This window comes from Mustela erminea, chromosome 19, assembly GCF_009829155.1.
Source record: "Mustela erminea isolate mMusErm1 chromosome 19, mMusErm1.Pri, whole genome shotgun sequence".
Lineage (NCBI taxonomy): Eukaryota > Metazoa > Chordata > Mammalia > Carnivora > Mustelidae > Mustela > Mustela erminea.
In genome coordinates, this window is record NC_045632.1 from 1,679,909 (window position 1) to 1,730,796 (window position 50,888).

At 48.3% G+C, this 50,888-nt stretch overlaps 1 protein-coding gene across 1 annotated transcript; it reads right to left on the reverse strand.

Moving 5' to 3' along the window:
* Positions 1-8,478: 8,478 nt before the first annotated feature.
* Positions 8,479-32,674, reverse strand: CEACAM20 (CEA cell adhesion molecule 20). The gene is given in 11 exon segments (XM_032326061.1): positions 8,479-8,587; positions 9,093-9,128; positions 10,513-10,627; positions 13,032-13,310; positions 15,916-16,088; positions 16,090-16,243; positions 18,173-18,395; positions 18,398-18,447; positions 18,905-19,183; positions 19,713-19,862; positions 32,643-32,674. Coding segments are annotated over 11 exon segments (1,584 nt in total). The 5' UTR covers positions 32,659-32,674.
* Between the last annotated feature and the right edge of the window lie 18,214 nt (positions 32,675-50,888).

Here is a 50,888-nt window from a genome sequence, read left to right on the forward strand (position 1 = left end):
GTCCCCTCCCGGGCTCCCGCTGCTTTGTCAGACGCTTGCGCGCAGTCTCCTTTTTGGTCCTCAAGTCCAAAAACAGTGGCCCATTACACAGTCCAGAGAGCTCCTGCCAAGTCCTTCAAGAATCTGACATGCTGGTATGTTTTTGTAGTTCATAACGGTGAAATAGCAAGAATCCTTTTGTTTTTTAAACTGAGTTCTTTCTCTACCTCTAAGACTTTAGGGATATATTCACCATCCCTCTCCTTCGCTTTTTGCCTTATCTCCTGACCATTTTTTCCTCTCTCGGTTCCAGCCACGTTGGCCTTTCCATCTTCCCCAGGAGCTCCATGAAGCTCCCACTTCAGGACCTTTGCATGTGCTACTCATGCTGGCTGGCAGGCTCTTTCTTCTAGGATTCGCCTGGATTCTGCCATCTGGTCTTTAGACAGATGTCACTTTCTCATGAGGCATTCCCCCATCAAACTGCTGTAAACTCACTAACAAACCTTTCACTCCCCACTACTCCCTGCCTTCCTCTTCATCTTTATTGTCTAGAGAACTTTTCACTAACATATGTTGTAGGTATTTATTTGGTTTGTTGTTTATCTGCTTTCACCCCCAGACACCACCATAAGGGAAAGGATTTGTATCTACTTTGATCAGTGCTGTATCCTCAGCATCCCAAGGTAGGGGGCACATAATAGATGCTCAATAAATGTTTGTTTTGTTTTAAATAAATAAAGGTCCCTAGCCCTTTGTTAAACATCTCATTAACATCTCATTAACTGGCACAATCACCCTATGAGAAAACAGTGGTGTTTATTTCCAACCCACCAGGGAGGAGCTAGCCATTGGTGCCACTGTATGAAAATACGGCATTTAAATTTTTTTTATTGCTATCAAAGTACTCCTGTAGTTTTCTTCACATAACTTATAACTTTTAACAAATTATTGCTATTTGAAATGTAATCTCCACCCCCCCAAAATTCCTTATGACTGGTTATTGTGGAATTTTTTTTTAAGATTTCATTTATTTGAGAGACAGGGAGACAGAGAGGGAGCACATGAGCAGGGTTGAGGGGCAGAGGGAGAAACAGACTGCTCAGCAGGGAGCCTGCTCAGCAGGGAGCCTGATGCAGGGCTCCATCCTGGGACTCAAGGATTATGACCTGAACCAAAGGCAGAAGCTTAACCGACTGAGCCACCCAGGCCCCCCTGTGGTTGATTTAAAAAAAAAAAAATTATTTGGGGGGTGCTCGCTGGCTCAGTTGGTACAGCATGCGACTCTTGATCTCGGGTTTGTGGGCTCGACCTCAAGATCATGACCTGAGCTGAAGGCAGATGCTTAACTGACTGAGCCACCCAGGCGTCCCTGAAATGTTAGGAATTCTTATAGTATTTCCTTTGATACTCTTGACTTTTCTAGTGAGATGTCATCTACAGATAATTATTTGATCTCTTCCTTGCCAGTATTTTTAACCAGATATTTCTTTGCATTTGGGTTATGTTGGCTATCGTTTTCACAACAATATCAATACAAGTAACATTCTTGATTGTGTTCTTCTTAATGGGCATGCCTCTAACGTTTCAGGGTTAAATAGGTTGTTTTTTAAATGGAAGTAGGTAACTTATTGTTTTTTCTTTTTTTTTAACTTTTTGTTACATAAATTTCCAGCACAAAAGTAGGGAGACTAGTTAAAGGCCACCCCCTTTGGCCTGTCATGCAAATTAATTTTCCACTGGATCTTTTCTCATCTCTAGTCCCACCTGTGCTTTCCACTGTCCTCCTCCCCCAGTGATTTTGAAGCAAATACTACACATTGTTTCATTTCATCTGTAAGTGTTTCAGTAAATGTTTGAAAGACAGGGACTGGTTTTGAAAACAAAACTTCAGTACAAAATAGATACCCATCATGGGGCACCTGGGTGGCTCATTCGGTTGAGCATATGACTCTTGATTTTGGCTCAGGTCTTGATCTCAGGGTCATGGGATCCAGCTTCGCGTCAGGCTCCACGCCCAATGGAGATTCTCTCTCTCCCTTTGCCCCTCCCCACCCACTAGCACGCTCTCTCTCTCTCAAAAACAAAACCAAAAAAACAAGTATCATAACCAGTGGGCACAGAGAATGCAAAATTAATGTGATTGGCAGATATGATTACAAACCTCAAGACCCAAGAGAATGAACTAAAAGAAATGAACATCAAGGAGAGGCTAGAAAGGCATCGAATATGAAACAGATAATGGTAAACATTTATGTACCACTCTGGGCCAGGCACCGCTATAAGGTCCTTATAAATATTTCTCACTTAGTCCTCCCAGCAATTCATACAAGGTTGGACTGTTACTTCCATTTTATGAGAGATGACACTGAGGCCCAGAAGTGTTAAGTAACTTAGCCGGGATTGTATTGTGAGGGCAGAGCAGGGACCGAGAAATCTGACGCTAGAGTTCATGCTCTCAGTTCCTACATTATATTGCCCCTTGCCCACCTATCAATATCCTTCTTCTACATAAGTAATACTAAGTTTGCAAACAAGACAGGAAAGTTTGTATTTATTCATAATAGAAGCAAAAAAAAAAAGGGAAACATAAGAAACCTTCAAAACTCCAATGACAGCTGTAAAAGACAATCACCATATTACAAGCTGTGTTGTAAAGTTGTCAAATCTTGCAGAATGATCTACAGATTCAGTATGTAAATACGACAAAATCATGATGGGATGCTTTGACCATGAACTCATCTTCTTTTTTCTCTATATTTTTTCCCACTTTTAAAAATTTAAGATCTTCAGACATTAAGGCATTAGTAATATATAATTTAAAACTAACTTTGTCTTTTGTTTCCTCTTTTTTCCTTCTTGTTTCAAAATGAACAAGATGGTTTAAGTTTTCCTTCCAGGAGCACTCAAATCCTGACCTAACCTGAATGTTATGGGGACTTCAGAACTGCTACTACTGAGGAACAGGAACTCATGCTAGGGACATGCCCATGGAACCCAGAGGTCTCTGTATCAGCTGTTTGGGGATTGGGTAAGACCCGAGTTTCATATTGCGGTTCTGTTGGCCAGGATTTGGGTGAGGGCTCAGTACCTCTTGAGAAACAGGGAGATCATGAATCCATTTGCTCTAAATGCTGGAAGATAAGAGCAAGAGTCACTAGAAGGAGAGTATAACCTGTACCTGGAAGACAGGGGTGGCAGGTTCTTGGCAGTAGGAGGGGAAAAAAACCAGTCCTTTTCCTTTGCTTAATCCTCTTCTCAAGCTATAAACATTGGAGGTACCCAGGCTTAGTTATCTGCCCCTACTGTTCTCTGTCTTTATCCACTTTTTTGCAATCTGTAGGGAAAAGGGTTAACTCAACAGGCCTGGGGTATCAAACCCAAGAAGGGCCTATTTCCATGACTAGCTCTTGGTCGGCTTCTAGGAACTGAACCCTTACAATGTTCTGTTTTTGCAGGCCTGAGGCCTTGAGCCACACTGTACCAGCTTGTCCATAGTTTATACAAACAACGTTATCTATGGTGAACACCAACGTTCCTTCTGTAGGGCCTGGAGTTTCAGTGACAGGTCAGTCCTATGGTACATGCCCATGTGACTGACCTCCTATAAAAACGCCGGACACCCAGGTTCAGCGTGAGCTGCCCGGGGTTGGCAACCCATCACAAATGTTGTCACACATCATTGCTGGGGGACTTCCCTGGGGACTCCACTGAGAAAGGAAGTTTTGGGTGTGGTGTCCTCCAGACTCCACCCCATGGACCTTTCCCTTTGCTGATTCTACTCTCTCTCTCTCTTTTTGCTGTAATAAACCGTAACCATGAGTATAACAACTTCTGGGTACTGTGAATCCGTCTAGCAAATCCTCGAGCCTGAGGTTGGCCTTGGAGAGCCCTGACACAAGATCTCCTACAGCCCCATCACTTTAAACCCCACTGTCAAGTCCCAGATGTGTATCTCTCCTACCGCGCTCTCTCTAAACTTCTTAGGAACAACTGCCTGTTTTATTCTCCAGCTAATCTATTTTTGATATGCCTAAAGCAAATTCTTGACTTTCCGTGTCTATCCCACATGTGCCCCTCCCTCAGTGGTGCCTCAGAAAGTGGCCTGCCAGTCTTCAGCTGCTCCTGGGGAGTCGTCCTTGACTCCTCACTCTGTTTTCACCAAATTGGACTCTCACCACCTCTGGCCCCAGATCCCTTGGGATTCTAAGGTTCTCGCATCTGCTCCTCCCTTGGGTGCGTCAGTCTTTCGTGTCATTCTGGTTTTTTCTTGTCATCATCTCTTAGTCTCTCCTTGTTTCTCATCTGCCGCCATGATTTGAAAAGGCTGCTCCCTGTGTACATCCCTGCTCTCCTCTGGCCGGCTCACACCCCCCGCACCTGGCTGCTGCGTCCACCACCAGTGTTTGCCCGTCCTCGCAGCTTCCCCAGCTGCTGGGTCTCGAACCTTAGCCCGCTAGTTCTGGATCACTTTCTTCCCCCTGTTTTTATTGCTTTTAAAGAAACACGAACCAAAAGCTGGGTCCAGAGCTTGAAAAAAACATTAAAACAGAACGTCACGAGGTCTTCAAAGAGAATGGCTGGGATAGAAGAGACACCTGGTAAATTTCATCGAACACGTGATTGAGCGTGATTCCTCAAGGATTTCTGGAGAAAGGATATCTGCTTCCGTGAGACTCGGGATGATCTGGCAGTAAATGCTGTGTTCTGGACTCACAAGCACCTGTTACACACAAAGAGAAAAGGTGAGTTCCATTTTCTGGGTAGGCCTTCCTGGTCTCCTTGCTCTATTTAGTCCAAGGCCCAGGTGCTCTGGCACCGTCCTCCATCCTTGGACACTCCGAAGATCGTCCCCGTCTTACTGCATTTCAGTCATGTGTGCACCTCTCTTGCTACAGCGGCCCTCATGTGTCCTTACCACTGAGGACACACACGCTGAGGTGTCCCCCATAATCCTTACCTCCTGGTATTCATGCCCTAAGGTCATCGCCTTCCCTTGAGGGCAAGACCCATGACTCGCAACTAACCGTAGAATAGGGCAAGATGGTAGGTCGTGCCTGATGGCGGTACTGAGTCTGTTATGTAAGATTGCAGCTTCTGTCTTGGCTTTGAAAAAGCAAGATGTGATGGTGTGAGCTGCCTATGGAGAGGGCCACACGGCAAAGGACTAAGGGCAGCCTCCAGCTGACAGTCGGTAAGAAACTGAGGCCCTTGTTACGGAGCCTGCAAGGCACCGAAGACTGCCGAGAACCACGTGAACTTGGAAGTGGGTGCTTCCCCAGTCAAGCCTCAGATGAGACTGGAGCCTGGGCCAGCATCTTGATTACAGCCTTGCAGAAGGCCCATCTAAGCAGTGCTTGGACTCTGGATGGAAACTCTTGAGACAATAACATGCGGCGTTAGCTGCTCCATTTGTGATCATTTGTTTTGCAGCCACGAACTGTAATAGACCCACTCAGAGCCTTTTCGCTTAATGCCCCTCAACTTGGAATACTCCACTCCAGACCCTTTGTGTGGTTTGCTCCCTCTCGTCCCTGCAGAATGTTGCGGACATCGAATTTGCTGACCCTGCACTCCTCCCTGTATCTCATTCCTTGTCTACTCCTGTTGACAAGACTAGGAAGCCTAACACCTCACCCTCTCAGCCTTCTTGGCCACAAGGAATACCGCGTGACAGAATTCTAGCCAAGGAGACAGAAGAGGAATTTCCCCGAGTGAGACTTCTAGGAAGAGCTTTGGCTTCACTGAGGGAAGGGAACAAATGTAGCTCTCCTCCCCAGACCCCGATGAAGAGAGGGACCTAAAAGGTTAATGATACCAGTTCCTAGCGGGCCGAGGAGCTGACAAGCGTAAACACAATCCCGACAGTGGTCTGAGCCCGTCTGAGTCTCCTCTGGAGAACCTGGGAGTTTTAAATAGTAGAAGAGCATGTTCTTATATGAAATCCAAAGTCATAGAGGAAGAGTGACCAGGAAGCGTGCATAGGAACTCACTCTGGACTGAGAACAACCGAGCAAATTCATCGCTCAGCAAATAGCAACCACATATGAAAGCAAAGCTTCCTGGTAACATTCCCGTCCTTGGATGCCACACATAACTTCTGATACTGAGTTATCTGAGATTCCCCAGTGTTCTCTCAATTATTTTCAGAGGGTTTGTTTTTTACTAAAGTCCCTAACTATGGGAATGCCTCGTGGTCTTAGCTGGTAGAACATGCAACTCTTGATCTTGGGGTCAGGAGTTCAAGCCTCACACTGGGTGTGGAGCCTACTTAAAATAATAATAATAATAATAATAATAATAATAATAATAATATTTAAATCTCCTGACTATAAGACATTCACATCTTTTGAGGATGGTTCATCTGTCAGTTAGACTAAAGCCAGGCCTTCTCCAATATAGCCTCCACAGTAATGGGTCTACCCTCTGGACAGAGAAGTTAACACATTGGTCACTCTACTGCAAGGCAAGACTTCAGACACTAAATTATTGGAGTTCTGTGTCCCTAAAGTTTCCCTTTTCCCAATCTGTCCTCGCCTCCCTCTTTTGCCTCCTAAAAGTATGATTGGTCATTGACTCCTTCAGAGGATACTGCCTAAAGCCCATCCCTGGACGTGGAGTAATCTGGCTAGTCCAGCACATGGATGTTTCACTTGAGTCCCTCTGAAATAACCATTAATCCTGAGAGCCAGGAAGCCATCTCCTGAGTTATGGCCACCTCCAGGGGGAAGCTCTTCTTCCCATTTGCCTGAATGAGCAAATAGCTTTCTTCCTTTGGGGTGATTAAGCTGATAATGTGTTTTTTTTTTTAAATTTGGCTACCAAGAAAGTCAAAGACAAATGAGAAATATAGGGACGGATCCTATGTAGGTCCAGCATATTTATTTTCTTATGCATGCCTTGACATCCTGTTATTATTAAAAATATTTTCCTAATTGTGGTTCCTATTTGTAATTTAGCACCATTATATAGTGTGATGTAGAAGCTTGCTGTGAATTGCCTCAAATCCCCCATGAGAGAAATGTAAGGACATAAATATTAAAAAAAAAACAGTATAAAAGGAAATAAATCAAAAGGGATAGATGGTTGTCAAGGCACTGAAAGGGATGGGAATGGAGAGAAATGAAATGGATGGAAACTTAAAAGTCAGGGAGTGGAATGGAATTAATAGCGTGGGGTCCAAAAATGTAAATGAAGGAAATGGAATAAATGGAAAAATCGTGGGCTCCTGGGTGGCTCAGTCAGTGAAGTGTCTGCCTTTGGCTCAGGTCATGATCCCAGGGTCCTGGGATCAAGCCCCATGTCAGGCTCCCTGCTCAGTGGGGAGTCTGCTTCTCCCTCTCCCTCTGCCTGATGCTCCCCCTCTTCCTCTCATGCTCTCGCTCTCTTTTTTCTCTCTCGCTCAAATAAAAATTTTAAAAAATAATACATGGAAAAATCATAGTGGAAAGGAATGAAAAAGAAAAGAATGGAGTGAAATAAGCGGGCGTGGAAAGGAGAGGAATGACACGGAACATAGGATTAGAACCAAATGGGAAAGAGGAGCAAGAGAAGGCGTCTAAGGAGAGGGAAAGAGCGGAAAGGCAAGTGACAAAAAATTAACACGACAAAGGGCAACTGGGAATTCAGAATGGCCGTCCGGGAACGAAGCTGGAGTGCTGCGGGATCAGGCATGAGGAGACGGAGTCGAGTGCAGCTCCTGCAAGGAGGTGGAAGGGAAGGAGACGGCCTGAAAATGGGAAGCTAAAGGGGCAGAAAGTAGCCTGGGCTGCTGGAAGGGAGCAGGACAGGACAGAAGGACCGGCGCATGGACTGACGGTCCCTGGAGGGGAGCGGAGAAGGGACGGAAGAGGAAAGAGTGGATGGGAACAGGAAACGGCAGGTAGGACGAGCAGAAGACGGAGACCGAATAGGAAGGGTGTGTTCTGGTCTTCCCCAAAGCTGTTTGGATAGCTGGTAGAAATGACCTAGTTTCTTCCCCACCTGCACCCCTTCTGGCGCACAGGTGGCGGCAGGAGGTCTATTAGGCATTAAACCCTGTGACTTCACTCTATGAAATCTGCGGACTGAGATCCGGACTCCGTGGAGAATTACTGCTCTGCTGCCTGCCCATCCCTCTGATCCCGTCGGGAAGTTACTCTGAAGGAAACTCTACGTAAACAGTACTGAGGCAGCTGCTGTGTCTTCCGGTCTGAGTGCCTTCTCAATTTGGGGGACACACTCCTGCCCCTCCTCCACCTTCTAATAGGTGGGGTGGAAATAAATGTGATAGAAACACGGAACGGAGTAAAATCAAGTGGACTGGAAAGAAACAGAATGAAACGAAGCAGAACGTGGTAGGATAGAATGAATGGGATGGAACCAAAAAATAACGAAGGGAAAACTCTCTTGAGAGTTTATCCTACAGACTTTTCAGCAGGGAGGAAGAGGCAGGATGGTGACTGCTGTCCCATCTGTCTGAAGATTCAGGGTGGCAGAAAATCACCTCATACTTTGACTCTATATTTCCTTTTGGGAGAGTGGGGACTGATGGATCCACAGCAACTTTGGGCAGGGGTTTTCTGGGGCTGTGGGAATAGTTCCTGGGGGGTGCTGATGGTAGATCTTTCTGCAGGGGAATGGAGAGGTCAGTTAGGAACCACAAGCACAGACTGCCTTAAAATCACAGTGGCTAGAAAGTGCCAGCCTGCATTCTTCAGCGACCCCAGAGAGGAATAGTTTTCACCAAGTCCTTACAAAGAATCAGAAGTGGATGTAAGTTTAGGACCCAGGGCCCTGCCCCTGATCTAGATCTAGAACTCTGTCTTTTCACCTGGCTCCCTTTGCAACCTCTACTCCCAAACTGCTTCGCACCCCAGTGCCTGCTAGCTAGTGCCACCTTGTCTGCAATCCAATTCAGAGCCCTGGAGGGAAAAGGAACCCAGTAGGAGCCAGAGACCTAGAATCTGGCCCAGCTGCGTCCGAGGCCTCGGGCCACTTTCTCTCCATCTCTGGCCTTGCAATGCACAATGAAGAGTCTACAGGGTGGTTTCTCAGACTTGTCAAACACAACATTCTCAGATCGTATTTCCGCAGCAGCTTTTTAAAATCACACTCAGCAGATCCCACATTACCTCATAAAACTGCTCTGGGGGTTCTGGGGGTAGTACCTGGGGGAAAAGAAAGTAGTGAAGAGGTCAAGGGTTTGGGATGGGGACCAGTCCCAGAAATTCTCAGGAACAGCTTTGGCCTCAGAGGCAGGTACATCCCTCCTGATTCTCAGAGGAGTTCAGGCTAGGCATTGTCATAGTGAAGGGCAAGAAGACAAGAAGAGATGGGAAGCCAGGGAAGACCTTGGGATCCCCAGAGAAGGCAGGGGAGGAGATTCATAAAGACTCAAGCCAGTCCTAGGTATCAGGAGAACACACCTCACTCCCCAACCCAAGAGGTGGGACTGGAACAGCCCTCCTGGCCTGGGGAAGGACCAGATGGTCAGGGAAGCAGGGAGGGTCCCTCTGGAGCACTGCTTACCTTTTTGACTCCAACCTGTCCTTCAGGTTCAGGTAAGTTGGCATACATGGGTCTCGGCCAGTCTAGAGAAAGGGAATGCCAGCCTGGGTCTGGAGATGGGAAGAGATGTGAAGGAAGGGGTTGTTTCTCCACGTCACTCCTATCCTCAGAAAGGTAGTGGCAGAAACCTTCCTTCCATCCTCCCCAGGGCTCCCCAGCACAGCTCCAGTGAACTTGACCAGGAAATCTAATTCTGGGTTAGATAAGGCTCTTTGATGAGGTGGCCGAGGATAGAAATCTAAGACCTAGCCCTAGTGGGCCTCTGGAGCATGGGTTTATCCTTTCTTCTTCCCGGGCGTGGATCTCCTTTCTGTGAAACTGAGCTGGATTGGACAGTCTCTTCCATTTCAGGGGGGAGGGCTTCCTTCCGGAATCCCAGCCCAGAGATGTCAAAGATGTTTCATTTTGCTTTTAGTCAGCTCCCATGCATCAGTAGAGGGTGCGTGAAGCACCGTGCTGATGTGGGTTATAAGGCTGACTCTAGGTTCAGCAGGGATGAATGTTGTGACTGATTCTCTCTGCCTACAGCAATCAACTGGGAAAGTTTTCTGAAAGTGAAAAGGAGAGAATATCCTATTTTTTTGCTGTGGCTGTTGGAACAGGGGAGACCTCCTCAGGGTTCTTGGCTCCAATCTTATCCATGATCACTAGTGGCAAAGCTGGGAGCAGAGGCCCAGACTCCTGGTACCAGCCCCTTCCCCAGACCCCGCTGCTGCCCTGAACATCAATGATGAAGTCACTTACTAGAACAGTACTCTGCAGAGGTGGGTGTTGTTCCCTCCTCGATGGGGTCCTCCACTTTTTTGCTTGAGAACCTGAAACCCCAAATCCCCCATTCTTTTGCCTCCAGTCCTTGCCATCTTCACAGGCCCTACCCGTATCCCACATCCATCCTTGGGCAATGTCCCAACCCCCCTGAGTTCCCCAGTTGCTACAGACACAGCTCAGCACCATGGTCAGCAACACTTTGGCCCGCAGCATTACCATCTGGCGTTTCCGTTGCAGAGGAAATAGTCCAGCCCTGTGGATAGGGAAATGAGAGTCAGGATCCCAAGGGCAATGCCAGCAATGACTCTTGCAGACAGGGAAGACCTGGGACCTGGGCAAGGAGAAAGAATCAGGACCCTGGTCTGACACACCCTCTTGCCTGCCCTTGTCCTCATTCCCAAGCTGTGGCTTTGTCTCCACTGTCACTTGATAAACAGGTGTTTATCAGTCACTGGGAGGCAGCATTTTGTGGTATTAATAGCATCATTTCTGGAGTCAAATGGCCTATTCACATCTCCGCTGTGTGACCTTGACCAAGCTGCTTAACCTCTCTGTGCCTCAGCTGTCTCCTCTGCAAAACAGGGATAACAGTGTCAGTGTTTGGTAAAAAGACTCAACAGAAGAGTATTCATGTTCAAAATATGGAATGTTCAACGTGCCCCAGATAGGACAATATTTAGACCCATGAAAAGTGATCAGTAAATGTTGGTGGGATGACAATACTGCTTGGGATAATGGGTCAAATACAGCTTTCAGAGGAAAGGGTTTTGAAAATCAGAAAGCTGGCTACCCCCCCTTTCCCCCCTCCTTTTTCTTTTTTCTTTTAAAGATTTTATTTATTTATTTGACAGACAGAGATCACAAGTAGACAGAGAGGCAGGCAGAGAGAGAGAGAGAGAGGGAAGCAGGCTCCCTGCTGAGCAAAGAGCCTGATGCGGGACCTGATCCCAGGACCCTGGGATCATGACCCAAGCCAAAGGCAGTGGCTTAACCCACTGAGCCACCTAGGCACCCTCCCCCTCCTTTTTCATACCTGAGTCACCTTTGACTCTCTGGGGCCCTGGGACCACGGGCAAGTGACATCCCCTTCTGAGTCCCATTTCCTCATCTGCAAAGTGATGAGGCCCAGTAATGATGCGAAGAGGAAATGAGGTGGTGACTGTGGATGCCGGCCACACCACGGGTGATTGATTAATAAATGGCAGCTGTAATCATTAACGTGGGCCTGTGTTTGCCCTTCCAGCTTCTGCCCAAAAGCCTTCCCCAAGGGGTGAAGTCCAGCCACAGGGATTAGGAAGGCAGCCGTGAGGATGGGGGGTGGGGGAGAGGAAGGGGCTCTCTGCTTTGGTGGGGCAGGAGGGGGCCTCCAGGGGGCCTCGGGGGTTCTTAGTTTCACTCTCTGAGCCTTTCTTTCTGTGTCAAACAAGCATAGCCATTCATAACCCTCTAGGCTTCGAGGGGATTAAGAGCTCCGCGCCGGACACAGTCAGTACTCGGTAAGAGGCTGCGACATGATCTGACGATGGTGAGAGATGCTGTCCTCCACCAGGCTCTAGGCTCCAAGAGCCCTTCCTATGTGACCTTGTTCAAATCCTGCAACAGTCCCGTGACCATCAACCATACTCACTGCTTCCTCCTCTGAGCCTCAGTTTCTCCATTCATCAAAGGGTCTTCACAAGACCAGAGGGTTGTTTTGAAGATTCAGTAAGGTAGTTTGGGGATGGTGCATAGGTCCTCCTCTCGGTGACAACTGAGAACCTGACTCCTGAGGTGGCCAGCCTGGTTTCAAACCCTAGGATGGGTCTCAGGCTCTCCTACACAATGGAGGTGCCCACAGGCCTACCTCAGAACTGGCTGGCAGGGGGCACCCACGAAGGGCTTGCTGATACTGTGTATGGAAAGGCTTGTTTCAGGCATGTGGTTTAGGCTCAATAAAGAATAATTTTATTTGTTTAACAAACGCAATATGCCAGGCACTGCCATAAAAACCTTACCAATGTTGGTTAATATTGAATGACCCTCTGATATAAGCACAGTTGTTATGTTTATTTTACGCACAAGGAATCAGAGGTTCAGAGAGGTTAAGCAGCATGCCCAAGGTCACACAGCCAATAAGCATTAGAGCTGGGATACAAAACTCTGACACTGTGTTGCCCTCTCAAGAACTCAAGATAAAAATACAGGTACTTGCTGCTAGTCACACCCAGCTGTTATTAATACAATTCCTATAATTAGGGGCATGGGGGTGGTGCTCAGTGAGTTGAGCCTCTGCCTTCGGCTCAGGTCATGATCTCAGGGTCCTGGGATCGAGCACTGGGCTCTGTGCTCAGTGGGGAGCCTGCTTCTCCCTCTCTCTCTGCCTGCCTTTCTGCCTACTTGTGATCTCTCTCTCTGTCAAATAAATAAAATCTTTTTTTAAAAAAATCTATATAATTCCTATAATTAATATAATTCCTACCAGTTCACTCCTTCACTCATTGGCTATCTCCCTGACTCATTGTCCTTCTAAACAACTCTGGAAGATAACGCATCACAACCCCCATTTCCAGGTAGGAAAACCGAGACTCGGAGCAGCCTGGAGGGTTTTCCAGGGCCCACAGCCGGGACGGAGAGGTTCTGGGTCCCGAGCATTAGAGGCTGGGCTTTGGCAGCTCCAGACTGGGAACCTGGCCCATGTTACACTGTTGTTACACTAGAAGATGGCATGGGGGGGAGGGGGGCATGGACGCACTCACCTGCCACTCTGACCAGGACGGAGGCAGAGCGGGCCAGGTGCGTCACTGGGTTGGAGGCCGTGCAGTTGTAGATGCCCTCGTATTCCCAGGTTAGGGCCTCAATGATTAGCTGCTTCCCCACTTACACAGCGGTGGAGTGCTCAAGGGTCCAGTGAAACTTAGCGCCTGGCTGGGACTCTGCCTGACGCTGCAGGGTCAGGCTGGAGTTGAGCTCTGCTTGGATAGTGCTGACCGCCCCAGACAACGCCCTGCTGGTGATGTCCACTCGATCTGGACCATCTGTGTGCAAAGCCAAACATCACCTGCCAGGGAGTTTTCCTGTTCTGCCCACTCTGCTTCCACGCTGGAAGCTAGACCCCTCCCCTTGCCCCCACTTCTCGATTCTAACAATTCTAGGCTGTAGTCTGGAGAACGAAGGCTCTTCTAACTGCCATTGAAAGGAGTCTCAGCAAGATGTTCCCTTTCCCTCCTTAGCTGCCAAGCAGGCAGCCTGTAGTCCACCACATGGAAGGGAGAAACCCAGTGCAAAACATCCAAATAAAAAACAACCCCCCCCCCCCCGGCTCTCGCAAAAGCGAGCGCTCACCAAGGAGCCTCGCAGCGCATCCAGGCTTCCCAGATTGTTGTGTCCCGAGAGCATAGCCCCACACTTGCAAAAACTTTATCATTCTGGTGGACTTTCTTACTGACAAGCAAATGGGCCTGTTGCAATATTTAAATCTCCATCCTTCTATTCTCCAAAGTAGAGATTCCTGCGGAGTTCCTTCCTGAAGCCGGAAGGAGATCATGGCACTTGGCTCTCCTCCCATGCACGTGAAGGAAACAAATGAAATGGCCGTTGAGTTTCTCATGCAAGCTAAGAGTTGAGTCTTTGTCTTACTTAAGTTAACGTGAACTACTGCAGAGAAGGATGCCAAGAGTTTCTAGTTGGGACACTCCGGAAGAGGAGGAAAATCCTGTCCTCATCCCCTCCTCGTATCCTTGGATATTCTCCCCATCTGAACCCCATGGCCACCAGGATCCCTCAGGGTCTTCCCATCCTGGTGTCGAATCCTCCACACAACAGCCAGAGGGCTCCCTAAGTACAAACTTGACACTATCCCTTCCCTGCTTAGAACCCTCCATGGCTCCCCAGTGCCTTCAAGGCCAAGGCCATGGCTGACCAGCTCATTCACAATCCAGACCCCTCTGGCCCTACTTCTCCCCTCTCCACGCCTCTCCCCTCCCAATTCAGAAATAAGATCCTTCTCGGATGTTCCATCTTTATCATGTTTCCTCTTAAGTAAGAGCCTTCGCACATTCTCTTCCTTCTCTGGAATGCTCTTCCAGGACTCTGCTCCACGTAGCGACTTACTCGTCTTCTGGATCTCATGGTGGACACCACCTCTCACAGTGAGCCTTCCCACATGCCCCAGACCGGTGGGGCCTCCTTGGGTTCCCCAAATCCTGCCGTCCCATGGCAGTCCTCTTGACACTACTTTTCTTGGCCTGATTATCGACCTCCCCACCCCAGGTAGGCTGGGAGCTCCAACAGTCACGGCTGTTACTCGGCAAGCACCCCACATTTGCTCAGCAGAGAGGGAGAACAGAAGAGCACTTTTGGGCTTCATGACCGAAGAGGGAAGGGGAGAAGAGAGCAGCAGTGTATGGGAGCCCCCCCTCCACGTGCCCAGGTACCTAACACGTATCCATGCGGAGTATATATACATGTAACACGTATACATGCGGACCCTACTTTCTCTCCCTGCAGGTGCCTCTTCTCCGCTTCAGCTCGTGGCCACTACACCGTTTGAAGAGCTCAGGCAAAAATCCTTGCAGTCAGTGCCTTTCTCTTTCCACTGGTGTCAACAGCAGCAAATCCTGAGTTCTAGATTCAAAATGCATCCATGGTCCCGTGGTCCGACCCCTTCTCATTCCCCTGACGGACAACTGTGGCCACCCTGAGAAGGCGCCTTGCAGACTTCTGACAGCCTGAGTTTCTATAACCAAGTGCCCAGCCCCTGAAATCCACTGCCGGCCCTCTCATGGGCTGCACCTGACCTGTACCTGAAGGTGTTGGGGAAAATGAGGCAGGCCCCTTCCTGGGAGATTCGGGGCTCCCAGACAGCCTTGATGGTGTTCCTCAGTGTGGTCTCCACACTTCCATCCAACCTTCTCTCCCTCCCCCTCCCCTGCTTGCTCAGGGCGGGACAAGGCCCCCTCCCTACATTTCTGCAGGGAGCATTCCTTGCATGGGTCACCACTTTAATCCGACCTTGGGGTCTGTCTCTCCAAGGACCCAAACAAACACAACACCTGCTTCCACCCCATAGACAAGGGCCCAGGATACCCTGTGAAAACCTAAGTCTGAACCTCTCCTCCCTCCACTCAGAGCCTCTTGTTGCTTCCAGGCCCTCGCCATGGTTCACGGGGCCCTGCAGGATCTGCCCCCTCTCCTGTTCTGTCCTCCCCCTAATTCTGTCCGGTTACCTTGGCCTCCTTGGGTTCCTGCGCCCACTGCGCACTGCCCATCTCGCATGCGGCTCCCTCCCCCGGCGCTGTCTTCCCTTAGCTGCCCACAGCGTCCTGCGTGAGTACCGCCTCCTCAGGGAGGCCTCCCCTGACTGCCCCACCTGACTAAGACGGCAACACCCGCCCCTCCCAGCTTCCCCTGGCCCTCTTGCTGCCTCGTGGTTCTGCTCACCTGCCTCTCCCTCGCTTAGCTGTTCAGGGCGTGTCTTCCCACTAGAATGCAAGCCCCACAAAGAAAGATGCCCCGCCTGTGCCCAGACACGGCTGGCACAGAGCAGGGATTCAATAACTGTGGAAGGAATGGTTAGAGGGAACAACTGAAAGGGAGGGAGGGAGGGAGCAAGGAGGACGAGGTCCAGCCTGGGTGACTCGCAGCTGATGGTGAGCGTGAGGGGCTCCCTTCGCGCCTGGCCGTCCCGGCTCCAGACCTCGCACCCATAGGCCCCGTGTCGTCTCGCTGGAGGCCGCGGACCAGGCTCCAGACCTCGCACCCATAGGGCCGTGTCGTCTCGCTGGAGGCCGCGGACCAGGCTCCGGTTGCCGGCACAGCATCAGGTGCTCGCTCGGCCGGAGGGCCTGGCTCCTCAGGAACCACAGGACTGCAGTCACCTTGCGGGAGGTCTGGCAGGTCAGCGTCACGGAGCTGGCATTTTCCACGGGAGTCAGGCTTGCGGACACAATGTGAGGCTTGGGCAGCATTTCTGGAAACACAGAGAGACATAAGGTGGGGGTCAGGGACCCTTCCAGGTGTAAACTTTTTCCGGCGAGATAAACACAACACGAGGCAAAGTAGGTGCGAGGCAAGATTTATTGAAAACGCTCTCCGGCGGAGTTTCAGGGCTCAGGAGAAGGGGAGCCAGGAAAGTTGCGCCAGGAGGAGGTGGGCCGCCTCGGGCGAGGTTCCTCGACTCTGGAAAGCAGAGTGGCAGAAGTCGCGCCCAAGGCAGGGAGGAGGGGGCTTTTAAGCGGCCTCGAGGGGAGTTCAGGGGTCTTTTGGCAAGTTTCCCTTATTTGGATATTTCGCCTGCTCGTCGGGGTCCCATTGGTCCACTGGAGCCCGGGGCAGGGGGTCTCAGATTCCTGCTTGGGTCTTTGTTCTCCTGTCCAAGCTCAGGTTTTGTGGCGGGGACTTTCGCCATCTTAAGTAGCCCTTTCTTTCTGCCCGCCCAACACCAGGCACATGCCATAGGGCTTTCCAGGGATGTGTGTGTATGTGTTGTGGGTGGGGTGTGTGTGTTCTTTGCCTATGACTATATTATACGGGAGGTACGAGTGTGTACTGTGTGACTATGTGAGAATGTTATGGGTTTTGTGGGTATGGTGTGTGGTATGTGGACATGTCATGTGTGTAAGTTTGTGTCTGTTGTATGTGTGTGTTGTGTATGTATGTTCTGTGACTATGAGGTATTGTACATATTCACTCTGTGAGTGTGTTGTGTGTGTATATATTTTCTGCCTGGGAGTGTATGTTGTATGTGGTATTGTGTGTGTTAACGCATGTGAATTGTATGATGTTCTGTATGCTTTGTGTATGACTACGTTGTGTGCGTAGTATGTATAAACTATGTATGTATAGTATGTATAGTATGTGTAATGTGTATCAGTTGTGTACACGTGCTGAGGGCACTGAATGTACAATATGTAGTGTATTTCCTGCGTTGTATGTGAAGACGGTGAGTGACTGTAATGTGTGTGTTGTAATGTGTGTGTTGTATGTTCTATATTGTGTGTATACATGATTGACATGAGAGTGTGTTGTGTGTTTGCAGTATTGTTGGTTGTGTACATGTTCTGTGTGAGGTATGGATATCTGTGTTTTATGTGAGTATATCCTGTGTGTAGCAGATGGGTTGTGTATATGTGTGAGTGTATTGCTTGTACGTGTTGGGTGCTGGTGTGAACCCTGTGAGCACATGACGCAGGTCTATGCTGTGATATGTACTGTGTGTTATATGCATCTGTTGCGTGCATGTTGGGTTTTGTTTGTTTGTTTGTTTTTAAAGATTTTATTTATTTATTTGACAGAGATCACAAGTAGGCAGAGAGGCAGGCAGAAGCGGGGGTGGGGAGTTGGGGGAGAAGCAGGCTCCTCACTGAGCAGGGAGCCCGATGTGGGACTCGATCCTAGGACCCTGGGATCATCACCTGAGCTGAAGGCAGTGACTTAACCCGCTGAGCCACCCAGGCGCCCCTGTTGCGTGCATGTTGTGTGTACTTTGCATGTATGTTGTATATTGGTAGTGTTGTGTGTACTCACTGTGTGTGAATTACACGTGTCTTGTGTGTGTTGTGCATGTATGTGAGTGTGCTGTGCATATGTGGTCATTATTTGTGTGCTGAGATGTGTGAATACTGCGTGTTTGTTATATATAGAGAATCAGCCCCTGCGGTGACTTTCAGAGAATCGAAGAATGGACACAACCCACAGACAGCCAACAGGGTCTTGTGGAAGATGGGCCAAGCCCGGAGCCAGGTCCTTTCCCGTGGTCAGAGCCCCATTCTGCCACCAGCCACGCAGGAAATCCCCACTCTTCTGAGTCCTCCCCAACCTCTGGGATATTGGTGTAGCTCTGCTTCTCAGAGGAGCAAAGGAGAGGAACAGGAAAAAGAGACTCACCAAGGACTCGGACTTGGAAGAGCAGCCATGCAGAGCAGGTGGGTGGCACTGTTGGACACCAGGCACCTGTACATGCCTTCGTGTTCCATGGACACAGCCTGGATGGTGGCCGTTCTCTTGGAGGAAGATGGGGTGGAATTATTGTGGAAAAACCAGGAATAGTCAGGAGGTGGGTGAGAGGGTGTTTCCACAGAGAAGGTCCCAGTGGAGCCCTCTGTCACCTCAACCACTCCCCCCCACCGCTGGATACACCAGAATCCACCTTGATCTCAAATGGGTCAGGACCATCCAGGAGGACAAGAACGACCGTAGCAGGAGTGATCTCATCAGCAATGGCTCTCTTAGACCTCAGGAATCAATAAATACTACTATTTCTCTTCTTTCCACCCAAGCTCTGGGTCAGTTACAAAGGAGGTGCCGGAGTCTAATGGAAATGAAACGTCGGCCTGATCCCTGGGTGAAGCGGGATTGTAAGACACATCTAAAGCGTGCCAGCAAATGCTCTTTCCTTGCCCCTACCCAGACAAGATTTTGTAGCAAACATCTGAAGGGTAAGGAACTTAGTTTTAGATCTCTTAACCTGGATGTTCACAGTAGAGTCCAAGCAGAGACATCAGTTAGCAACACGTCTGGAGTTCAAGGGTAGACAAGTCCACATTTGATGGTATCTGGAGCTGTGAGACTGAATGAAATCACCGAGATAGGGGGTGTCCATGAGGGCTGGGGAGAATGGAAAGGGACTCACAGTGCACAGTCAGGAGGACAGGATCACTGCTCTAGGCCTGGTGGAAACCCTGAGCCTGGCATCTGTAAGGCACGTAGTCCTCCCACTGCACAGGCAGGATGGTGAGGGTCTTGCGGTCTGTGGACAGCAGCATGCGCTCATGGAACATGAGGGGGAGATCGCTGGAGAACCAACGGATGGTAACGTTGGCGTCCTTGGTGTCGCAGTAGAGGGTCACCTCTTCTCTCTGTTCTATGGCAACGGCCTGGCTGATCAGAATGGTGGGCCTGGACAGTAGTTCTGCACAGGGAGAAAGGGAGAGGAGGCAGAGGCATAGACCCAGACGGAGGAGGACCAGACAAAACGTAGCCACAGAGGGACCCAGAGAGACTGGACTGGAATTGCCAAAAGACAAACGAGGTCAAGGCCTAGACTCAGATGCTAGATCTACTGCTCATTTTAAGTATGATCATGGGCGACTTACTTCCCCTCTCTGAGCCTCATTAAAGGGGGCTGTAGGAATAAAGCAGAAGGATCTGGGATACGACAGTGGGTCCATTAACACCAGCTGTAAGGAGAACCACGCTTGTAACTGGGATGCCGGCCAGATCCCACTGCCCACTTCTAAGCCGCCCTTCCCCACCACAACCATGCCAAGCACAGTCCACCCCTCCCCGCTGCCCTGAGTACGACAGATCTGACCGGTTGTTGTCAGACCCTGGCTGGGCCAATCAGATTTGTCCTGTTGGGATTTGGGGCACAGAATCCTGATGGGTGCTTTAGGTATGAAGACAGGGATCAGAATGATAGCTTTGTTTTCTCTGCCCACGTCTCTGAATCTTCCACTGAGTCTGGGGTGCCCAGGGTGTCCAGGACGTAGACGGAACAACATCCTTCTCACCTTGGGTAATGGTCAGTGGGTTGGCACCGGTGGTGAACTGGGCTGCGGCTGGCAGACTCCACATGGTCAAAAGCGAGGCTGGTGGGGAAGAGAGAAGAGACGTTCAGAGAAGGTGTCTTGGGAGTGTCCGGTTATGGTCTTCGTAGAGGAAGGTCTAGGTCATGGACATGGCACTTCACCCCGAGAGGCCTGACTCCTAGCCACTACTGACTGACCATGTGACTTGTGGCGTGTTTTTAATCTTCTTGAGTCTCAATTTGTCCAGCTGCAGAATGGACATAACGTCACCTGCAGCCCAGGGTTGTGTGTTGTGGTAATAATCACCGGTGCGCTGTAATGGGGCCGCCCAGGGTCACTGTGCTCCAGTGATGCTCACTGCGCAGGAAATCCATGGTCTGTCTCTTCATTCTGCAAGAGTGAAAGAGATGCTCAGAGAGGTGGAGTCACTTTCCAAGACCGTTACAGTTAAGTGGCAAACTTGAACCTGGCCAGCCAGCACCTAAAGGCTGTTCTACCACTGCATCATTCTTCCCGTCAGGGATGAGCAGAGAGCGTATCCAGGATAAACAGGAACTTCTATTATCGGGTGGGGGGTGGGGGCAGGGATTGACCTTCTGTACTTCCGCAGACTTGCCCTCAGGCAGAGATTTCCCTCGCTCTGGGAGGAAAAGGGAACCAGATAGCAAGAGTTGTTGGTTTTCCAGTTGGCCAATCTACATTCACACTTGAAGACATCGTGAGCCTGAGTGGGGATCCCCCACAACACCCCCTCCCGGTTGCCGTGCTCCTGTGCAGCTGACCTTGACACCCCCCACCCCTCCCCTCAGCCCAATTCATTGAGCCAGGTTTCTCTCTCCAGCCCTCCCTGGACCCCACGCTGGCCCGAGGCCTGCCCCATTCCCTGCTCAGTCAGTGGTTAAGGGCATGGGACCTTAGGATATATGGAAAAACTACTGGGCAAGAGGCTCTCTTTGTGAGCCCCAATTTCTTCAACAGCAAAACGGGGAGAACTTAGTTCATCAGGTGTTGGGAGGTTTGATGAGCTATCAGATGGATGTGCTTGACACAGTTCAGAGTAAGTGCTCAGTCACTATTATTACAATCATTTCCATTTTTGTATTTTCTGCCTGTAATATTGCTAGAGGTTAAGTCCACAGGCTCAAAGCCTGACTGCCTGCCGGTGAATCCCAGCTTTGTCTTTTTTTTTTTTTTTTGGCAAGTCATGTCCCCTCTGTAAGTCTCAGTTTCCCCATCTGTAAAATGGAGTAATAATAGTTTCCATTTTGTACAACTATTGTAAGGATAAAAGAAATATTATGAGTGAAAGCATGAACAGTGGGTCTCATCACCCATCTGAAACACACCTTCCTCTGCAGACAGCCGGCCTCTTCCCCCCAGGCTCCTCCCCACAGGGTCCTGCCTTCTGTGCACAGGAGGAACTGAACTCCCTGCCCCTCAGGGGACTCCGGAGCCCCCGCAGCCCGCCAGGTCAGTCAGGGGGAAGGGCCCATCTCAGGGCCACACAGCAAAGCAGGGCTGAGTTTTGCACACCACACACTGCAAATTCATTTCTTTGCCTCCAACATGCTTTACCTATCCCTTATCAAAATAGTCTAGTTTCTTCCTTTTGCCTCCAAGAGTCTAAGCATCAGTGTCCTTACTCCTGTCCTGACTGAGGTGTGACCTGGCCACTCGGGGCCCGCATATCCTCCCTCTGCCCGTCTTCTCCTGTCTGAGGGCCATGTTCCAGCTCTTTCCCTACCTCTCGCTCTGGGTCCGTCTCTACAACTCCCCTGAATCTATTTCTCTGTGTGTTTGTACACTGGTCTTGCTGTCTCTGTCTGTCCTCTGTCTCCTTCTCTCCTATGTGTCCCTCCCTGTTCTTCCCTCTGCTACAGTTTCTCCTGTCATAATCACATTCTGCTTCTCTGTCCCCTAGTTCTCTTTAAGTCTCTGGTTCTGTGGTTCTGACTCCATCTCTTCCTGTCTGTATGTCATTATCTCTGGTCTCTCTCTACCTTTGCCAATCTCTTTTGTATTTATCTATATTTCTGTGTGTGTGTGTGTGTGTGTGTTTCTAGTTCTCTGTGTCTCTTTTGTGCGCGTGCAAGCGGGCACGCGCACACACACACACACACCGTCCCCAGGCCCCTCTGAAGGGAGCAGTGGGCCCCTAGGATATATGGAAAGCAGGATTCCCGCCCACTGGTGGCCCCGTAAGTCAGCAAGCCCCCTGGGTCCCGGCACCTGCCCGGTGTGCTCCGGCTTGCACAGGCAGGCGCTGTCTTCACTCCACCTGCACGCCTCCAGCATCCTCTGCTTCCCCTGTGCCCTGTGGCAACCTCACTGTGATGACAGTGGCTCCCGGGACAGACATGGGTGGTGGCCCCGCAGGGAGGAACTTTGGACCCACCCCCCCACACCCCCAGGGCTCTCTTTCCTTCCTCTGTGCACACAGAGAACAAGAACCCCACACATTCTGGGTTTCCACCAAAGTGGAAAAGGAGAAAGAAATCCCTGACTTTTGGCCCTGAGTCCCCTTGAGAACAATGTCACCCTCCTTCTCACCCCCGTCCCCATCTCTTTGGCAGGATGCAGGAGCAATCCAGGGAGAGGGGGTGCCAGGGAGGGACAACTGGAGAACATCAGAGTTAAGGAGACCAGGGACCGAGGTAATGATAACCAATAGTAATGATAACAAACTAATAACGGGGCAGCTCCTATTGACAGCATAATACAATCAGGCTCGGTGCCAAGGTCACCATGAGCAGCCTGGAAATACTAAGTGATCTGAAATGATACTGGTCATGAAGAAAAAGCAAGAAGTGCAGAGCGAGCTGGGTTGGGAGAACCCCAGGGGTTGCTTGACCCCACCTGGGAGGAAGGTGCACGGAGGGCTTCCTGGAGGAGCAGACATCTGAGCTGAGACCCGTGGACTCAAAAAGATTCAATATAGGAGAGTTGCTTTTTTTTTTTTTTTTTTTTTAAATTCTCTATGGGCAAGACAAGCTGTTGGTCTTTGGTCTTGGTCTTGGTCTAGGAGAACCTAGACCAAGAAGATCGAATGGAATCAACCAGTTAGAGAACAACTATTAACAACCATCAACCCATGTATCCATTCACTCTGTCACTCATTAACAGATATTCCCTGGGCTCCTCTTCTGTGCTGATCCCTGTGCTGAGTAGTGTTGGGGACACAGTAGTGACCAAGACATCCCTAGCCCTGCCAGCACGAGCTCACAGAACTGTCCCCAGTCAGTGCCAAGCCAGCAGGCACAGGGCTGGGCTGGGGGAGCCCAGAGGAGGCGCCTGGCCCAGCTGGAGGTCAGGGAGGACTTCCTGGAGGAGAGGACATCGAGCCAGAGACCTGGAAGATGCAGGAGAGGGTCAGGCGAGAGCCTGGTGGGCAGAGGGGGCAGCATGCAGGAGACTGCAGCGTCTGAGGTCCAGAGGGAAGTTCAGGGGCCAGAATAGAGGAAGTGAGAGGTGAGTGGTTCCAGGTGAAGCTGAGAAGACTCGAAAATGATTACCGAGGGCAAGAGAGGCACCTTGGCATCAGAAGGAGGAGAGCTCGGTCCCCCAGCTGCCCCAGCTTGCTGCCCGCCTGGGTCTCCTTCATGCCACAGGCAGTCTCCAAGTGTCCACTCCAGGGACGCAGGCGGCCGAGCAAACTGGCTCTGGAGACGACCCGCAGGGATGCGGATGCTGGTCCCTCCACCCGCCAGCCGCGTGGCCTGGGCATGTCACTCCGCCCCCTTGTGACTGCTCTCCTCCGCTCTAACACGGGGTGAGAATGGCTTTGGCTCTTCCGAGGGTCTGTGGCTGTGACTGGGAGGCGGTGGCGGAGTTCACGCCCCAGCTGAGATTGGGCGGGAACGTGAAAGCCCGTGAGCCTCCTGGTCCCATCTCCAGACCCGGACAAACAAGACGTCCGTGAGAACGAGCTGATTTGATGCTGGGAAGGTGCCCAGCACAGAGTAAGCATTCAGTACATTCAGTACAGTACGTGCAACTCTCCACTAGGTGTTGTGACTGTGGTGAGAGCAGCTCTGGGGAGCAAGTGTGTGCTCACTCAGTCACTCAACACACATGTCCCGAGCACCTCCTGTGTCTGCTGTAGGTGCTCTGGATGAAATGGACAGAAAACCCAGTTCCAGGGCGGAGAGAGACAATAAACAATGAGCATGATAAACAGGTAAGTTATGTGAAATATCAAGAAGTGATACAAGCTACAGAAAAATGAAGTCAGGCGCCTGGGTGACTCAGGAGGTTAAGCGTCTGCCTTCTGCCCAGGTCACAATCTCAGGTCCAGGGATCCAGCCCTGGGTGGGGCTCCCTGCTCAGCAGGGAGCCTGCTTCTCTCTCTGCCTCTGCCCCTCCCCCCCATATGCGCGCGCGTGCGCGCGCGCTCTCTCTCTCTCATAAATAAAATCTTTATTTAAAAAAGACAAATGAAAAGTCAAGTAGGTTAGAGGGGATCATCTCCGTCTTGTAGTTAAGAACACCAAAGCTCAGAGAAGGGAGATGACTTGCCTGTGGTCACGGGGCCTATCGGGCCATAGATTCTGGTCTCCCTGGCTCTTAACCTCCATCTGTCCTGCCTTCCAAGGTCCTAATGTGGCTTCTGGCTAACCCCAGCCTCATTTCCTCTGAACACCCAGATGGATCAACGCCTGTGGCCACATCAGCCCACCACACTCCCACAGTCCGTGGCTCCCTGTGCCGGGCGCACCTTGCATCCAAGGCCTCTATCTATCCATCCTGCCCTTCCCGGGATTTCTGGGTCTTCTGACCGTGCACCCACTCCTCAGCTGGGCTTCCCTCCTGATTCCTCTGCTCAGTCCCGCTCCCATCCCAAGGTTCTCCCCTCTCCCTGACCTCCGCTCCCCGCAAGAGGAGAGAGCCGCCACTGGAGTGGACTTCCCAAATCTGCCCCTTCACACAGGAGGGGAGTTTTCTCTTCCAAATTCCCCTCCCCACCCTCCCCAGGGCAGGGTCTGTGTTCTCCTGCCCGGACAAGAAAGAGGAACTTCCTGGGCTCCTCCCTGTGGTACAACTCTCGCTTTGTTTCTGACAGGTGAAAATAAACCCAGGGCCCTCCTGCCCCCACACCGTCACCTGCCAGCCTCCTGCTCAAGGCTCAAGGCTGTGTCTTCCAGGCGTGGCCTCGACGGACTGCCCTCCCAACCCATACTGCCTCCCTATCGCGGCCCCCCTCCCCCGCCCAGTTCACTCAGCAAAGATTTACCTGGCCCTACTATGTGCCAGGTACTGTTTTAAGTGCTTAGAGCACACCAGTAAAGGAAACAGATCACCTTTTATGCAAGGATAGGCAGAGGGAACAGACAATGCACAGGACATGTGATTAAATAACCGAATCTCGTACGACGTTAGAAAGTGCTGCTGATATGAGGGCTCAGGGCAAGGGGTCAGCGTGCTGGACAGACATGCCGGACGGAGGACAACCCTGGGAGACTCACCTGGCCTCAAGCAACAGCTCGAAGGAAGTAATGAGGTGAATCAAGCCTGGGTCTGGAGGCTCCTGGGAATTTATTCACTTCGGAAAAAACGGAGGCAGGGTCCCAAAGAGCCATTCCCTGCTTCCTGTATCTAAACACTGTGTGGGTCACTGTTCGGGGTGGAGGGGGTGCTCAGTCTGCGAAGTGTCTGCCTCGGCTCCGGTCATGATCTCAGGGTCCTGAGATCGAGCCCCATGTGCACCTTGCTCAGCGTGGATTCTGCTTCTTCAGGCTCACTATCAGATAAATAAATAACTGCATGAGTTCCCTATTGCTGCCATAACAGATCATAACAAGTCACCACAAACTCGGCTGTTTAAAACAACATAAATTGATTATGTCACAGTTCTGCGGGTCAGAAGTCCAGGCTGGTTCTGCAAGTTTTACCGCTGACATCAAGGTGTCCCTCTGGCTGGGCCCCTTGTGAGTGGGAAGAATCCACTCGCGAGATCACTCAGGGTATTGGCAAAACCCAGTTTCCTGGAGCTAAGACTGAGGTCCCTGTTCCCTTGCTGGTGATGCAGCTACGGGCCACCCTTGGCTCCTGAGGTCTCCCACCAGTCCTAGCACCAAGGCTCTGCATTGGAGGGCTGCACAGGACAATTCTCTCTCATGCCTGGAATCTCTCTGGCTTCTCTTCCTGCCATGTCTCTCTACGGCTCTCAGCTGGAGCAAGTTCTCTGCTTTGAAGGACTGTGTTGTTTGACTGGGCCCAACTAGATAATTAAGGCTTCCTGCCTATCTTGTATGTAACCCTAATTACATCTGCAAAGTTCCTCTTGCTATGGAAAGCAACATATCCACACATTTGTAACATATTCACAGATCGGGGTGTGTGCTTCTAGTCTGCTTATGACTGTGATGTGGTGTGAGGGCCGGATATCTAGAGCTGAGGCAGCCATCTTGAGGCTATGAGGTAGAATTCTGGGGAGGATATTCAATAAACTCAGGGTGGAGGAATGGACAGAAGGATTTCACTGAACCATGAAATAAGCCTAGGGCACCTTGTAAAGTAACAATTATGGGTTTTGCAGCTGAATGCCTCCCACATGATATCCTGTTCCGTCACCACTGGAAATGTTTATTTCAATTGCTTACCTTGGGATTAGAACCCTGATCTTTTAGAAACTTAAGAGTTTATAGGGCTTTTGTCCTTTGTCTTAAAGGATAGTAAAACTTGTAAAACTCACTTTTATTTTTTTTAAAGATTTTATTTATTTATTTGACAGAGAGAGAACACAAGTAGGCAGAGAGGCAGGCAGAGAGAGAGGAGGAAGCAAGCTCCCTGCTGAGCAGAAAGTCCGATGCGGGGCTCCATCCCAGGACCCTGAGATCATGACCTGAGCCGAAGGCAGTGGCTTAACCCACTGAGCCACCCAGGCGCCCGTAAAACTCACTTTTGAGAAGGAATCTACTTAACCTTATTACTCCACTTAAAAAGAGATTTCTGTCTAGTTCCCTTCTGTATAGATAAACTGAGTCTCAGAGGGGAAAGTCTCCAGGGTCATAGAGCTGAGTCCTCTTGGAGCCCCTGGGAAACTCGATTTTGTATCATTGACTTATTGGACCCATGGTGCAGGAAACGCAGGAGAAGTATAAATGAGAAGGGAAAGGATCTCTTATACAAGGGCCCAGGTGATACAATCCCAACATCTCAAAGATAAGATGGAGAAAATCCATAACTGAGAACCTCTACACACATACACATTCACACACACACATCAACCTGCACCAGTAGGACCACTATACCATACTTGTTGCCATGACTGTAAATTTCTAGGACAACAGAGAAAACAGACAAAAGATTAGCCCATAGACACTTAGATATTTTATTGAGCTCACAAGGCCCACAGGCATCATAGGAATGGACACATCACTTCTCAGCCACAGTTCAAAGGAGGAAACTTTCCCAGAAGTGTCTCCAGCTGAGATATATTCACCCCTGGCCACCAGGATAACTCAGCAGCACCCTCCCAGTCTTACCCCCTTCTTCACCATAACAATCTGTACCTCTGAATCGTGACCATAACAATCTGTACCTCTGAATCGTGACCTCTAGAACCTGGGGCACCACCAATTAGATAGCAAAATGCTTCAGATCTTCCTTATTGCCTACAGGATGCTTTAAGTTCACCTTATGATCATGCATCAACAATTTTGTAAGTTACCTGGCTCCTATCCAACAACAGGGAAGAAGAGTTCCCGGTCTTCCATAATTAAGCCAGCCAATGAAACTCCATCTGGGGGAGGTGGTGGGCACAGGGAAGCATGGGTGAGGGAGAGGGAGAGCTCTGTCGTGGGAAATCAAGAGTCTCCTAGGAATGGTGGGATGTTAGAGACAAAAGGATGACAGGACATTGGCCAAAGGTGCCAAAGACCATGTTCATACTCCTGTATGTCCTTTGAGAGAGGGGACTGAAGCCTGGAATTTCTATTTGGACCGTGAATTTTTAAATGCAATTCCACTCTGGAACTGGGCCACACAAGCCATGGTTTCTATGGGGCAACCCACGGTATGGAAGGGGGTGATCTTCATCCTAACAAGTCTTAATTGGTGGAATAAAGGTTATGGAGGTAGTCTATTAACCCACATGGTAAGTCCTACACATCGTGAAAACCTCTAATGCTTTTTTTAAAAACCAAAGTGATCGGGGAATGATTGCAATCCTCTATTTAACTATGCAAATAACCCCAAATCTGCTGAAATAGCTGACCTCTACAATTCAGTTTCTCCTCTGGGCTTCGGAAGGATTTGGCACCTCCAGGCAGGGTCTTGAAGCCTATTATAATGTGGACGACAGCTCCACCTCCCCGAAAAATAAGAAGCCTTAAAGGAAATTATTGGCCAGAAGTAAGAAACATTACACAACACTCTGATGAAGTCCCAAAAGTTTAGTTTTGCTTTTGTTTCCCTTGCTTCAGGAGACATGTCTAGAAAGAAGTCGCTACCTGTTTCATCTTTCACATTTAGATGCATATCTGGAATTGAAAATTTTGTGTGCAGTGAGGTAGAGATGCAAATCGGTTTTTTTATATAGAGACTAATTAATCAGTATCATTTATTAATAAAATCCTTGCCCTCACTGCAGAAAGAGAGGGAAAGAAGGAAAGGAAACGGAAAAGGAAAAAGAAAAAGAAACAAAATGAAACTTTGGTCAGCCCTACGCACAGAAGGAGCTTTCTGTCTGACTCCCACAACTCAGAAATGCTTCAGCCTCCTCCAGGTGTGGGACAGACGCCCGATTCCTCAGTCAGGGTAAGCAGGCCCCTCTCCCTCCAATTTCTTTCCTTCTCTCCAAAATTCAAACATCTGGACAACCTCCTGGATGCCCTCCCTACCATAACTCACCTCCAACACCCCATCAGTCACCGAATCCTGTGGGTTCCACGTTTTAATGAACTCTGTTCTCTGTCCCTTTCTCTCTATCCCACTGCCTCACCTTAACGACATGGCCTGTGAAACTCACCTGAGAAACTGTGCCAGCCTCTAGTCTCTGGACTCTGCATCTCCAATCTGCCCATCACAATCCTGGCTACCTTCCCCAATCCTAGCTAGGAATTAGGGCCCCTCCCTTCTAAAGAGAGAGACTCCAAGACCAGCTGACACTAAAAGAAGTCTGAGATGCCCCAGCTCTTTCCCAATAAACCCACAGGGTGAACAGGAAACTCCTGATCTAGAAATAAGAGAAACCTCTTTCTAGTAAGTTCTTTTTATTTTTTATTTTTTAAAAAGATTTTATTTATTTATTTGACAGACAGAGATCACAAGTAGGCAGAGAGACAGGCAGAGGGCGAGGGAGAAGCAGGCCCCCCACCGAGTGCAGAGCCGGATGTCAGGCTCTATGTCAGGCTTGATCCCAGGACCCTGAGATCATGACCTGAGCCGAAGGCAGAGGCTTTAACCCACTGAGCCACCCAGGTGCCCCTCTTTCTGGTAAGTTCTAATCCTCCCCGGTATATGTCTGTCAACTGCATGCCACAAAGAAGACAGAGGCCTAGAACCTGACACGGTTTCTTCTAGATGTTATGTAATTATGGCCTTTTTTTTTTTTTTTTTTTTACATTTTTTACTGAAGTATAGTTGATACACAATGTTATAGTTGATACACAACGTAAACGTATCTTTAAGAGATCAAAGTGGTGTGACACTTAGAGGTGAGTATTTCTGGAAATTTGAAAACACTGAATAAACATAAAATTTGTGGTAAAGCAGAATGGCCTTGAGTCTTAGGACCGGAATGGCCCTTTCAAAACTTGGTACATTTTGTCACATGAATAGAGAAAGACCAGACAAAGCCCATAGGAGGGGCCTATATGCTCTGTCACAGGACACTAGCCAAGTTGGCTACCCCACATCCCTAAAGCAAATACATGTGGTCATTAAAAGTTACACTGTAGATCGATGTGTGTTGTTCTAAATCAGTATTCACAAAATTCGGTTAAACTAAAAAAGCTGGTTCCAAAACAGTATGCATAGTACATTCCCTTTGTGTATGTTCACAATACATACAGTGTATACAATATATACTATATACATATATCTATATATATATGTATACAGTGTGTGCTCAATAAAAAGTCTAACTGTAGGATTTAATGTGGCTCTATATTAACATAGAAGGATATAAAAGATTAGAAGATTAAAGTTTAAAAACAGGTAAAAGAGTGGTACTATTGGTGTTTAAGATATATATATTAAAAGTAGTTACTAAAATGAAGGAATTAGAGAAGCCACATCATTGTCTCCGGGAAGCTTAACTGTAGACAAGTTTTTTTTTCTCCTTCCTGCTCACCTGTATACTTTACTTTTTCTATAATTATTGTGAACGTTATTTAAAATATGAAGAGGTAGCATACAATATATTTAAAAGGCAACCCCTACAAGTAAGAGTCTGTTTGCCAGTTTAACAATATAAAAACTTATTTTGCATAACATGGGTTAGAAAAATCTTGTTGAATGTATAGAGTAGTGGTACAGCCAAGAAAAGAATCCTAAAAAGAGGGGCGCCTGGGTGATTTAATGGGTTGGGCTTCTGCCTTCGGCTCAAGTCATGATCTCAGGGTCTGGGATCGAGCCCTGCATCGGGCTCTCTGCTCAGCAGGGAGCCTGCTTCCCCGTCTCTCTCTCTCTGCCTGCCTCTCCCTCTCCCTCTGCCTGTCTCTCTGCCTACTTGTGATCTCTCTCTCTGTCAAGTAAATAAAATCTTAAAAAAAAAAAAAAAAGAATCCTAAAAAGAAAATGCAATAAATTCTCCATCAATAAAGTCCTGGGGCAGGGAATGATTTTTCTTTTGATTTCTTTCTTTATTTTTAATTTTGGGGATTTCATTTTTAACCAGTAACCGTCAAACCTAGCATCATACTTGTCTTAGTCCATATGAGCTGCTATAAGAAAACACAGACTAGGTAGCTTCCAAGCAACAGAAATTGGTATCTCATGGTACCGGAGGGGGCCAGCATGGCCAGGTTCTAGAGAGGGCCCTCTTCCTGGTTCTCACTGTGTCCTCACATGGTGGAAGGGGTTAGGGATCTCTCTGGAGCCTCTTTTATAAAAAGCACTTATCCCATTCATGAGGTTCCATCCTGATGACCTCATCACCTCCCAAAGCCCCCCTCCCCAACACCATCACTATGGGGGTTAGGATTTCAGCATTGGAATTTGCAGGGGACACAAACACTCAGACCATAGCAATACCTGAGACAGTGATGATGGCGTCCGCACTGCTGTGTAAGCTAGAAATAGAGTTTGAGGCCTTATGGGTATAGACCTCTGAGTGTGCCCTGGAGAGACTGGGGATAAAGAGGGTCTAGCCATCAGGCCTGGAGAGCCCACTGATGTTCCACATGTACTGACTAAGGGGGCTGGGAGTCAGCCAAGCAGACTAGGGTGAAGTTGGAACCAATCACAAAATCTGGGTCTGGAGAGGCCATGGTGGGAGTGTCAGGGCCATCTGGACCATGAGAAAAACATCCTGAATTGGAAGACTATGGAGAGTAAGGACCACTATCCCCTACCAAGAGATTGTGCATTTGGTTCAGGGCTGGAAGCTCCACATGTTGAGGGGGACACACAGTGCACAACCTGAGGGTTTCTCCAATGAATTAATGAATGCATGAATGAATGAATGAACCAGCTCTTACAGCAGCCCCACCACCACTGTTGTGTCTGTGTCCCTCACTGCCCCTGTGGAACGTCAGCTCCAAGAGGACAGGGATGCTTGTCTGCTACATTCGCTGTACTGTCTACAGAGTAAACTTCAGCATCCAGCGGAGCTCATGTTTTTCAAGGGGAGAGACAGAGAGCGGGGAGAAAGCTGGGTTCAAGTTCCCATCTTTTCTCCCAACACTATGAACTCTTGGTTGAGCCCTTCCTCTTTCTTAACCTCGGTTTTATTTTTTGTAGAATGAATATCTTAAAGTCCTCTCAGTTCCTCAAATATTAGTGTTCTAAGGTCTGGCATTGCTGGGAGATTGAAGTCTTGTGGTCTCCATCTGACCTTGAACCTCAGGTAGGACGAGTCTGCAAGTCCTTAATTTGGTACATAATACAGGCTCAGTAAGTGCCTATTAAATAAATACATGGTGGGAGGGCCTGGGTAGCTCAGTCAGTTGAGTGTTGTACTCTTGACTTTGGCTCAGGTCATGATCTCTGGGTCATGAGATTGAGCTCCATGTCAGGCTCTGAGCTGAGCGTGGAGCCAACTTGAGGTTCTCTCTCTTCCTCTCCCTCTGCCTCCCCAAACCTTCAAAAATAAAAATAAAAATAAAAAACCATGGTGAATGAACTTGCGAGAGCTCAGTACACACATGCCAGGCAGTGCTCTGAGTTCTTCAGTGAACTAACTTTGATCCTCACAAGGACCCACGGAGGTAATACTATTGTAATTCCCACTTTTCAGATGAGGAAACTTTTCAGATGAGGCGAGGCACAATAAAGTGGAATAATTTGCCCAAGGTCACCAGCTCAGAAAGAGCAGAGCCCAGATTTGAATCCAGTCAGTCCAGAGGCCCTGCTCTACACTGCCCCCGTTCTTAGCTATAAATAGCAGCCGAGCCAGTGGATGGTTGGGAGGGAGATACGATGATCTCAGAGGTGGGTCTGTCATAATGGAGCAGGTGTGTGTGTGTGTGTGTGTGTGTGTGTGTATACTCCCAGGCCACACCCACCACAAGGGCTCCACTGAGCCTGGACCCCAGGAGGGCACTGGTCTCCCAGTGGTAGGTGCTAGAGGTTCTTGGACGTGACTGTGGGAATGGTGAGGGCCCTGCCATCCACAGAGATCGCCGGTCCACCCCTTCCAGAATCAGCTCGACATTCGAAACCACCGGATCATCATACCCTTGGGGAGATACATTTCAAAGTCAAGGAGTCTGTGTGCTCCACTGGGGCCAGGTTCTGGGCTGCCACCTGGGGCTGGTGTTGCTTCTCTGGGGAGGAGAAAAGAGAAACGGAGGGTGACAGGGCAAGAGGGGACCTGGACCCCCAGGAAATATCAGTGGCAGGAAATGCTGCTCTGGGACCTGGGAAACACCCACTGATAGCTTTGTGGGTTCCAAAGTGAGCACACCTGGCACCAGCCCCAAGTCTGATGGGAACCCCCCACACACACACACAACACGCACACAGAGTCACACACTCACATACACAACAAGGACTCACCCACTCCACTGAAGACTGGATCCCAGATCCTCTTCCCAGGAAACATACACATTCACACATTTGCATCTAATTTCACGTGCTCATGGGCTACTCTGAGGACCAACTGCACAGCCCAGGTGAAGACCCTTTCCCCTAGGTTATGAATTAGTAAAAATCTTCTTTAAAGACAGTTTGGCAGTACAGATCAAATGCTTTAAAATATGTATACCTTTGACCTTGTGGTTCCACTTTTTATTATTATTCCTAATGAAATTATCATAACCATGCGCAAAGAATTAGCTATACAGATATCTGGGTCAACACTGTTTCTAAAAGGGCAAACTGGGGAGAGTCTTAATTTACAATGAAGACTATGTATTTTTAAAAGATTTTACTTGTTTATTTTGGGGGTGGGGCAAAAGGGGAGGGAGAAGCAGACTCCCCGCTAAGCAGAGACATGAAGCTTGATCTCATGACCTGAGTCACAATCAAGAGTCAGAAGCTCTACCCACTGAGCCATCCAGGTGCCCCAAGAATATATTTTTTATTTTTTATTAACATGTAATTTATTATTTGTTTCAAGGGTATAGGTCTGTGATTCATCAGTCTTACACAATTCATAGCACATACCCTCCCCCATGTCCATCGCTCAGCCATCCTATCCCTCTCACCCCCCTCCCCTCCAGCAACCCTCAGTTTGTTTCCTGAGATCAAGAGTCTCTTATAGTGTGTCTCCCTCTCTGGTTTCAAGACTGCATTTTTTAAACGAACCAACTATATCATACAAACAAGAAACATTTCAAATACAATAAAATGTCCTCTTGAAAATATAAGAATGGGAAAAGATCCACCACGCACATTTTATTCAACAGAAAGCCACAATGGCTATGTCACCATCAGATAAAATGGACTTTAGATAAATTTATCAGGGACAGAAAGGGACCTTTCATACTGATAAAAGAGCAAGAAGACACAGCAAACTTAAATGTGTACACACCAAACAACAAAGCTGAAAACTAGTGGAGAAAAACTGAGAGAACTGAATTGAGCAATTGATATACCCACAATTGTGGTTTGATGGTTCATCACTACTCTCAACAGCTGGTAGAACAACCAGACAGGAAATCAGCAAGGACAGAGCAGGACGCACCACCACCACGGACCAGCAAGACCTAAGTGATGCCTACGGAACACTCCACCCAACAGCAACAACATGCACTTTCTTTTCAAACATTCCTGGAACACATATCAAGATTAACCATATCCTGGGCCATAAAACAAACGTCAACAAATTTCACAAGGTGGAAATCATACTGTGTAGTATGTTCTCTGACCACAGTGCACTCAAACTGGAAATAACTAACAAAGATAGCTGCAAACTCTCCAGGCATTTGGAAACTGAACAGCACACTTAAAAGGTCATCAGGCTCCACTGACAACAGAGGGATAATAAGGGACTATGACAGACAGCTCCACAAACATAAATTTAGCCATTTAGGGGAAATGAACCAGTTCCTCAAAGATCACAACCTACCATCACTAACCCAATATGAAACAGATTATTCGAAGAGCCCTATAACAATTAAGGAAAATGATTTTGTAATTTTAAACTCCAGGGGCACCTGGGTGGCTCAGTGGGTTAAGCCTCTGCCTTCCGCTCAGGTATGGTCCCAGGGTCCTGAGATGGAACCCTGCATCCGGCTCTCTGCTCAGCAGGGAGCCTGCTCCCCCTGCCCCCCGCCTGCCTCTCTGCCTACTTGTGATCCCTGTCTGTCAAATAAATAAATAAATAAATAAATCTTAAAAAAACAAAACAAAACAGAAACAAAATACTCCTACAACCAACAAATGAGTTCAGTAAGGTCTCAAGATACAAGATCAACACACAAATTCAACTGCATTCCTATATGCTAACAATAAAAAAACATGGAAACAAATTTTAAATGCAAATTAATTTACACATTTTCTTTACTCATTCATCCATCAGTGGACACTTGGGTTGTTTCCATATCTTTGGTAGTATACTTAATGCAGCAATGAACATGGTGAGGGGTGCAGATATCTTTTCAAGTGAGTGATTTTGTTTTCTTTGCATAAAGACCCAGAAGTGGAGCAGAATATATACAACACGAGTCTGAAATATCCTATGCCAGCAAGGAAGGAAGTGCTTTTAAAAAATGGGTGTGTCCAGGAAAATTAAAGAAACTCTCACTAGCCAAATTTGGAATAATTCAAGCACCAAAATATGAGGTACAGTGATGAGTTATAAACCATTAAAAAAGAAATTCATGAGTGCATACTGATGATAGACAGACGAGAGATGATAGAGAGACAGGGAGGGAGGGAGAAAATAAATGAGATGAGAGGAAAGAGAGCCGGGGGAGGGATCTTAGTTACTGAAGAAGCCCAAGGGCTGACTGGTCAAAGCTGAGAGTGTTGGACTCAGAAAATCATCACTGGCAACCCTCTTTTGTAAAGACCTCCAGAGCAAGAACCATCAGTGGATGCTAAACCTCAGAGGGGGTTTTGGTGAGGAGTAGGACATAGCCTTAAAGTGTCTTCCCACAGAATGCTTATTTAGGGGGCGCCTAGGTGGCTCAGTGGGTTAAGCCTCTGCCTTCAGCTCAGGTCATGATCTCAGGGTCCTGGGATCGAGGCCCACATCGGGCTCTCTGCTCAGTGGGGAGCCTGCTTCCCCACCCCCAGCCTGTGTCTCTGCCTACTTGTGATCTCTATCAAATAACTAAATAAAATATTTTTTAATGCTTATTTATTACAAGGGAGGAAGGACAAAAACAATAATTATACAGAGGAGTAACTGGGCAAAATTGTATCACTAGTGGTGGATAGGTGGACATGGAACCCCCCCCAAGGAAAAGCATCACACACGCAGATTCTTGCTGAGAATGCCTAATCTCATCCTAATCACAAGGAAATGTCAGACAAATATAGAATGAGGAATGTTGTATTTCGTAAAGGGGGAGGCATATTCTTAAGAAGAAAAGAAAAGAAAAGAAAAGAAAAGGTCAATGCTATTAAAGATAGAGAGAGGCTGTGGGGAAATTCCAGATTCAGGGAGGCTGAAAAGAGGTAAGGGAGGCAAACCACACAGGTGCTATTGGCAACTCTGGTAAGAATGAGAATAATAACTTTTAAGTATTTAAGTAATAGTAATAATTATATTAATATTAATATTAATATTAATAATGATGGTGATGTTGTTATTATTAAGTTATTCATCATGGGGGACTCTGCTATGCATTCCAAGTAGTTTAGCACGACCCCGCCTGCATCCAAAGGAGCATCCCCACGCGTTGCCAAATATCCGCTAGGGGGCAGTATTAGCTCTGCTTGGGAACAATTCCCGCTTCATCTAGAAGCCCACTGTAAAGACTGTATGTTTTTTTGTTTTTGCTTTTTTTTTTTTTAAAGAGAGACAGCAAGAGAGGGAACACAAGCAGGGGAAGTGGGAGAGGGAGAAGCAGTCTTCCCACCAGCAGGGAGCCCGATGCAGAGCTTGATCCTTGGACCTCAGGATCATGACCTGAGCCAAAGGCAGATTTTTGACTGAGCCACCCAGGCGCCCCTGTGGTTGAGAATTTTTAAATGATGGCAGCTAACACTGGCGAGGATGAGCATATATGGGAGTAGGCTTTCTGGGCAGGACGTGTCAAAGGACAGGAAAATGTGCCTTCTCTTTGCCCTCACAATTCCTCTTGGATTTATCCTAAGATGATCGTTGTAGATATATGAAAACATTTGCCTCTGGGCGAATCACAGGCATATTGTTTATGGAAAGGAAAAAAGGGGGGCAGCCTAGAGTTTTCTTGAAATACACTGTGGTAAATCCACTCAGTGGGACATTTTACAAGTCTGAGAAGTAAAATTAGAGCAGAATATTTATCCACATTAAAATATGTTCACAAGCATGGTCAAATAAACCAGACATGGTACATTCCTCCATGTCATGAAGCATTCTTCAATAACTTTGTCTTATGGCTGCGGAGTATTCTATTATAAAGATGCATTGTACTGGGGCGCCTGGGTAGCTCGGTCATTAAGTGTCTGCCTTCAGCTCCGGTCATGATCCCAGGCTCCTGGGATCGAGTCCCACATCAGGCTCCCTGCTCAGTGGAAAGCCTGCTTCTTCCTCTCCCCCATGCTCATGCTCTCTCCCTCTCTCTCAAATAAATCAAATCTTTAAAAAAATAAAATAAAGCAGCACCCTATGTTAGACTTCTGAATGTTCCTGTTACCTCCGATTATTTTTATATTAAGAAAGAAAACTATACCACGGTTAATAATACTACATTGTATATTTGAAAGTTCTTAAGTGAGTAGACCTTAAAAATTCGTAACATGAAAGAATGAATTTGAAACTATGTCAGGAAGGAAAGCTGACTAACCTTACTGAGGTAATCATTTTGCAGTATATACATAGATCAAATCATTGTATTGTACACCTAACACTAATACAATGCTATATGTCCGTTATGTCTCCATTAAAAAAGAAGAAAGCTACAATGTCCACCTTTGTAACTCTATCTTTGCACACATCTTTGATTAGAAGACACCAGTGGGCTGAATTTCAAAGCTTTTGATATACAAGCCACATTGTCCACTAACAAGGTTACAACTCAGTGTCTGAGACGACCTCACACTCAAACACCATGGGTATTATCTGTGAAAACACCACCATCAAGAGACAGTGACGCGGGCGCCTGGGTGGCTCAGTCGTTAAGTGTCTGCCTTCAGCTCAGGTCATGATCCCGGGGTCCTGAGATCGAGCCCCACATCGGGCCCCCTGCTCGGTGGGAAGCCTGCTTCTCCCTCTCCCACTCCTCTGCTGTGTTCCCTCTCTTGCTGTATCCCTCTCTGTCAAATAAATAAAATCTTTAAAAAAAAAAAAAAAAGAGAGAGAGACAGTGACAAGCCAACAATACAAGAAAAGCAAAAAGAAAAGACAAAAATAAATAAATAAAAAACACTACCAACAACTCTCACAGTTTCAAAGGTGAAAATGGGGGGCCCATTTCTCCACAATTTTTTTGAGTCAGGTTGATGCACAATGTGACAGTAGTTTCAGGCATATAGCCTCGTGATCCAGCTTCTAGGTTATCCTACCCCTCCCTGCATCTTAGCCTTCACAGACTAAACCCGGAAGCCCAAGGACAAGAGGACAGGACAGCTACAAAGAGCTCTGGGAGGACGCTCCCCTCTAAAAACCCTCAGTATTGGATGGCGACACATCTACCAATCCAATCCTTTTGCTTTGCAAGCCCGTGCACTGCTCCTCACTGCAGCCCAGAGAATATCTATGCACTCGCTCAACTGGTGAACAGAAACCTATCAGGAATCTACCATAGGTCAGGCATCATTCCAGGTACTGCGGGCACAGAAGCAGACAAAACAGGCAAGGCTCTGCTCCCGTGGCTGACCTTCCAATGGAATCACATTCACACTGTCCAGGATGTGCATTCTAAGTGAAGAATGGCCAGGGCTGGGGCAGGCTGAAAAGCAGCTGCCTCAGTTTCCCCTGGTGTCCTGTAGTGACCTTTCCCAACCCCTTCAAGCTCTCACTCTGAATATACCTTTTGGGGGTGATAAAGGGAAGGGGGGTGCGGTCAGCAGGGGTCTTTGGACCAGCCAGTGGGCTCTCTCCTCATGCCCCCCACATCTGGAACCCCTGGGTCCTCCAGCCCAGCACTGAGCCTCTCCTGCAGGACAGAGCACAGGAAGGTGCAGGGGTTTATCTAGAGGCATTTCAACAACTTCCAAGCTTCTCCTTCCCTTTCATCCCACACCCTACCCCAAGCCCAGTTCCAGTGCACTCCCTGTCAGCAAAAATCAGCACCTGACTTCCCTTCTCAGGTGAGAAAACACAGCCATCCCAACCCGGAGGGGAAGACAGAGGGAAAGGATTTTCATCTGCCTTGCAGAAGGGGGAGCAGAATAAGGGGCACAGTTGTGCACTGCCTCCCCATGACAAAGGAACAAAATCCCAAGTCGGATCCAGTGCTGGAGGACTCCACAATATGATGCACACCAGCCTTTCCACCATTAATGTCTATCCCCCCTCCCTCCCTGCCATACACACACACACACACACACACACACACACACAAACACACACACACACGAATAGGGAAGTCCATTCCTTTGTTCCTCATTCAACCTTACCATCTCCATGCCCCAGACCTAGGGCAAAGAAGGGGCACTGGAGGTGGTACTCGCTTACTCCCCGTGGAGTTGGTTATGTTTTCAGCCTGGTTTTCAAAGTCTCTGCAAATAGGCATCTGCTTCCCTTCTTACCATTAGCTCCCACACATCTAGAAAGGAATTTTTTTTAATTCAATTTAGTTAGCATATAGTGTATTATCAACATCAGGGATAGAATTAAGTGACTTGTCAATTGCATATAACACCCAGGGCTCATTACATCACGTGCCCTCCTTAATGCCAGCCACTCAGTTACCCCATCCCCCCACCCACCTTCCCTCCAGCAACCCTCAGTTTGTTCTCTAGAGTTAAGAGTCTTTTATGGTTTGCTTCTCTGTCTGTTTTTATCTTATTTTTCCTTCCTTTCCTCATGGTCATCTGTTTTGTTTCTTAAGTTTCACATATGAGTGAAATCATATGGTATTTGTCTTTCTCTGACTGACTTATTTTGCTTAGCATAATACCCTCTAGTTCCACTCACATCACCACAAATGGCAAGATTTCATTCTTTTTGATGGCTGAGTAATATTCCATTGTGTGTACATAGCTACATCTTCTTTATTCATCCATCTGTCAGCGGATGTCTGGGCTCCTTCCAAGATATTTTCCATATATTTCCATATTTTCCATATTTGTGGACATGGCTGCTATAAACATTGTGGTACATATCCCCCTTCAAATCACTGTTTTTGCATCTTTCGGATAAATCCCTAGCAGTGCAATCGCTGGGTCATAGGGTAGATCTACTTTTAACTTCTTGAAGAACCACCCTCCTGTTCTCCAGAGTGGCTGCACCAGCTTGCATTCCCACCAACAGTGTAGGAGGGTTCCCCTTTCTCTACATCCTCATCAACATTTGTTGTTTCCTCACTTGTTAATTTTAGCCTTCTGACTGGTGTGAGGTGGCATCTCACTGTGGTTTTGATTTGTATTTCCCTGATGCCAAGTCATGTTGAGCATTTTTTTTTCATGTGTCTGTTAACCATTTGTATGTCTTCTTTGAAAAAATGTCTGCTCATGTCTTCTGCTCATTCCTTGACTGCATTTTTTTGTTTGGGGGTGTGTGTTGAGTTTCATAAGTCCTTTAAAGATTTTGGATACTAGCCCTCTAGCTGATATGTTATTTGCTGATCTGATGGGTTATTTGAATATCTTCTCCCATTCTGAAGGCTGTCTTTAGTTTTGTTGTTTTTTTTTCCTTTGCTGTGCAGAAGCTTTTTATCCTGATCAAGTGCCAATAGTTCATTTTTGCTTTTGTTTCCCTTGCCTCTGGAGACGGGTCTAGCAAGAAGTTGCTGTGACCAAGGTCAAAGAGGGCGATGCCTGTGTTCTCCTCTAGGATTTTGATGGATTCCTACCTCACATTTAGATCTTTCATCCATTTTGAATTTATTTTTGTATTTGGGTCCAGTTTCATTCTTCTGCATGTGGCTGTCCAATTTTCCCAGCACCATTTTTGAAGAGACTGTCTTATTTCCATTGTTTCTTCTTTCCTGCTTGTCAAAGTCTAACCATAGAGGTGAGGATCCCTTTCTGGGCTCTCTACTCATCCACTGATCTCTGCATCTGTTTTTGTGCTAGTACCACGCTGTCTTGGTGATTACAGCTTTGCAATAGAGCTTGAAGTCCAGAATTGTGATGCCTCCAGTTTTCTTTTTCAACATTACTTTGGCTATTCAGGTCTTTTCTGGTTCCATACAAATGTTAGAATTGTTTGTTCCAGCTCTGTGAAAAATGCTGATGGTATTATGACAGGGATTGCTCTGAATGTGTAGATTGCTTTGGGTAGCATAGACATTTTAACAGTATTTGTTTTTCCAATCCATGAGCATGGAATGTTCTCCCATTTCTTTTAGTCTTCTTCAATTTCTTTCATAAGTGTCCTATAGTTTTCAGAATAAAGATCTTTTACCTCTTTGGCCAGATTTATCCCCAGGTATCTTGTGATTTTTGGTCCAATAAATTGGGACCTACTTTTATTTTTTATTTTTTTTAATTAAAGTTTTTTTTTTAAGATTTTTATTTATTTATTTGACAGAGAGAGAGAGAGATCACAAGCAGGCAGAGAGAGAGAGAAGGAAGCAGGCTCCCTGCCGAGCAGAGAGCCCGATGCGGGGCTCGATCCCCGGACCCCGAGATCATGACCCGAGCTGAAGGCAGCGCGGCTTAACCCACCGAGCCACCCAGGCGCCCCTGGGACCTACTTTTAAAGTAGGCACTAATATCCCCATTGTACAGATGAAGAAAACTAATAGAAAAAGAGGGTAAGTCACTTTTCAAGGTCACAAAACTGCTGAGGAGAAGAACCAGAATTTGTTCTAAAGGAGTTGGAATCCAGAGCCCACAGTCTTAATCCCCATCTGAAAGTCAGGTTCATTTTTGCTTCCTCCCACCTCCGGATACTTCCCCACGTACAGACTTCACTTCCGCCTGCAGGCGCTACTTCTCCTCCTCTGCCGGGTCCTGCCTTTGCGTCTGGCATACACCACCTCTCCACTGTGTCCTTGCTCCTCCCCTCAACCTGCTCAGTTCCCGTCCATTGGCTGCTGAGCTGCTTCCTCCTCCAGAAAGCTTTCCCAGAGTTTCCCAGACAGTTAGGGGACCCTCTTCTGGGATTCTGTGTTTCCATGACCAAACTATATGCCTGAACAGCAAGGACAGCCCTTGGGCCAGTCCTGGATGCCTGGTCCTCAACACACGGCTCAGCGCAGGGGAGGTCTCAGGAAGTACAGCCACGTGGGAATCCCAAATGTCACTCAGACAGCCCTTTGCAAGTCTGAGGAAGCATGAGCTGGTGTCACATGACTGAGGCACGCACATAGGAAAGAGGAGAGGCGTGCACAGGGATGCAGTGGGAGGGGGTGGGAGGAGGAGAAGAGAAAGAGGTGGTGGCTCCTGGGCCCTGACTCTCAGCTGCTTCTTGAGCATCGGTGGTGATGGGGCCGCAGGTGGGACCTCATGACCTCTTTCCACACAGTGTTCTTTGAAGCCACCTGCACAACTGTGGAGCCCAGGCAACCACACAGAAAAAGAGCAGGCCCTGACTCCACGTCTGTGGTGAATCTGGATTGCTCCAAGCAGCAGGGCCTCAAGAGGTGGCATCTGGGCCCCTTGAGGGCTTTGGCCAAGTTGCTCTGAGTGCAGAGGCAGCTCCCAGTGGGGCACGGTGGTCCCAAGGCACAGCAGGTCTGGAGATGAAAAGAAGCAGGAGGTGACAGCTCAGTGGACATAGGGAGGAGCTGGAGTCAGAAGTGGGTAGACACCGTAGACACTGCTGGGACTTCCAAACACATACAAGAGCAACTTCGCGAGAAATTACGGAATTATGCATGTTGGCCACAGAACTAGGGGGCTGTGGGAGTGGATGCAAAGGTGATCCTGTATCTGTCCACAGAGAGAAGTGCTTGGTGACACTTGAGAGGTGGAAGGAAGGAGGGAAGGAAGTGAGAAAGGAAGGGAGAGAGGGAAGGAGAAGGAAGGAAGTTTGCAGGACCCCTGGGCCTTCTGGGTCACGCTCCTTATACAGGCACAACTGGACGCACTTAGCATGAGGGTTAAAAAGCCCGATTTAGGCGTTAGATGGGTTGGGCCCCAAATCCCAGTAATTTCAGGAATTAGCTCTCAGCCTATCCCCCTCATCTATGAAAATCAGGGAAGGGAGTCCTTACTGGACTGTGTGGACTCACGGGGCTGTGTGTGTCTGGTATGTCTGGTTAATATACAGTCTTCCTTAAGTGGGAGAAGCAGCTTGGATACAGAGGGCATGAAAGCTGAAGTAACCCCGCCCCCGTCCCCATGCCAGAGGCAAAAGGCAAGGTAGGTAGTAGCCTGGGGATGAGCATAGCGCCGAGTCACCGAGCTCTGAGACTGACCCTGAGCTGGTGGCGCTGTTCCAGCCCATGACCCTTCTCTATGAAGAAAGACGGAACCCCACTCCTGCCCCAGGTTGGGCCCAGCTAAGAGGCCATCTGCAGATTTTGCCTGGCCAGTATTCAGTCTCCCAGACAGGGTCCCTCTGGGATGCACCCCTCCTCCACTCTCAATCTGCAGGTTCCGGTCCTGGTGCAGGGAGCCTCCCGCCGGCCCCCACGGGCAGGGGGCAGACACAGGACTTGTGACTGTCCAGTGAGAGCGCAGTATCTCACAGTGATTGGCTCAGGGGTGAGCACATGACACAAAGTGGGCCAATGAGAGTGAGTCTTGGGATTTCTGAGAGGACCTTGCGGGGATGCGTGCTCTTTCTCCCAGGGTTGCTGGCGGGGTGGAATGTTGAGCTGCAGGGGCGGTCCCTCCACCCTCGGAATGAAAGCCCTGCAGAAGCAAGCTAAGCCCAGAATTCCTTGGTTTCCACCTAGCACCTCTGCGACCTCTAGTAAATTCTACCGTTTTCATCTGTGAAATGGGGATAATCACAGTACCTACATTCCTCACAGGTTGTAGGTGAGGATTAAGGCAGTTAATACATGAACAGCAGCTATTATTACAACTTAGACTTCCCCCATTCCCTCCCTAAGATGCCTCCAAGGCAGGCACAAGGCAGAAGAGACTCACAGTTCACGTTAAGGGGAGGGGGCTGCTGAGGCTGGAGGTGTCAGGACGGCTGGCCTCACTTTGGTAGAGCCCAGTGCCATTCCAAGTAATGTTCCAGAAGGTCAGGATCCTGTCGTCTGGGGACAGCTCCCCTCCGCCCCCCAACGGCAAAGGACATCACTGTCTTTGAGCCACCTGATGGCTGCAAATCTCTTTGGAGGGACACATGTCAGGGGAAGGAGGCCATGCTCTCCACGGGGACGACCTTGTTGGCCAGGACACTGAGCTGAGGCTTGGATTCTGTTGGGGACACAGAGTAACGGGGTAATGGTGTGAAATAATGAGGCTCCTCTACAATGTCATATTCAGTGATTTTTTTTTAAAGATTTTATTTATTTGACAGACAAGTAGGCAGAGAGGCAGGCAGAGAGAGAGGAGGAAGCAGGCTCCCCGCTGAGCAGAGAGCCCGATGTGGGGCTCAATCCCAGGACCCTGAGATCGTGACCTGAGCTGAAGGCAGAGGCTTTAACCCACTGAGCCACCCAGGCGCCCCTTCAGTGATCTCTTTAATCCTGAATCTCCTCTGTGGAGACATCTTGCCTCTTTCCTGAAACCCTCCCCTCCCTGGGCTTGGAAACCCACACCCTCCTGTGCAGTATCCTTAGTATGAGCTAGTCTAGATCCACTCTGTCCAGTATAGTAGCCCCAAGTCTACTGAGGACAGGAAGCAAGGCTGATCCAAATTAAGACGTGCTAGGTGTATAAAATAAACAATGGATTTCTCAAACGTAGAAAAAAAGAAGGTAACCTATCTCAATAAGTTTGCTATTAATTACATGTAGAAATACTTTAAATATACTGGATTAATAAAATTATTTAAATTAATTCACCTCTTATGTTTTATTTTTTATTGTGGCTACTAGAAATTTTAAAATCCTGTATGTCTTGAGTTATATTTCTATCAGACAATGCTGCTCTAGTAGCTATGTATGCAGAATCTAGTATCAGACTGAGTTCGAATCGACTCCTTCACTAGTTGATGAGTTACCATAATTAAATCCCCCTTCCGCATCTTTCCAATGAAATGATAATTGCACCATCACCTCACAAAAATTTTTAAAAGATAATATACTCAAATATTGTAACGACAGCTACAGCTTCCTGACTGTCCTGCTAATCTCCTTCTGCCTTCATCCAACCTTCTGCTCACATGGCAGCAACATGATCTCTTTGGAAGAAAAAGATTGGACCATGTCTTTCTCTTGGTTAAGAGAAAGAGCCATCCTCGGCTCCTGGCTACCCTGAGAAGAAAGTCTCTGAATGATCTGTTCCTTGCTAACTCTTCTAGCCATGCCCTGATGTCTTCTCCTTATTTACTATGCCTGGCATTCTTTCTGTTCCTGCAACACTCCAAAATTAACCTTGCCACTGGGCCTTTGCACATGCCAGTCTCTTTCCCTCCCATTTATTCTTCAATAACCCAGCTCCTGCTCATCAGTTTAAATGTCATCTGTCGAAATCGTCAATCATCTCTCTCCCATTTTAGACTTTAAGCTTCAGAAAGGCAGGGAGCACACTGTTCTTTGCTTATCTCTGTATCTCTGGTGCATAGACCAGCATTTGGAACATTTTGAGTACTTAATAAGTGAGTGTATAAATGAACGGGGTCTGATTGATCAGGAGTGATATTAATCACCTTTGGGGTGGAGCTAAAACCTTTAGGGGCAGAAACTCAAGGTCCAGAGATCAACGGCATTTTCCCAAGATGAAGGATGAAATTCAGGATTTCATCCAGTTTCCAGTCCTTAACTTTCTCTGTGACTGAGAGAATCCCCTCCCACCACATTCCTTCTATCTCTGTAGAATGACCTGGGGTGAAGTTAATGGTCTCCCAAGGCTCCCCAAGATCCAGTTAGTTGAGAGAGTTCCCTCCAGACTCTCCTGCTCACCAGGGAGGATAATCAGTGTGTCTGTAGCACTGTGATTGCCTATGGCAGGGTTGATGACCTCACAGGTATAGACTCCAGCTGTGCCCAGGTGGATGGTAGCCAAGAAGAGCTGCTGTACAGCGGTCCCCAGATTCCCATTGATCATCAGTGAGTACTGGGCCAGAGGGTTGCATGCAGTGGAGCAGGAGAGAGTGAGGTTGAAACCAGATATGAAGCTGACATCAGTGGTAGTTACTGTGGGTATGTCTGGACTGTCTGCAGCAGCCAGATAAATTCCCAGAGAGAGCCTCAACCAGGGACCTGGGGTCTCTGCCAGGCCCTGTCCTTCCCCCTCAACCTGGTCCCTTCCTTGGGCTCTCACTTGCTGTGTGATCCCAAGAAACTCATCTCACCTCTCTGGGTCAGCAGGCTCAGCACTTGTCTTTACAGTCTTCGAGGGAAGGGGCTCTCTCTCTGTCAGTGCCCAGCACATATTCAATGTTTTGCAATTATGTTGAATGGGGATTATGTGGAGCAGACAAATAAACCAATATTAACATAGCACCATCTCTGTGATGAGAGATGCCTGTGAGAGAGGCAGACGTATATCTGAGGATAAATAGATTTATCCATCTTTTCAGAAAATGTTTTTTGAGCACTTGCCATGAGCCAGGCACTGTCTTAGGTTTGGGGACACACTAGAGACCAAGGCAGGCCTGGCTCTGCCTTCACAGCACCCCCCAGTTAGAGAGACAGCACCTCCCAGTTAGGGAGACAGACTCATCCCTAATAGCAATATCTAGGATAGGCCGAGTGGGAATGGGGGAGCTCAGAAGGGTGGCAGCGCCTGACCCAGCCTGAGGGAGGGTCAGGGAGAGATTCCTAGAGAAAAGGATGCCTGAGCTGGAACCTGAATAGTGAGGAGGAGTTAGTCAGGCAAAGGATGAGAGCAGCAGGGGATGGGGACTGCCAGAAAGAGGGAACAGCATGTACAAAAGTCTGTGGATCAACCAGATCACGGTGTGCGAGGGAAACTGCTAGTAGGACACAGGGAGTGGTGAGAAACAACGCTCTGAGGGTCAGCCCAGGCTGAGGAGGCTGGACTTCTTCTCGGGGACACTAGGAAGCCATGGAAGGGATTTGGGGAGGACAGGGCTGGGGTCCAGTTTATGCTTTAGAAAGACATGGGCATCTACAGCTGTGGGTCCCTCCACGTGACCCTGGGTCCAGCACCCTACAGCTCAACCTGCCAACAAGGTGGGTATTTGGGGAGTGACCCTGAAGGAGGCAAGAGGTATGAGGGGGCACTCACAGATAACACGAGGGGCAGGGGCTCACTGAGGCTGGGGATGGCGGGGTTCTTGGCCTTGCACCAGTAAGGACCCCTATTGCTCCAGGACACCTGGCAGATGGTCAGCGCCCACTGGCCCAGGGACAGCTCCAGCTGCTCACTGCCCACCAAGGCTCCTGGTCGATGTCACCATTGGAAGGTGGCCTTGCTGCTGGGGGACTGGCAGCTCAGGGTAACGGAGTCCTGCACCTCAGAGGAGCCAAGGTGCAGGCTGTGATGGTGGGTGGGCCAGCTTCTCTGTGAAGGGGGGATGGACACAGAGGGGGACTTGAATCCCGGCAAAGCCACTGCCTGGTTCAGCCACACTGACCTGTACCCCCGGGCCTCAGTTTTCTTCCACACTGGGCCGGCAACAATGCCAGGCTCGTAGGGGTGTTGTGAGGATGACATAAGCTCATCTATGTGATACCCTTAGCCCAGAATCCAGCAGAAAGTGACTGCCCACTAATGTACCTGTGGGCTCTGCCCTTGGCTGGAGCCTGGGGAGGGGGGAGGGGAAGGGGATTCTCTGATCACCCAGCGCACACTGTCTGTACACTGGATGAGTTGTTTTCTCACATAGGTGCTGCTTTTCTTCCAATACAGTTGGCCCTTGAACAATGTGAGAGTTAGGAGCATCGACCCTCCCCACACACAGTAAAAAATCCACCTGTAACTTCTGACCCCCCAAAACTTAATAACCTACTACAGATTGAAGCCTCACCAATAGCAAGAAGTTGACTAACACATATTTTGTACGTAATATGTATAATATACTGTATTCTTTTTTTTTTTTTTTTTAGTTTCAGCATAACAGTATTCATTGTTTTTGCACCACACCCAGTGCTCCATGCAATCCGTGCCCTCTCTAATACCCACCACCTGGTACCCCAACCTCCCACCCCCCGCCCCTTCAAAACCCTCAGATAGTTTTTCAGAGTCCATAGTCTCTCATGGTTCACCTCCCCTTCCAATTTCCCCCAACTCCCTTCTCCTCTCTAACACCCCTTGTCCTCCATGTTATTTGTTATGCTCCACAAATAACTGAAACCATATGATAATTGACTCTCTCTGCTTGACTTATTTCACTCAGCATAATCTCTTCCAGTCCCGTCCATGTTGCTACAAAAGTTGGGTATTCATCCTTTCTGATGGAGGCATAATACTCCATAGTGTATATGGACCACATCTTCCTTATCCGTTCGTCCATTGAAGGGCATCTTGGTTCTTTCCACAGTTTGGCAACCGTGGCCATTGCTTCTATAAACACTGGGGTACAGATGGCCCTTCTTTTCACGACATCTGTATCTTTGGGGTAAATACCCAGTAGTGCAATTGCTGGGTCATACGGAAGCTTTATTTTTAATTTCTTGAGGAATCTCCACACTGTTCTCCAAAGTGGCTGCACCTACTTGCATTCCCACCAACAGTGGAAGAGGGTTCCCCTTTCTCCACATCCCCTCCAACACATGTTGTTTCCTGTCTTGCTAATTTTGGCCATTCTAACTGGTGTACGGTGATATCTCAATGTGGTTTTCATTTGAATCTCCTTGATGGCTGGTGATGATGAACATTTTTCATGTGTCTAATATACTGTATTCTTATAATAAGGTAAGCTAGATGAAAGAAAATGTTATTAAGAAAGTCATAAGAAAGACTGGGGTGCCTGGGGGCTCAGTCAGTTAGTTGTCCAACTCTTGAGCTTGGCTCAGGTCTTGATCTCAGGGTTGTGGGTTAAAGCACTGTGTTGGGCATGGAGCCTACTTTTTAAAAAAAAAGAAGAAGAAAATTGTAAGGAAGAGAAAATACATCTATAGTGCTGTGCCATATGGAAAAAAAATCCGTGTGTAAGTGAACTTGTATGGCCCAAACCCATGTTGTGCAAGGGTCAATTTTATATGCAGAGTCAATGATGCAAACAAATACCAAATGTTATACAAAGTTTTAGTCAATGGGCAATGTTGATTATTCATTTATCATTTATTTAACAAGCACTGGGCATCTGCTCTGGGTCACATCCTGTGCTGCTCTGGGTCACATTAATGACCAACAAATCTCCAGTCCTGCCCTCCTGGGGCTCAAGGTGCAGAGGGATAGACCCAACCCCAGACAGGTACGAGCCAGAGTGAGTAGGGCCGGAATGGAGGAGCCCAAGGTGCTGGGGGAACACAGAGGGGGCAGCTGACCCTTTCCTGGAGGGGATGCGCTAGCAAAAAGAGAACTGATCCCACCCTCTATAAACTCGTATCAAGGGGAAGAGACATTAAATAATTATGAGACTGAGATCAGGACAGGTTTCCTGGAAGAGGGAACTGGCGAAGGGAAACAAAAGGATGAGTAGCCTGCAAGGGGACCCAGGCCATCTATCCCTCCTTTCACTCATTTATTCATCTCATACACATCCCTTGAGCCCCTACCCAATGTCCATCCCAGTGTAGGGGGCCTGAAGACCCAGCAATGACCAAGACAGCCCTGGCCCTGCCTCAGGGGTCCTCAGACAGGGATGATGCAGGCCAGCCATCGCTGCTCAACTCCTCCCTCTGCCCCATCCTGCTTCCTCCACCTTCCTTCCATAGCCATCAATTTCTGACAAACATCCCACCTCTGTATTAGTTTCCCGGGGCTGCCATAACAAAATACCACAGACCGGGTGGCTTAAAAATAGAAATGCCTCCCCTCACAGTTCTGGAGGCCAGAAGTCTGAAATCAAGGTGTCAGCAGGGCCACACTCCCCTGGAAACCCTTATGGGAATCCTTCCTCACCTCTTCCAGCCTCTGAGTCCTACCAGCCACCTTTGGCCTTCCTTGGCTTGCAAATACATCGCTCCGATCCTTTTGTCTTCACTTGGCCGCCATCTTAGAAGGACTCCGGTCATGTTGGATCAGAGGCCCACTCCCTTACTCCAGTATGACCTCATCTTAACTAATTATATCTTCCATTTCCAAATAAGGCCACATTCTGAGCAACTGGGGGCTAGGACTTCAACGTATCTTTTTGTGAGGGGACACAATTCAACTGGTAACACCTCCAAACTCCATCTCAGGCTCTGCTTCTGGAAAACTCAACCTGCAACAACATCTACAGGGGAAAAGGACATCCAGGCAGAGGGAACCGTATGCACAAAGACCCAGAGGAGGGAAGGAGCACAGGCTACCTGGAGAAACAGATGAAGCCCTCATGGCTGGTGAATGGTGAGAAAAGCGAGTGTGTTTAACACATGGTTTCTGATGCAGCTGATGATGGTGTGGTGGGTCGAATGGTGGCCCCCCGAAAAGATCTGCCCACCTGCAAACTGCGAATGTGACGCTATCTGGAAAAGGGTCTTCACACATATTAAATCAAATCTCAAGATTATCCTGGATTATCCAGGTGGGCCCTAAACCCAGCGACAATTATCCTTGTAAGACAGAAGAGAGACATGGACACACAGGAGAGGCCATGTGACGACTGAGGTAGAGACCAGCGTGACAGCCATGAGCCAAGGAGCACCCGAGGCACTAGCAGCTGGAAGGGGCGAGGAGCTGTCCTCCCCTAGAGCCTTTAGAGACAGCAGGTCCCACCCACACCTTGATTTCAACTTCTGCTTCTGGGACTGGGAGAAAATGAGCTTCTGCTGCTCAAAGCCACTAAGTTTGTAGTAACTTGTCAACACAGCCCTAGGAAACTAACACAGACAGTTAACAGAAAAGTGAGTGGGGAACCAGATAGTGTAACAAGTTATTCAGGAGGAGAGGTAGTGAGTTTCTGGTCCCTGAAGGGAAAGAGGATGGGGGCCTTCTCAGGGGGTCTTATTTTCCAATTGGGATTTCTGCCCCACTGGAAGCAGCTCAAAACTGAAAGTCACTTGGAGTTTGTTCTTATGTTGAACCCATGAACTGGTCTTACTTCCTCTTACCTCCCATCTGTCCCCACCTAGCACCCATCCTACACATCCCTCC